Source organism: Somniosus microcephalus, unplaced genomic scaffold, assembly GCF_052327205.1.
Source record: "Somniosus microcephalus isolate GS21.2 unplaced genomic scaffold, FLI_Smic_1.0 unresolved_chr1, whole genome shotgun sequence".
NCBI classification, from domain to species: Eukaryota; Metazoa; Chordata; class Chondrichthyes; order Squaliformes; family Somniosidae; genus Somniosus; species Somniosus microcephalus.
Genome location: NW_028225179.1, coordinates 120,112,129 through 120,184,217, shown reverse-complemented (window position 1 = coordinate 120,184,217; position 72,089 = coordinate 120,112,129). Strand labels below are relative to the sequence as shown.

General features: G+C 48.1%; 2 protein-coding genes across 4 annotated transcripts in view; one reads left to right on the top strand and one right to left on the bottom strand.

The window, feature by feature from the left end:
* The window catches only part of LOC147095748 (E3 ubiquitin-protein ligase TRIM39-like), a 24,043-nt gene extending 16,382 nt beyond the window's left edge, over positions 1-7,661 (bottom strand). Inside the window, exons 1-2 of one of the 3 annotated variants that reach the window (XM_085974799.1) lie at positions 7,171-7,657; positions 3,393-3,488 (exon numbers count right to left, since the gene is read on the bottom strand). In XM_085974799.1, coding sequence (XP_085830925.1) covers positions 3,393-3,488; positions 7,171-7,584 — 510 coding nt within the window. In that variant the 5' untranslated portion in view covers positions 7,585-7,657. Of the gene's footprint in view, positions 1-3,392; positions 3,489-7,170 lie in introns of all 3 variants that reach the window. The other 2 variants (XM_085974801.1, XM_085974800.1) reach the window with 2 other exon arrangements.
* A 26,057-nt stretch (positions 7,662-33,718) lies between these two features.
* Positions 33,719-52,621, top strand: LOC147095747 (zinc-binding protein A33-like). The gene is made up of 5 exons (XM_085974797.1): positions 33,719-34,079; positions 37,766-37,963; positions 46,011-46,033; positions 46,139-46,248; positions 51,332-52,621. The coding sequence occupies exons 1-5, from the start codon at positions 33,729-33,731 to the stop codon at positions 51,892-51,894; spliced, it is 1,245 nt and encodes a 414-aa protein (XP_085830923.1). The 5' UTR covers positions 33,719-33,728; the 3' UTR covers positions 51,895-52,621.
* The last annotated feature ends 19,468 nt before the right edge of the window (positions 52,622-72,089 follow it).

Sequence of the window (72,089 nt, the reverse complement as noted above, 5' to 3'; positions counted from 1 at the left end):
CTTGGCCATCCTTGAGCCACGTTTCTGTAATCCCAACCAAATCGTATTCATTTACCTCTATTTGCGCAGCCAATTCATCCACCTTATTACAAATGCTCCTTGCATTAAGACACAAAGCCTTCAGGCTTGTTTTTTTAACGCTCTTAGACCTATTAGAATTATTATTTACTGTGGCCACGTTTGATTTAAACCGTTGATTTCTCTGACTGCCACTTTTGTTTTTCTCCTTCCTATCTTTTGCTTTTATCCCTGTTTTCCTTTCCTCTGTCTCCCTGTTCAGGTTCCCAACCCCCTGCCATTTTAGTTTAAACCCCCCCGAACAGTGCTAGCAAACCTCCCCGCAAGGATATTTATCCCGCTCTGGTTCAGGTGCAACCCGTCCGACTTGTACAAGTCCCACCTTTCCCAGAAGCAGGCCCAGTGATCCAGGAAACTAAAGCCCTCCCTCCTGCACCAACTCTTTAGCCACGCATTCATCTGCTCTATCCTCCTATTCCTATACTCACTAGCACGTGGCACCGGGAGTATTCCAGAGATTACTACCTTTGAGGTCCTGCTCTTTAATCTGCTACCTAGCTCCCTAAATTCTTGTTGCAGGACCTCATCCGTCTTCCTACCTATGTCGTTGGTCCCAATGTGAACCACGACCTCTGCCTGTTCCCCCTCCCCCTTCTGAATGCCCTGCAGCCGTTCAGTGACATCCTTGACCCTGGCACCAGGGAGGCAACAAACCATCCTGGAGTCACGTCTACGGCCACAGAACCTTCTATCTGTTCCCCTTACGATAGAATCCCCTACCACTATTGCTCTCCCACTCTTTTTCCTCCCTTCCTGAGCAGCAGCAACACCCCTGGCGCCAGGAAGTTGGCTGCTGCTGCCTTCCTCTGGTGAGTCATCCCCCTCAACAGTATCCAAATTGGTATACCTGTTTAAAAGGGGGACGGCCACAGGGGTCTCCTGCACTACCTGCCTGCTTCTACTGCTCCGCCTGGTGGTCACCCATTTCCCTCCTGCCTGTGCAGCCCTACCCTGTGGCGTGACCAACTCATCAAACGTGTAATCCACGACCCTCTCAGCATCGTGAATGCTCCACAACCCATCCATCCGCAGCTCCAGCGCCTCAATACGGCCCATTAGTAGCTGCAGCTGGATGCATTTCTGGCACACGTGGTCATCAGGGACACTGGCAGCGTCCCTGAATTCCCACATAGAGCAAGAGGAGCATAACACGGGGCTGGGCTCTCCTGGCATGACTTACCCCTTTAATTAATTTAAATTAATTCAATACCACCAGTTAAAGATATACTCTAGGGCGCTTATTTACCAACTGTCCCCACTACACCACAGCTAAAGTGAGGTTAGAGAGCACAGATCAGATCCTTATTTTTGTATTTCTATTATATATTTCTATGTCTCTATTTATAAATGGCATAAAAACAGCTAATGTTAGAAACACTCAACAGGTCAGGCATCTGTGGAGAAAGAAAGTCTCTGGATCATTAGTCAAACTCGGCACCATCCAGGACAAAGCAGCCCACTTGATTGGCACCCCAGCCACCACCTTAAACATTCAGTCCCTCCACCACCGGCGTACCGTGGCTGCAGTGTGTACCATCTACAAGATGCACTGCAGCAACTCGCCAAGGCTTCTTCAGCAGCACCGCCCAAACCCGCGACCTCTTCCACCTAGAAGACAAGGGCAGCAGGCGCATGGGAACACCACCACCTCCAAGTCACACACCACCCTGAATTGGAACTATATCGGCGGTTTCTTCATCGTCGCTGGATCAAAATCCTGGAACACCCTCCCTAACAGCACTGTGGGAGTACCGTCACCACACGGACTGCAGCGGTTCAAGAAGGTGGCTCACCACCACCTTCTCAAGGACAACTAGGGACGGGCAATAAATGCCGGCCTTGCCAGCGACGCCCACATCCCATAAACCAATTTTTAAAAACTGGCTTACTAGCTCTGTAACATGACCACTATCCTACCGTTCCCTACATCGGGAAATTATTCCAATTTCTAAACTAGTTGAATGTTTGTTCAGGTCCAAAATAGGCTGAAAGGCAAATTACCCGGACGACAAAACATCTCCCCGCTTCCACAGTCTGAGGCAGTAATCGCAGGCATGGTATTGCAACTCTGAACTGTAACAACGGCTTCCGTATCTGTCCTCTTACACTGTTCCAATGAAGCTCAACGCAAGCTCGAGGAACAGCAACTCATCTTTCGATTAGGCACTTTACAGCCTTCTGGACTCAACATTGAGTTCAACAATTTCAGACTATAACCCCAGCCCCCATTTTTCAGGCTGTTTATGATTTTGCCATCCCCATTTGCAACATTTAATCTCTCCGGCCTCCTACCCTAGCACAGAACGTTCCTTCCTCCCGTCCCTCCCCCTCTCCCTGCCCCTGCACCTGCTTAATATGTTACATCTCTAACCTTCTCCAGTTCTGATGAAGGGTCCCAGACCTGAAACATTGGGGCAGCAATTCCTCCCCAAACGCGAGAGTACGGAAGGGGTACTCACGCGTCTGGCCGGAGGAAATGCCGGTTTTCAGCATGCACAGCGCATGCGCTGAAAACCGGCATTTCCTCTCCTCTAACCCAAGAGGTGAAGAGGCTAGCACGTGCGCTGTAGGGGGCAGCGCGTGCGTCTTGGATTTCCTGTGTTTTGGGGGATTTGCGCATGTCTAAAGGCCTCCGGTCTTTACGCTTGTAAAAAGCACACGTAAGTATTTATTTTTACAGGTAAGTGGTGTTTTAGTGCAATTTAGAAAAAAAAATTTCCACAGGTTTATTATTTTAAAGAATCTACAATACGGTAAGTTTAGTTTTAGACCCTTTTTATTCAAAATTTATTTTTTTCAACAAAAAAAAATTGTTTAAATTATTTTTTTTAAACTTATTTATACTTAATTTAATGATTGGGATGTCTTTTTTAAATTTTATTTAAAGTTTAAGTAGTGTTTTGGGGTGCAGTACCTCTCATGAGTTTGACAGTTCTTACTCTCAAACTTATGAATGAAGTTTCCCCTCCCCTGATTGGTTGTACAGTGCTCACCTGATCCCAGCCGGCACATCGCACTAACTACGCCGCTGGGTCAGGTTTGCACAGCGCGCCAACATCAGAACCGGGCCACTGACAGGAAATCCACTGCGGGCCAGGTTTCAGATGTCGGCGCGCCGGGTGAGTGCACATCGGGGGCTTGCACGCGCGGCAAGCCCCCGACACCAAGTTCTGGGCCAATAACTCTGTTTCTCTCTCCACGGATGCTGCCTGGCCTGCTGAGTGCGTCCAGCATTTCCTGTTGTTATTCCGTCTCTGTCCTGTTGTGTTTCCCGGCCCGATATCATTTCAGTGCAGGACTTGGAAACAGCTTACCTTCAGTTTTCTTAGATCTGCTTCTCCTTCATTCTCACTTTTGCCCACCACTGCCATTTGCTTCTGAAGCGACTCCACCGATTTTCGCAGCAATCCCTGGAACAGAGACGTTTTGAAAGGAAATCACCGTGGGTTTTTTTTTTGACAAGACTGAATAGCCAAAAGCCTGTACCCTGAGATCGGGGAGTTCATTCTCAGCGGTAGTTAAAGTAAAGTGGTCAGAAAGTGGGAGAAAATGCCATCACACAGACTGCTGTTGGGAGCACAATATGCTTTGCCACAGCGGATTGTTGAGGCATAGACCATGCGCACTTTTCAGGGGAAACTGATAGATTTTAGAAGCAAAGGAAGAGGCAGGTTTGAGGGGAGAGAATAAGGCCTTGCGATTAGTTTTGGAGTGTTCAAGATACAAACACCACAGACCGAATAGCCTTCATTGCTGCAAATATCCACAGAGACCAGGGATATCACAGTGTATGATAATATGGCATATACTGATAGTGCTGTTATGATGAAATATTAGATTATCTGTTAGAAGGCGGATAGCTTCCTTTTTGTACAATAGCAAAATACTGCAGATGCTGGAAATCTGAAATAACAACAGAAAATGCTGGAAATACTCAGCAGGCCAGGCAGCATCCGTGGAGAGAGAAACAGAGTGAACGTTTCAGGTCTGGGACCCTTCATCAGAACTGGAAAAAGCTGGAGATGTAACCGATATTAAGCAGGTACAGAGATGGGGGGGTGGGGGGTTAAGAGGGGAGGAAGGAATTGAAAGAACACCCTGTACTTTTGTAAGAGGCAGGAAAGATAAAATGTTGCAAATGGGAATGGCAAAAATCATACTGCATGAAAGATGGGGGCAGGGATAATTATCTGAAATTTTTGGACTCAATGTTGAGTCCGGCAGGCTGTAAAGTGCCTAATCGAAAGATGAGGTGCTGTTCCTCGAGCTTACGTTGAGCTTCATTGGAACAATGCAATAGCCCGAGTACAGTGAGGTCTGAGTGGGAGTGAAGCGGTGAATTAAAGTGACAGGCGACCGGAAGCTCAGGGTCACCCTTACGGACTGAACGGAGGTGTTCCGCAAAGCGGTCGCCCAATCTGCGTTTGGTCTCCCCAATGTAGAGGAGACCGCATCGTGAGCAGCGAATACAGTATACTAGATTGTGAGAAGTACAAGTAAATCGCTGTTTCACCTGGAAGGGGTGTTTGGGGCCCTGGACAGTGGGAAGGGGGGAGCTATATGGGCAGGTGTTGCATCTCCTGCACTTGCACGGGAAGGTGCCAGGTGAAGGAGCAGGGCTGTTGGGGGTGATTGAGGAGTGGACCAGGGTGTCGCGGAGGGAGCGGTCCCGTCGAAATGCTGAAAGGGGAGGTGAGGGGAAGATGTGTTTGGTGGTGGGATCACGTTGGAGGTGGCGGAAGATGGTCCGTTGAATGTGGAGGCTGGTGGGGTGAAAGGTGAAGACAAGGGGAACCCTATCGTGGTTCTGGGAGTGAGGGGAAGGGGTGAGAGCAGAAGTGCAGGAAATAGAACGGACACAGTCAAGGGCCATGTCAACCACGGTAGAGGGGCATCCTCGGTTGAGGAAAAAGGAAGACATGTCAGAAGCACTAGTATGGAAGGTGGCATCGTCAGAACAGATGCGGCGGAGACGAAGATACTGGGAGAATAGGGTTCCCCTTTCACCCCACAAGCATCCACATTCAACGGATCATCCTCCGCCATTTCCGCCACCTCCAACGTGATCCCACCACCAAACACATCTTCCCCACACCTCCCCCTTCAGCATTCCGACGGGACCTCTCCCTCCGCGACACCCTGGCCCACTCCTCAATCACCCCCAACAGCCCTTCTCCTTCACCTGGCACCTTCCCGTGCAAGCGCAGGAGATGGAACACCTGCCCTTTTACCTCCTCCCTTCCCACTGTCCAGGGCCCCAAACACCCCTTCCAGGTGAAACAGCGATTTACTTGTACTTCTTGCAATTTAGTATACTGTATTCGCTGCTCACGATGCGGTCTCCTCTACATTGGGGAGACCAAACGCAGATTGGGCGATCGCTTTGCGGAACACCTCCGTTCAGTCCGTACGGGTGACCCTGAGCTTCCAGTCGCCTGTCACTTTAATTCACCGCTTCACTCCCACTCTGATCTCTCTGTCCTCGGGCTATTACATTGTTCCAATGAAGCTCAACGTAAGCTCGAGGAACAGCACCTCATCTTTCGATTGGGCACTTTGCAGCCTTCTGGACTCATTGAGTTCAACAATTTCAGATAATTATCCCTGCCCCCATTTTTCATGCAGTATGATTTTTGCCATTCCCATTTGCAACATGTTATCTTTCCTGCCTCTTACAAAAGTACAGGGTGTTCTTTCTACTCCTTCCTCCCCTCCTAACCCCCCCCCACTGTCTCTGCACCTGCTTAATATCCCCCCCCCCGTCTCTGCACCTGCTTAGTATCCCCCCCCCCCGTCTCTGCACCTGCTTAATATCCCCCCCGTCTCTGCACCTGCTTAATATCTGTTACATCTCCAGCTTTTTCCAGTTCTGATGAAGGGTCCCAGACCTGAAACGTTAACTCTGTTTCTCTCTCTCCACGGATGCTGCCTGGCCTGCTGAGTGCTTCCAGCATTTTCTGTTGTTATTCCTTTTTGTACAACACTGGGTATGTTACGGATATTATTGTTTTGGGACATCCTGAAGTATCTCTGTAACCTCCTTCAGCTCTACAACTCTCCAGGATCTCTACACTCCTCAAGGATATGCTAGCATAGTGGATATGTTACTAGATTAGTAATCCAGAGGCCTGGACTACTGATCCAGAGACATGAGTTCAAATCCCACCACTGGACTACTGATCCAGAGACATGAGTTCAAATCCCACCACGGCAGCTGAGGAAATTAAATAAATCTTTTTAAAAAACTAGGTGACCATGAAACTATCGGATTGTTGCAAAAAACCCATCTGGTACTGGTTCACTAATGTCCTTCAGTGGAAGGAAATCTGCCGTCCATACCCTGTACAGCCTATAGGTGACTCCAAACCCCTCTGTGGTTCAAGAAGGCGGCTCACCTCCACCTTCTCAAGGGCAATAAATTTTGGCCTTTCCAGCGACGCTCACTTCCCATGAATAAAAAAAAATTCTGTCCTCTTGTGCATCCGGATTTTAATCGCTCCACCATTGACGGTCGTGCCTTCGGCTCCCTAAGCTCTGGAATTCCTTCCTTAAATCTCTCCCTCCTCCTTAAAAACTACTTGAGACTTGTGCACATAGCTAGGCTGACACTCCAGCGCAGTGCCGAGGGAGTGCTGCACTGTCAGAGGTGGCGTCTTTCGGATGAGACGTTAAACTGAGGCCCCGTCTGCTCTCTCAGGTGGGCGTAAAAGACCCCACGGGCACTATTTCGAAGAGCAGGGACGTTCTCCCCGGTGTCCTGGGGCCAATATTTATCCCTCAACCAACATCACTAAAAACAGATTATCTGGTCATTATCACATTGCTGTTTGTGAGACCTTGCTCTGCGCAAATTGGCTGCTGCATTTCCCACATTACAACAGTGACTGCACCTCAAAAGTAATTAATTGGCTTTAAAGCGCTTTGGGACGTCCGGTGGTCGTGAAAGGCGCGATATAAATTTCTTTCTTTTTACTTATTTAAGCAAGCTTTTGGTCACCTGACCTAATATCTCCTTATATGAAAAATGTTGTCTGATAATGTTTACAATGAGAGAGAGAGAGAAACATACTTGGGCAGTGAGAAAGGCTGTACCTTGTAGAGTTCAACCGCTTCATTTATAGGACTGACTGCATGGTCCTTGTGATCACGGGACGTGGAGCACACCACACAGATCGCCCTGTGATCGTCGCCACAGAACAGCTTCAGCTTTTCATGGTGCTCTTCACAGTGGAACTCCCTCCCTGCCGGCGGCTGATCCAGCCTCAATTTCTTGACACTCTCCACAATGTTGGACACAAAGCGGTTGGGCCTGACATTCTTCTGAACAAACTCGGTCCGACACTGCGGGCAGGTCACCCTCCCTCTGACCGGTCCCCAATGCCGCAAAATACAGGCTCGGCAGAAGTTGTGCCCGCAGTCTATGGTCACCGGATCGTCGAAAAATTCCAAACAGATTGGACAGATCGCTTCATCTCTCATATTTGCCAATACCTGTAACGACGCCATTTCATCAGGAGCTTTTTTGGAGGATCCAGAATGCTACTTTCACATTCATTCAACCAGGAAGTGGGTGGGGGGGCGTGGTTTACTGAACGTCTTTTTAAAGGGACAGTGGCTTTGGAGATCAAAAACAGGAAGTGCTGGAAACACTCAGCAGGTCAGGGCAGTATCTGTTGGGAGAGAGAAACAGAGTTAACGTTTCAGCTCGATGACACTTTCGCCAGAACTGGAAAAAAGTTAGAGATGTAACAGTTTTTGAGCAAGTGTAGGGGCAGGGAATGGGGGGAGGAAAGAACAAAAGGGGCGGTCATGGTAGGGTGGAAGGCAGGAGAGAGTAAATGACAAAAGGGATGATAGTACAAAGCGAGAGCAGATGATAATGGGACAAGTAAAGAAACAAAGGTGTAAATGGGGACGGCAGAATCATCAACAGCCGCCATCTGAAAAGATAGGGGCCGAGGTTATGGTCGGAAATTGTTGAACTCAATGTTGAGTCCAGAAGGCTGTAAAGTGCCTCATAGAAAGATGAGGTGCTGTTCCTCGAGCTTACGTTGAGCTTCATTTTAAACAGTGTAAGAGGCCGAGGACAGAGAGATCAGAGTGGGAGTGAATTGGAGAATTAAAGTGACAGGCGACCGGAAGCTCAGGGTCACCCTTACGGACTGAACGGAGGTGTTCCGCAAAGCAGTCACCCAATCTACGTTTGGTCTCCCCAATGTAGAGGAGACCGCATCGTGAGCAGCGAATGCAGTATACTAATTTGCAAGAAGTACAAGTAAATCGCTGTTTCACCCGGAAGGAGTGTTTGGGGCCCTGGAAAGTGGGAAGGAAGGGGGTAAAAGGGCTGGTGTTGCATCTCCTGCGCTTGCACGGGAAGGTGCCGTGGGAAGGGGTAGAGGTGTTAAGGGTGATAGTGGAGTGGACCCGGGTGTCACGGAGGGAGCGGTCCCTTCGGAATGCTGAAAGGGGAGGGGAGGGGATATGTTTGGTAGTGGGATCACGCTGGAGGTGGCGGAAATGAAGGAGGGTGATCCGTTGAATGTGGAGGCTGGTGGGGTGAAAGGTGAGGCCAAGGGGAACTCTGTGGTGGTTCTGGGAGAGAGAGAGAAGGGGTGAGAGCAGAAGTGCGCGAAATGGAACAGACACGGTCGAGGGCCGTGCCAACCACGGTAGAGGGGAATCCTGGAGATGTTTGCTTTGTTCAGCAAGTTACCGCCTTCTGGCTGCAAATAGTACAAATGTCACTTTGCACAGCACGCTATTGATGACGGTCTATTCGTACACTGCGAACTATTCCAGCCGTTGCTACGACAAACAAAAAATACTGGGATGTTTCCCAGTTTTAATACTTAGATTGCAGTGCCACCATCCGGAGGAAGCCTAAAGGATCGATTGCTGCAAATCTCACTGTACACCAAATCCCCATTACAGGCCGGTGTTTCATCTGCTGCCTTTGATTTATCCGCCTTTCCTGCTTCACTTAGAAGCGAGGCCGGCAGAGTGTGAATCTGGTATGAATATCAGAGGTACCAGAATACTGGAAGCGTTCATATCAATTGAATAAATGTTTGCAGTCCGCATGGCACTAATCCAGAGGTGATCCACAAGCTCTTATTCTTTATAATTCCAGTACAATTTCGGATTTAACAATTTTCAACTGGAAATGCTCCAGCCAATTTACGCACAGCAACATCCCACAAACAGAAATATGATAATGATCAGCTAATCTGTTTTTTTAAAGTGATTTTGGTTGTGGGATAAATATTAGGCAGGACAGGCCCGGTCAGTAACGCTTGCTTTGGGAGTCTTGTATCGGGCATGCGGACGATGTGGCCCATCCTCACTCCTGGGTCCCGACTTCGCTCCCGGACCTCAAACCCAGCACCAAGCTCATGGTCTACAGAGCAATAGTGATACCCGCCCTCCTGTATGCTTCAGAGACATGGACCATGTACAGCAGGCACCTCAAAACACTGGAGAGGTACCACCAACACTGCCTTCGCAAGATTGGCAGGATAGGTGCACAAACGTCAGTGTTCTCGCTCAGGCGAACATCCCCAGCATTGAAGCTTTGACCATGCTCAACCAGCTCCGATGGACGGGCTACATCGTCCACATGCCCGATACGAGACCCCCAAAGCAAGCGCTCTACTTGAAGCTCCAACATGACAAGAGAGCCCCAGGTGGGCAGAAGAAATGCTTCAAGGACACCCTCAAAGCCTCCTTGAAAAAGTGCAACATGCCCACCGACACCTGGGAATCCCTGGCCCAAGACTGCACAAAGTGGAGGAGAAGCATCTGGGAAGGCGCTGAACACCTCGAGTCTCTTCGCCGGGAGCAAGCGGAAGCCAAGCGCAAACAGCGGAGGGAGTGCACGTCAACCCAAGCACCCCACCCACTGCCCCTTCAACCCCCGTCTGCCCCACCTGTGACAGAGACTGTAGGTCCCGCATTGGGCTCATCAGTCACCTGAGAACTCATTTTTAGTGTGGAAGCAAGTCATCCTCGGTTCCGAGGGACTGCCTAAGAAGAAGAAGGCAGGACAGCAATGAGAAATCCCCCTGCACTTCTTCAAAATAGTGCCATGGGATCTTTTATGTCCAGCTGAGAGAGCAAACATGGCCTTGCTTTAATGTCTCATCCGAAAGACAGCACCTCCAACAGTGCAGCACTCCCTCAGTACTGCACTGGGAGTCTCAGCCTGGATTGTGTGCCCAAGTCTCTGGAGCTTTGATAGTAACTGATGGCCAGGTTTCTACATTCCCGATAAGTAGCTAAAGGAGCATCGCATTCCCTTTGCCCATGTCCCACATTGATGCCGGATCACTGTGGGATATCCAAACATCTCCCCTTCTCTGCTTTTAACTAATAACTAGAGTGTGACAGGAAGGGACAGAATATTTAAAAATAAGAGTGCAACAGAAAATGGGACCAAAACAAGAAGAAATGGTAAAAAGACAAAATTAAAAGCTCTATATCTGAATTCACGCAGCATTCGTAACAAGATAGATGAGTTGACGGCACAAATAGATACAAATGGGTATGATCTGATCGCCATTACAGAGACGTGGTTGCAAGGTGATCAGGACTGGGAACTGAATATTCCAGGGTATTTGACAATTCGGAAGGATAGACAGAAAGGAAAGGGAGGTGGGGTGGCTTTGTTGGTAAAGGATGAGATCAGTGCAGTGGTCAGAAGTGACATTGGCTCAGAAGCTCAAGATGTAGAATCGTTTGGGTGGAGATAGAAAAAATAGTAAAGGGAAAAAGTCTCTGGTGGGCGTAGTCTACAGGCCTCCAAACAGTAGCAATACTGTTGGACAGAGTATAAATCAACAAATAATGGAGGCCTGTAAAAAAGGTACGGTAATAATCATGAGTGATTTTAATCTCCATATTGATTGGACAAATCAAATTGGCCATGGTAGCCTTCAGGAAGAGTTCATAGAGTGCATCCGGGATGTTTTCCTAGAACAGTATGTAATGGAACCAACCAGGGAGCAGGCTATCTTGGATCCGGTACTGTGTAATGAGACAGAATTAATAAATGATCTCATAGTAAAGGATCCTCTTGGAAAGAGTGATCATAGCATGGTTGAATTTCAAATTCAGTTGAAGGGTGAGAAAGTTGTATCAAACCAGTGTCCTGATCTTAATCAAAGTTAATTACAATGGCATGAGGGCAGAACTGTCTAAAGTGGACTGGAAAAATAAATTAAAGGGTAAGGCAGTTGAAATGCAGTGGCGGACATTTAAGGAGATATTTCATAACTCTCAACAAAAATATATTCCAGTGAGAAAGAAAGATTTTAAGAGAAGGGAGCACCATCCATGGCTAACTAAGGAAGTAAAGGATGGTATCAAATTGAAAACAAAGGCATACAATGATTCCAAGATTGGTGGGAGACCAGAGTATTGGGAAATTTTTAAAAACCAGTAAAGGATGACTAAAAAAAAAATAAAGAGAGAGAAGATGAATTATGAGAGTAAACTGGCAAAAAAACATTAAAACAGATAGTAAGAGCTTCGACAGGTATATAAAAAGGAAGAGGGTAGCTAAAGTAAACATTGGTCCCTTAGAGGATGAGACTAGGGAATTAATAATGGGGAACGGGGAAATGGCAGAAACTCTGAACAAATATTTTGTATCTGTCTTCACAGTAGAAGACACTAACAACATCCCAATAATGGATAATCAAGGGGCCACAGGGAGGGGGGACTAAAGACAAAAACTATCACTAAGGAAATAGTACTTGGTAAAATAATGGGACTAAAAGATGTCAAGTCCCCTGGACCAGACGGCCAGCATCCCAGGGTCTTAAAAGAAGTAGTGGATGCATTGGTTGCAATATACCAAAATTCCCTGGACTCTGGAGAGATCCCAGTGGATTGGAAAACCGCAAATAAAACACCCCTATTTAAGAAAGGAGGAAGAGAGAAAGCAGGAAACTATAGACCAGTTAGCCTAACATCTGTCATTGGGAAAACGCTGGAGTCCTTCATTAAGGAAGAAGTAGCAGGGCATTTGGAAAAGCATAATGCAGTCAAGCAGAGTCAGCATGGTTTTATGAAAGGGAAATTATGTTTAACAAATTTGCTGGAGCTCTTTGAGGATGGAACAAGCAGGGTGGACAAGGGTGAGCCAGTGGATGTGGTGTATTTGGATTTCCAGAAGGCATTGGATAAGGTGCCACATAAAAGGTTACTGCATAGGATAAGAACTCACGGAATTGGAGGTAATATATTAGCATGGATAGAGAATTGACTAACTAGCAGAAAGCAGAGAGTCGGGATAAATGGGTAATTTTCCGGTTGGCAAACGGTAACTAGTGGGGTGCCACAGGGATCGGTGCTGGGGCCTCAACTATTTACAATCTACATTAATGACTTGGATGAAGGGACTGAGTGTAATGTAGCCAAGTTTGTGGATGATACAAAGATGGGTGGGAAAGCAGGTTGTGCAGAGAACTCAAAGAATCTGCAAAGGGATATAGGCAGGCTAGGAGAGTGGGCAGACATTTGACAGATGGAGTATAATGTGGGAAAGTGCAAGGTTATACACTTTGGCAGGAAAAATAAAAAAGCAAATGATTATTTAAATGAGAGATTACAAAATGCTACAGTTGAGAGGGACCTGGGGGTCCTTGTGCATGAAACACAAAAAGTTAGCATGCAGGTACAGCAAGTAATCAGGAAGGCAAATGAATGTTGGCCTTTATTGCAAGGGGGTTGGAGTATAAAAGCCGGGAAGTCCTGCTACAACTGTACGGGGTATTGGTGAGACCACACCTTGAGTACTGCGTACAGTTTTGGTCTCCTTATTTAAGGAAGGATATATTTGCATTGGAGGCAGTTCAGAGATGATTCATTAGGTTAATTCCAGAGATGAAAGGGTTGACTTATGAGGAAAGGTTGAGCAGGCTGGGCCTATACTCATTGGAATTTAGAAGAATGAGAGGTGATCTTATTGAAACATATAAGTTACTGAGGGGGCTCGACAAGGTAGATGCAGAGAGGATGCTTCCCCTCGTGGGGAAATCTAGAACTCGGGGGCACAGTCTCAGAATAAAGGGTCGCCCTTTTAGAACTGAGATGAGGAGGAACTTCTTCTCTCAGAGGGTCGTAAATCTGTGGAATTCTCTGCCCCAGAGAGCCGTGGAGGCTGGGTCATTAAATACATTTAAGGTGGAGATAGACAGATTTTTGCAAGATAAGGGAGTGAAGGATTATGGGGAGCAGGCGGGGAAGTGGCTTTGAGCCCAAGATCAGCCATGATCATATTGAATGACGGAGCAGGCTCGAGGGGCCAAGTGGCCTATTCCTGCTCCTATTTCTTATGTTCTTATGTTCTAAATTGGCTTCTACATTTTTTGAACATTTTAACCTGGTCTTTCTTGGGAAACACACACGCTTTTCACAGCCTCTCCATAAACAAACCCAATACAACTAAATGCTGGAAATGCAGCATACTGGAACTGTGTACATGTATTCGCTATATTGATGGAATTTTTTTTTATTAGTTCATGGGATGTGGGCATCTCTGGCAAGGCCAGCATTTATTGCCCATCCCTAGTTGCCCTTGAGAAGCTGGTGGTGAGCCGCCTTCTTGAACCGCTGCAGTTCGTGCGGTGAAGGTACTCCCACAGTGCTGTTAGGGAGGGAGTTCCAGGATTTTGACCCAGCGACGATGAAGGAACCGCCGATATAGTTCCAAGTCAACATGGTGTGTGACTCGAAGGGGAACTTGGAGGTGGTGGTGTTCCCATGCGCCTGCTGCCCTCATCCTTCTAGGTGGTAGAGGTCACGGGTTTGGGAGGTGTTGTCGAAGAAGCCTTGGCGAGTTGCTGCAGTGCATCTTGTAGATGGTACACACTGCAGCCACGGTACGCCGGTGGTGGAGGGAGTGAATGGGCCGGATATTCCGATCCCTACGGATGTGTATGCGCTGTGTACACAACCGTAGGGACATTAGAAATGCTGGTTTCAGGCATGCTAAGCGCATGCGCAGAAAACCGGCATTTCTGATCTGTCAAGAATGCTCTTGACAGATCCTCTGCCTGCCCTGGAGAAGGGCCTCTGCGGGCGGATAGTTCCGCTTTCTGGAGAACCTCCGCCCGCAGGAAACCCTTAGAAATCTTACGTCTGGTATAAGATTTGAAAAAAGTTTTTAAAAATATTCACTCATTTATCATTTAAAAATACTTTAAAAAAGATAAGTTTCTTTTTAGCCCCGTAAAAAACTTTAATTATTTCTTTCATAAAATAAAATTTTTGTTTAAAATATTTAACTTATTGTAATTTCAACTAATTTTAAAAATGTGATTTAAAAAAAAAAAATTAATGTTTTAAAGTGTTTTTGGGGTGATCTCCATTCATATATTTGACAGTCTATCTGTCAAAGTGTATGAAGGGAGATTCCCTTCTTCTATTGGCTCCCCATGGCCCAAGTGATCCCAGGGATGCTTGCGAACCGCCTGCGCCTCTGGGATACGTGGGCCTTTGCGCATTTTGAGTTGGAGATGCCCAGGAGTGGAACTATATTCACCTCGGGAGCACCTCGGGTAAGTGCGTAGATTTTTCCCAGATCGGAGACCTCCGCATGCGAGAAGTCTCCGATCGGAAAATACAGCCCTGTGGCGGAGCCACCAAGGGTCTCAGAACAATTAGTAATAATCCCTTTAACTACAGTGTAGTGCAGCCGCGGACTGCACCTTTAAACTGCCTATTAACTGTACTGTATTGTGTTTTCCTGCACTCCACGTGATGACGTCATGACGCCGATCACGTGACCACCAGTGGCGCGAAGAACACGATGACGTCATGACGTCAGCTTCCAGAACCTTCCAGTAGCCGTCGAGTGCCCAGCAAGCTGATCAGACCTGTGTACCGTTTCTCCTGTAGTTCCCCTGTTAACTTTGTTGTTCATTAAAACCTGTTGATTTGATTCATCGAGTCGAATACCTTATTCAGATAGGAACCTCCATTCCTACATTGGTGACCCCGATCTCGTCGGACAACTTTCGTCGAGGATGAACACGAACGCCGTCGCCCTTAAACTGCTACAATTCTGGGAACAGCAGCCAGCAGCATGGTTTTTCCAGGCAGAAGCACAGTTCGCTCTCCGGGAGGTCACAGCGGATTCGACCCGTTATTATTATGTGGTTGCCGCTCTCAACAGTGCCATGGCCTCGCGGGTCGTCAGCATCCTTGGAAGCCCACCGGAGGAGGGCAAGTACGAAGCGCTTAAAGCCCGTTTGCTACAGGTATTTGATCTTAATAAGTCGGAGCGGGCACGCAAGCTTATTTCCATGCCCGGCCTCGGGGACTCAAAACCGTCAGAGCTGATGAGTCAAATGCTCACGCTGTTGGGCGCGGAACCCCAATGCTTTTTATTCCGTGAGCTTTTCCTCTGCCAGCTACCCGAACCGGTTCAGGCGGCCTTGGCCAACGGTGCTGAACTCGCTGCAGAGGCAGACAAGATATTTACTGTTACTCAGCAATGTTGTGCAGCCACGAGGCGCCTTTCCCCCATGCGAGCGAAGCCCAGCCCTCCCCCAGCAGGATGGTGCGCGTACCACGCCCGTTTTGGCGCCAAAGCTCGATGCTGCCGGCCTCCTTGCAGTTTCCCTCAAGAAAACAAAACTCCAACAAGCCCGCATTCTCCCGGACGGACGACAAGGTCTAAAAAGCACGGCAAGTTAGCTATGGCGGTGGGCTCAGCGGGCAAACTCATTTACGTTACGGATTCCGTTACGGGCCGACGATTCCTGTGCGACACTGGTTCACAGTGCAGCATCCTGCCAGCTTCAAAGCTGGACCTACTATCCGGCGGCCAGGGGCCTTCCCTCGTGGCAATAAACGGCGCTGCCATGCGTACGTTCGGTAAACGGACGGTAAACTTAACCTTCGCCGGTCAGCGTTTTGTCTGCGACTTTATTACAGCTAAGGTTTCACAGGCCATCCTGGGGGCTGATTTTTTTTGTGCCAACGGTCTGCTGGTCGACGTCCAACACTGCCGACTCATTAATGCGTCCACTTTCCACGCAGTGCCCTGCCACCGCAGCACCACCGTGTCCTGGTCGGTGGCCTGTGCGGTTCCGTCGCAAGACGGGTTTACACGCCTGCTTGGCGAATTCCCGGAGCTCACCAGGCCTACTTTTTCGGCTGCAAGCACACGGCACGGGGTGGAGCACCATATTTCCACGACCGGAGCACCCGTTTACGCTCGGGCGCGGCGATTAGAAGCCGGCAAGCTGGCAGCCGCAAAGGCTGAGTTCCAGCCCATGGAGCGCCTCGGGATCATCCGGCGTTCGGACAGCCCTTGGTCCTCCCCACTGCATATAGTACCCAAACCAGGCGGCGGATGGCGACCTTGCGGGGATTACAGATGCTTAAACGACGCCATGACACCGGACAGGTATCCTATTCCCCACATCCAAGATTTTTCGGCACATCTGGCTGACAACTCTATATTTTCTAAAGTGGATCTCGTTCGTGGATATCACCAAGTTCCAGTGCACCCTCCAGACGTCCCCAAAATGGCAGTCATCACTCCGTTTGGCCTTTTAGAGTTCCTCCACATGCCATTCGGTCTGAAAAACGCAGCTCAAGCATTCCAGCGGTTGATGGACTCTGTCTTACGGGACCTGCCCTTCATTTTTGTATATTTGGACGACATCCTAATAGCCAGCAAGGATACGACAGCTCACATGACCCATTTACGTACACTTTTCGCCCGGCTCAGCCAACACGGCCTTATTGTCAATCCGGCCAAATGCACGTTTGGAGTATCCAGTATTGATTTCCTGGGACACAGGATTACCCCAGAAGGCGCCGTCCCGCTAGCCACCAAGGTAGAGGCAGTTACCGCATTCCCGTGGCCTCACACAGTCAAACCCCTGCAAGAGTTCTTGGGGATGGTAAATTTTTATCATCGTTTCGTCCCCAAAGTGGCCCGGTTAATGCAACCTCTGTACGAAGCACTAAAAGGAAAGTCGGGCAAGGATGTTCTCACTTGGACACCGCAAATGGACCAGGCGTTCCGCGATACCAAAGCGGCGTTGGCGGATGCAACTATGCTTACACACCCACTCCCGGGCGCGACTGTTGCCCTCACTACGGATGCCTCCGACTACGCCATCGGAGCAGTTCAAGAGCAGTGGGTCGACGGGGGTTGGCAGCCGTTAGCCTTTTTCAGCCGCCAACTGCGCAAGAACGAGCGAAAGTATAGCCCTTTTGGCAGAGAGTTGCTAGCCCTGTTTTTGGCCATCCGGCATTTCTGTTTCCTTCTAGAAGGCCGTCCGTTCACTGCATTCGTGGACCACAAGCCGCTCACCTTCGCCATGGCCAAAACGGCGGAACCTTGGTCAGCTCGGCAGCAGCGCCACCTCACGTTTATATCCGAATTCACAACGGATTTGCGGCACGTGTCAGGCAAGGATAATCTCGTGGCAGATTGCCTTTCCCGGGTTCCAGTCCAGGCAGTCCACCTGGGCATCGATTTCGTCGGACTGGCAGAGGATCAACTGGCAGACCCAGGGGTACAAGTGTTTAGGACCACGCCTTCCAGTTGGCAGGTTGCAGATGTGCCGTTTCAAGCGGCAGGAACCACGCTCTTGTGCGACACATCCATGGGAGTGCCCCGGCCCATTGTGCTGGTCGAATGGCGCAAGAAAGTATTCCAGGCAATCCACGGGTTATCTCACCCAGGGATGCGGGCTTCTCAATGGCTACTGTCCCACAAATTCGTTTGGAAAGGCATGCATTTGGACGTCCGGGACTGGACAAACAATTGCGTCGATTGTCAAAAATCCAAAGTCCACCGTCACGTCAAGGCTCCGGTGGCCAACTTCCCGGTGCCTGAGCGCCGTTTCGACCACGTTCACGTGGATTTAGTAGGTCCCCTTCCCGGGTCACGTGGATTCACACAGCTCCTGACGGTGGTAGACCGGACCACCAGGTGGCCAGAGGTGATTCCCTTGGCCGCTACCACCGCAGCAGACATCGCCAGGGCGTTTCTTTCGTCGTGGGTGGCTCGGTTCGGGGTGCCATCGGACATCTCCTCGGACCGCGGTCCGCAATTCACATCAGAGCTGTGGAACACAGTGGCACAAGGCCTGGGTACCAAGCTGCACTGTTCCACCGCGTACCATCCGCAGGCGAATGGTCTGTGCGAAAGATTCCATCGGTCTCTCAAAGCGTCCCTCCGTGCCAGCTTGAGGGGACCCAACTGGGTGGACAGGCTCCCATGGGTGATGCTGGGCCTCCGGACAGCCCCAAAGGAGGATCTTCAGTCTTCATCGGCTGAGCTGGTTTATGGCCAGACACTCAGAGTGCCAGGTGACTTTCTCCCTCCACACACCGAACCATGGTCTGCAGCTCAACAGCTCCTGCTACATCAGGAGGCGGCTAGGAATTTCCTGCCCATCCCAACCTCGCAGCACGACCTGCAGAGGCCTCACATCCCGACAGAGCTCATGAGTTCGGACTATGTCTTTATTAGACAGGACGGTCACAGAGACCCACCCAAGCCGCCGTATACCGGACCTTTTCGTGTCATCTCATCAGGGGAAACGTTTTTCACAGTCGAAGTCGGTGGAAAGTCCGATACCATCTCTATTGACCGGCTCAAACCAGCCCACCTAGATGGGAGTGAGCCTGTCGTGGCTGCCCAACCGCCTCGCCGCGGCCGACCGCCGTTGGCCGCCAGACCAGCCGTGCACCAGCCCGCCGTCGAACAGCCCGATTCGGCCTCAGACGCGCCTGCACCTCTGACTACCATTTCTGCCTCGCCCGAGACGCCGCTTCTGCCGCAATCCGGCACTGATTCTTCTACTAATGCCCCATTTCCGCTGCCTGAGTTTCGGCGCCGTTCGGCCAGGATCATTAAACCTCCTACTCGGTTGACAATGTCCGTTAAAGTGAATTCTGGGGGGGCGCATGTGGCGGAGCCACCAAGGGTCTCAGAACAATTAGTAATAATCCCTTTAACTACAGTGTAGTGCAGCCGCGGACTGCACCTTTAAATTGCCTGTTAACTGTACTGTATTGTGTTTTCCTGCACTCCACATGATGACGTCATGACGCCGATCACATGACCACCAGTGGCGCGAAGAACGCGATGACGTCATGACGTCAGCTTCCAGTAGTCGTTGAGTGCCCAGCAAGCTGATCAGACCTGTGTACCGTTTCTCCTGTAGTTTCCCTGTTAACTTCGTTGTTCATTAAAACCTGTTGATTTGATTCATCGAGTCGAATACCTTATTCAGATAGGAACCTCCATTCCTACAGCCCAATGTTTAAGGTGGATGGGGTGCCAATCAAGCGGGCTGCTTTGTCCTGGATGGTGTCGAGCTTCTTGAGTGTTGTTGGAGCTGCACTCATCCAGGCAAGTGGAGAGTATTCCATCACACTCCTTACTTGTGCCTTGTAGATGGTGGAAAGGCTTTGGGGAATCAGGAGGTGAGACACTTGCCGCCGTGTACAGTATAGTGTATGTGTGCATGTGTGTGTCTGTACGTGCGTGTGCATGCACATGTATGGCGGTATTCACACACTCAGCAAAATGGTATATTGGAACAGAGGGAAAAGACTTACCCGGGCATCTGCAGAATCGAAATCTCACATTCCCCTCCACGTTTACTCTGGACAAGTTGCAAATTTGCTGTGATGCATTGCATTTCCATACGGGACTGAATTACTTTTTTATAAAATGAATGCAAAATATTCAACTCCGCGGGCAGAGGGCTGCGATCTGGACAAATCTGCGCCCTTACTTGAGGACTCCCGGGACGAACACACTTCCGCTCCTGGGCCTCACCAAATTCCAAGTGCGCGGGCCCAGTTATCCCAGGGGCGCAGGTAGTTCACAGCGTCCCTGGGATCACGTGGGCCATGGGGAGCCAATCACAGAAGGGAATCTCCCTTCATACACTTGACAGGAAGAGCTGTCAAATATATGAATGGAGATCAATGAAAAAACACAGTAAAACTTTAAAAACTTTTTTTTTTAAATCACACTTTTAAAATGATTTGAAATTACAATAAATTAAGTATTTTAAACAAAAATTTAATTTTTTGAAAAAAGTAATTAAAGTTTTTTACAGGGCTAAAAATAAACATCTTTTTTTTAAAGTATTTTTAAATGATAAATCAGTGAAAGAAATGTTTTTTTGCTACTTTTTTCAACTCTTATCCTGGTAAAGCAGGCCTTACGTCTCTGCTTTTACCAGGTGTAAGAATTGTAAGGATTTTCTGCGGGCAGAGGGTCTCCAAAAAGCAGAACTATCTGCCCGCAGAGGCCCTTCTCCCGGGCAGCTGAAGGATCTGTCAAGAGCATTCTTGACAGATCGGATATGCTGGTTTTCAGCGCATGCGCTGTGCATGCCGGAAACTGGCATTTCCGATGTCCCTACGGGTGGGGACACCGCGCCTACCCACCCGTAGGGATCGGAATATCCGGCCCATTAGGTTTAGGATGCAAAAAATATTTAACGTTTACTGAAAGTCTAGTCTATGCAAATGTTTAAAATGCGCATAACAAAAGCAATTTGCACATGAGGGATTGTATAGTATTTCATGTCGTGTTGCTAGTTGGTTCGTACTAACACTTGCAAAATGTCAGTGAGAATTTGTAAGATAAACACACACAGACACAGAGACACACAGAAACTCACACATAAATACACAGACACACACACACACAAACAGAAACACAGAAACTCACACATACAGACACATACACACACACAGACATACACATAAAGTCACACACACATACACACACAGACACATACACACAGAAACACACAGAGGGAGGAGGATCTAATGAGAGGGAGGAACTGAATGAAATCAGTATTTGTAGGGAAATGGTGTGAGGGAAATTGACGGGATTGAAGGCCGATAATTCCCAAGGGCCTGATAATCTACATCCTAGGGTACTTAGGAAGTTGCCCTAGAAATAGTAGATGCATTGCTGATCATCTTCCAAAATTCTATAGACTCTGGAACAGTTCCCATGGATTGGAGGGTGGCTAATGTAACCCCACTATTTTAAAAAGGTGGTAGAGAGAAAACGGGGAATTATAGACCGGTAAGCCTGACATCGGTAGTGGGGAAAATGCTAGAGTCCATTATAAAAGATGTAATAGCAGAGCACTTGGAAAACAGTGACAGGATCGGACAAAGTCAACATGGATTTACAAAAGGTAAATCATGCTTGACTAATCTACTGGAATTTTTTGAGGATGTAACTGGTAGAATAGATAAGGGAGAACCAGTGGATGTGGTGTATTTGGACATTAAAAGGGCTTTCGATAAGGTCCAGCATAAGAGACTAGCGTGCAAAGTTAAAGCACATGGGATTGGGGGTAAGGTACTGACTTAGATAGAGAACTGGTTGGCAGACAGGAAGCAAAGAGTTGGAATAAACGGGTCTTTTCTGAGTGGCAGGCTGTGAGTAGTGGGGTACCGCAGGGATCGGTGCTAGGACCCCAGCTATTCACAATATATATTAATGATCTAGATGAGGGAACTAGATGTAATGGCCCAGAAATTCGGGTCAGAGGCTTCCCGCGGGTGCAAGCCTCCGACCTGCACTTTCCTAGCGTGCTGGCCGTTGTGCTGTGGGCCCGCGTGGGATTCCGATCCTGGGCCTGCTCCAACTGCCGGCGCGCGGTGCTTGTGTATCCCAGGGGCGCAGTTAGTTTGAAGCGTCCCCTGGGATCACGTGGGCTACGGAAAGCCAATGGTAGCAGGGAATCTGTATTCATAGATTTTCAGCCCCAAAACATCACTAAAACTTCAAATAAATTTTTAAAAACATCACATTTTTAAAATAACTATAAATTACATAAAATAACTATTTTAAAAAATAATTTAAATTTTTGAAAAAATTAATTACTAATGGGGCTAAAAATAAACTTACATTTCTTTAAAGTATTTAAAAATAATAAACCTGTGGGGAAAATGTTTTAATGTAACTTAATTCACCACTTACCTTGTTAAAAGCAGGCCTTGCGACTGCTTTTTACAAGTGTAGCTCCTGGAGACTTACCCTCCCGGAGAAACCTGCAAAAAAAACGGAAGTTCCGGGCGTACGCGCTGCCTCTCCGGCGCACGCGTTCGACCTGGGAACCCCTTCCTTTAAGGGAACGGAATTTCCAGTTTCCCGCGCATGCGCAGTTCATGCAGGAAACCAGCACTTTCGTTGAGCCTATGCGTGAGTACCCAGCGCGTACTCACCCGTGGGGACCCGAAGTTCTGGCCCACTATCTTCAAGTTTGCAGACGACACAAAGCTGGGTGGGCGTGTGTGCTGTGAGGAGAATGCAGAGGAACTCCAGTATGATTTGGACAGTTTGGGTGATTGGGCAGAAGCATGGCAGATGCAGTATAATGTGGATAAATGCGAGGTTATCCACTTTGGTGGCAAAAACAGGAAGGCAGGTTATTATCTGAACGGCAATAGATTGGGAAAAGGGGTAGTGCAACGAGACCTGGGTGTCCTTGTGCACCAGTCGCTGAAGGTAAGCAGCGAAGATTCACCAGGCTGATACCTGGGATGGCAGGAATGACGTATGAAGAGAGATTGGTTCGATTGGGCTTATATTCGCTAGAGTTTAGAAGAATGAGAGGGGATCTCATTGAAACTTATAAAATTCTAACAGGACTAGACAGACTAGATGCAGGAAGGATGTTCCCGATGGCGGGGGAGTCCAGAACCAGGGGCCATAGTCTAAGGATAAGGGGTAAGCCATTTAGGACTGAGATGAGGAGGAATTTCTTCACCCAGAGAGTGGTGAACCTGTGGAATTCTCCACCACAGAAGGCAGTTGAGGCCAATTCATTAAATATATTCAAGAAGGAGGTGGATATATTTCTTGAGGCTAAAGGGATCAAGGGATATGGGGAGAAAGCATGGACAGGGTACTGAATTTGGATGATCAACCATGATCTCATTAAATGGCGGAGCGGGCTCGAGGGGCTGAATGGCCTACTCCTGCTCCTATCTTCTATGTTTCTATGCAGGTGCTGCAGGCGGTTAAGAAGGCAAATGGTATGTTGGCCTTCATACCAAGAGGATTCGAGTACAGGAGCAAGGATGTCTTGCTGCAGTTGTACAGAGCCTTGGTGAGACCACACCTTGAGTATTTTGTGCAGTTTTGGTCACCTTACCTGAGGAAGGATGTTCTTGCCATGGAGGGAGTGCAGTGAAGATTCACCAGACTGACACCTGGGATGGCAGGAATGACGTATGAAGAGCGATTGGGTCAATTAGGCTTATATTCGCTGGAGTTTAGAAGAATGAGAAGGGATCTCATTGAAACTTATAAAATTCTAACAGGACTAGACAGACTAGATGCAGGAAGGATGTTCCCAATTGGGGGGGGAGTCCAGAACCAGGGGTCACAGTCTAAGGATAAGGGGTAGGCCATTTAGGACTGAGATGAGGAGGAATTTCTTCACCCAGAGAGTGGTGAACCTGTGGAATTCTCTACCACAGAAGGCAGTTGAGGCCAATTCATTAAATATATTCAAGAAGGAGTTAGATATATTTCTTAAGGCTAAAGGGATCAAGGGATATGGGGAGAAAGCAGGGACAGGGTACTGAATTTGGATGATCAGCCATGATCTCATTAAATGGCGGAACAAGCTCAACGGGCCAAATGGCCTACTCCTGCTCCTATCTTCTCTGTTTCTATGAAACTCACACACTCACACACACACACATACACACACAGAGACACACAGAAACTCACACACAGACACAGAGGCACACAGAAACTCACATGCAAATATGCACACATATACACAGACACAAACAGACACACAGAAACTTACACACAGAAACTCACACACAAATACACACCCATACACAGACACACAGAAACTCATACACATATATACAGACACATACACAGACACATACACACAGAGACTCACACACAACTACATGCACACAGATGCACAGAGTCACACAGACACATACACAGACACACACAGAAACTCACACACAAATGCACACACATACGTACACATACATACACACATGAAGATACAGACTCATACATACACGCAGACAAAAATACACACATTCATACACACAGGCGCACAGACAAACACACAGACACATACATACACACAGACACAAATACACACAGACAGACACACACATACACACAGACACACACAGACATGCACACAAACACATACATACACAGACACACACACACAAACACATGCATATACACACGAAGATATGGGCACGAACGTACACACAAACTAAACGCTACTTACAAGTGCTATTGCGGTAGATGAGATTGGCTGTACCTCAGTAAAATATACCGCCCCGGATTGCATTATCGATCTGATTCAAGCTGTCACAAGATAGGGGGCACAGAAACCCTCAGCACATCGAGCCTTTACCTTGCACTCCCATTCCAGCAATAAATAAATCGGAGGGACCACACGTATGATTCTCTGCACTGCATCCTCTGAGCGAAGCGATCTGCCGAAAGCCTTACTTCCTCCTCAATGCAAGTCCTCCCAGAAGAATCCTCTGGTGACTCTTAAGCTGTGAAATGGATGATGCATGTGTTGTGTTGCTGCAATGTGGATCTGCGTGGCAGCATCAAGACCCTCGTTTCAATCTGCACTTGGCTCTTGGAGGGGACAGGACTGGATGTCCTTTCCCAAACTCGGTGAGCTTCCAACCCCATAGCCTTTCCAAAACAAAGACCTCTGTCGCATTGCCCGCCTCTAAGCCTACCTCAGCCCATCTGCCGCTGAAACACTCAGCCAAGCCTTGGTCAGCTCCAAACTCCACTTCTCCAATGCTCTCCTGGAGAACACAAGATTGATTAGAGACTTAGCACCTTCCTCAGAGAAGAAGACTTTGAGAACCATCTGGGATTTGGGCTACTTAAGTGAGTCCTGTGACGAACAATGAATCACTGTCTTTTGGAGCCGGGGAGGAATGTCCAAGTTTTTCCTGAAATTTTCCATTTTTTCGATAGTTTGCCTTCCCTACAAGTTAGAATCCATGGGAACTGGAGAAGACGTGCATGAGGTTGCAATATCTTACGGATAGGGTGAACATACTACAGTGACTATGGTGACCATGAAACTACCGGATTGTTGTAAAAACCCATCTGGTTCACTAATGTCCTTCAGTGAAGGAAATCTGCCGTCCTTACCCGGTCTGGCCTATATGTGACTCCAGACCCATAGCAATGTGGGTTGACTCTTAACTGCCCCCTGCGGTTCAAGAAGGCGGCTCACCACCACCTTCTCAAGGGCAAGTAGGGATGGGCAATAAATGCCGGCCTTGTCAGCAACACCCACATCCCATGAACAAATTTTTTTTAAGTAGTTATCACCCGTTTTATATTTTAGTAACAAGTCTGTGTTTCACTACAAAGTGCTATTAAAAGAAAATAAACTTGAATTTATATCGATCTTTCATGACCACAGGACGTCCCAAAGCACTTTTCAGCCAATGAAGAACTTTTTGGAGTGTAGTCACATTGCTGTTTGTTAAGCAAACCAAAAGAGGAAATAGCAGAGGCCCTGACCATTATTTTTCAATCCTCTCTGGCTTCAGGTGTGGTGCCGGAGGACTGGAGGACTGCTAATATGTTACCCTTGTTTAAAAAGGAAGAAAAGGATAGACCGAGTAATTACAGGCCAGTCAGCCTAACCTTGGTAGTGGGAAAATTATTGGAAAGAATTCTGAAGGACAGGATAAATCTTCATTTAGAAAGACACGGATTAATCAAGGATAGTCAGTACAGATTTGTTAAGGGAAGGTCGTGTCTGACAAACTTGATTGAATTTTTTGAGGAGGTAACAAGGAGGGTAGATGAGTATACTGCGTTTGATGTAATGTATATGGACTTTAGCAAGGCTTTTAATAAGGTTCCACATGGCAGACTGTTCACGAAGTTAAAAGCCCATGGGATCCAGGGCAAAGTGTCAAGATGGATTCAAAACTGGCTCGGAGACAGGAAGCAGAGGGTAATGGTTGATGGGTGTTTTTGTGACTGGAAGGCTGTTTCCAGTGGGGTTCCGCAGGGCTCAGTACTCGGTCCCTTGCTTTTTGTGGTATATATCAATGATCTTGACTTGAATATAGGGGGGTTTGAGGGGAAATTTCTTCACCCAGAGGGTTGTGGGGATCTGGAACTCACAGCCTGAAAGGGTGGTAGAGGCAGGAACCCTAACCACATTTAAAAAGTACTTGGATGTGCACTTGGGATGCTGTAACCTGCAGGGCTATGGACCAAGAGCTGGAAAGTGGGATTAGGCTGGATAGATCTTTGTTGGCTGGCGCGGACACGATGGGCCGAAATGGCCTCCTTCTGTGCTGTAACTTTCTATCATTCTATGAGATCATCTGTTTTGATTGAAGTTGGTTGAGGGATAAATATTGGCCAGGACACCAGGGAAAACTCCCCTGCTCTTCTTCGAAATAGTGCCATGGAATCTTTTACGTCCGCCTGAGAGGACAGACGAGGGGGCCTCAGTTTAACGTCCCATCCGAAAGATGGATATTACTCATTTGTGCATTTGCTACTTGCTTAGAAACCAACATCATTGAGTTAAACTTCAACAAGCTCTCCCACCTACGAGAAAGCTCCTCTGTCTAGGATGCATAATATAGCTCTATTTGCAACAGGCTGATTAACCGCAGATCCTGATTATTTGCTTCCAGTCTGATTATTGGGTGTGGCGAAGCAAAGTCCACAGTTTAAGAGTCAGTGCACGTCCAAAATGCGAATAATATTTAAAACAAGCTACAAATGCATTTCAGTTAGCACGCACCTCCTTACACAACTCCCTCGAGTAATCGAAACTCAGATCTGGCAATATAATACACCACAGAGTAAAACCGCGCACAACCCAAGACTTATCGCATCAAATCAACAGAGTGGCAGAGGGAGGCCACCAAGAATAAAGCGACTAGACTAGTCACGCTGATGCAGTAGGAAATAGTCTTCTGAGACTGATTGATTTACTCCAGAAATAGGGGGTTATTGTAGGGACCATTGTCATTCTTGGTGTCTGGGTAACGTTAGTTAAGGAAATGGCCGAAGAAATTGGTCATCTTTTAGCAGGGATCCTTAGGGGATCGCGGAGTTGTCGGATTGGTGAGAATAGAACATAACATCAATCCTCATTAAAAAGGTCTGTATTGGTGACCCTGACGTTTGTCGTGGGTAAAATGTTGGAGGCAATTCTGAAGAAGGGAATGGTGAAAGACCGAGAAGAGGACAAAGTAATCACGACAGGTCAACATGGTTTTTCGCGGGGAAGGTACTGGTTGAGACACAACGTTATAATTCTGTGAGGAGGTTGTGAATAATGGGAACTTTTGTTTATCTAGATTTCTGCGAAGTTTCTTCACACAGTGCCAGTTAGTGGGCTGGTGACTAAGAAAGTAACAACAACAACTTGTATTTGTATAGCGCCTTTAACGTAGTAAAACGTCCCAAGGCGTTTCACAGAAGCGTTATAAGACAAAAAATTTGACACCAAGCCACCTAAGGAGATATTAGGGCAGGTGACCAAAAGCTTGGTCAAAGAGGTCGGTTTTAAGGAGCGTCTTAAAGGAGGAAAGAGAGGTGGAGAGATTTAGGCAGGGAATTCCAGAGCTTAGGCCAGATAGGTGTCCAGTTATCAGAATGAATTGGCAACTCATTGCAGCAAAGAAAAAAAGAGTGTGATCGTGAATGCTGCTTTATCAGAATATAGTGGGAAGTGTTCAGGGTGGTGCTGAAATCTACAATATTTAAGCTGCCTATAATAAATAAAAAGTAATGATAGACACAAGACTGTGAAGATTTACTCGCGGTACCAAGGTAAGAGTGGGGGAGGCGTTTGCAAACAATTAAGCACAGGCTGGTCAGGTGCAGAGGGATCTAAAGAGAATGAGAGAGATTGAGGCGCTGGGATGAGAAATTGCAAGCGAAATCCAATGTTGACATGAGACAACAATAACATGCATTTATAAAGAAAGAGAGAGGGGGAGAAAGATGGGCAGAGAGAGAGGGGGAGAAAGATGGGCAGAGAGAGAGAGGGAGAAAGATGGGCAGAGAGAGGGAGAAAGATGGGCAGAGAGAGAGAGGGAGAAAGATGGGCAGAGAGAGAAAAAGAAAAGAAATACTTACATTTATACAGTGCCTTTCACAACCTCAGGATGCCCCAAGCGCTTTACAGCCAATTAAGTAAATTTGAAGTGTAGTCACTGTTGTAGGAAACGCAGCAGCCAATTTGCGCACAGCAAGCTCCCACAAACAGCTTCTTAGGCAGGTGTTGACGATGGTTTGGAGTTCGACCTCCGAGTGAGCGCAGACGCAAGCGTCATCTGCATACTGTAATTCGACGACAGAGGATGGGACGACCTTGGATCTGGACTGGAGGCAACGGAGGTTGAACAGTTTCCCGTTTGTTCTGTAAATTAGCTCCACTCCAGTGGGGAGCTTACTGAGGGTGAGATGGAGCATTGCAGCAAGGAAGATCGAGAAGAGCGTTGGTGCCATGACACAGCCTTGCTTGACCCCGGTTCGTACGTGAATTGGGTCTGTGGTGGAACCGTTGGTCAGGATCACAGCTTGCATGTCGTCGTGAAGCAGGCGGAGGATAGTGACAAACTTTTGAGGGCAGCCGAATTTGAGGAGGACACTCCATAATCCCTCACAGTTGACAGTGTCGAAGGCCTTTGTGAGATCAAAGAAGGCCATGTAGTGGTTGGTGCTGTTCCCTGCATTTCTCTTGTAATTGATGTGCGGTGAAGATCATGTCCATTGTGCCCTTTAGTGGGCGGAATCCGCATTGCGACTCTGGGAGGAGCTCTTTGGCCACTGGGAGAAGGCGATTGAGGAGAATTAGTGCGATGACTTTCCCTGTGGCAGACAGCAGGGAAACTCCTCTGTAATTACCGCAATCGGACTTGTTGTGTATGTAATATGTGTGCTACTTTAAACCTATGGACAGGACTGCACTACTTGTAGGGCGTAGTGATACGCAGTACCACTCCTGGCCATAGGGGTATAAATAGTACTGTGGGTACTGATCTCCCCTCAGTTCCCGCCTGTGGGCATGAAGTAAAGACCTACGTATAGTCCCTACCTCCAACCAGTAAAGAACTGTTTTTATTGTTACTCATTAGTCTGTGTCTTAATTAACTAAATAATTCACAGACTTAACAGGACTTGTCACCTTTCTTGAAGATGGTCACAATTACGGCATCTCTGAGATCCCCTGGCATGCTCTCCTCTTTCCAGATAAGAGAAATGAGTTCATGAATTCGCACCAGTAGTGCTTCTCCACCATGCTTTAATGCCTCGGCGGAGATTCCATCTGCTCCTGAGGCCTTGTTGTTCTTCAGTTATCAGATGGCCTTTTTAACCTCATGCCGGGCTGGGGTTGTGCTGAGATGGTGGTGGGTAGCATGCTGTGGGATGGAGTTGAGGACACTCATGTCGAAGACAGAGTCGTGATTAAGGAGATCTTCAAAGTGCTCCTTCCAGCAGGCATTGACTGCCTCTCTATTCTTGATGAGTACCTCTCCCTTCTTGGCCTGCAGTGGGGAAGGGCCTTGGGTGCTTGGGCCATAGATGGCCTTGACTGCGCTAAAGAATCCACGCACATCGTGGTTGTCGGCTAGCTGCTGGATCTCCTGCGCTTTCTTCACCCACCATCTGTTCTTTAGGTCGCGAGTTTTTTGTTGGACCTCGGCTTTCAGGCTTCTGTAGAGCTGCTTTCTTGCTCTCGAGTTCTGTTGCTGTTTCCAGATCAGGAATGCCTTGTGCTTGCGGCTTATTAGCTCCTGGATCTCCTGGTCATTCTCGTCGAACCAGTCTTGGTGTTTCCTGGTCGAGTGACCGAGCGTCTCTTCACAGGTGCTGATTATGGAGGCCTTGAGTGCAGACCAGGCGCTGTGGGCACTCTGTGTCTCTGCATCACTGGGAGTCGTCAGGTTGTTTGTGAGGTGCAGGCTGAATAGGGCTTTCTTAGCGGGGTCTTTGAGTGCTCCAGCGTTAATTTTCCTGCGGCATTGCTTCTGTTGCCGCCGCTGTTTTGGGGCTACATTGACAGAGATGACAGAACGGATTAGGCGGTGGTCTGTCCAGCAGTCATCAGCTCCTGTCATGGCGCGGGTGATGCAGACGTTCTTGCGGTCCTTCGCTCGGACGGTGACGTAGTCCAGCAGATGCCAGTGCTTGGAACGAGGGTGCTGCCATGAAGCCTTGTACTTGTCTCTCTGATGGAACAAGGTGTTGGTTATGACGAGGCCATGTTCTAAGCATTTCGACAGGAGGAGGGTACCGTTGGAGTTGGCTTTCCCTACCCCCTCTCTGCTGATCACACCCCACAAACAGCAATGTGATAATGGCCAGAGAATCTGTTTTTGTTAGGTTGAATGAGGGATAAATATTGGTCAGGACACCAGGAAGAACTCCTCTGCTCTTCTTCGAAATAGTGGTCATGGGATCTTTTACATCCACCTGAGAGAGAGCAGACGGGGCCTCGGTTTAACGTCTCATCCGAAAGACAGCACCTCCGACAGTACAGCGCTCCCTCAGCACTGCACTGGGAGCGTCAGCCTGGATTTTCATGCTCAAGTCTCTGGAGTGGGACTTTAAAGCGCCTTTAACATATTAAGACATCTAATAGGACTGCACAGAAGCGCAATCAGACAGAAATTGGCACCGAGCCAATATTGACTGGAGAAGGAGATTAAACATTAGTGTTAGTCCAAAGGATGCAGCACTAGAAAACTAATTTGATTCTCAGAAGCTTTTTGGGACGTCTGGTAAGAAGCGATACCACATGTAGGCAGGTGAACCCGCATCTCCCGTCTTATAATTCCAGATTCCAACCTGAACCCCTTCCGGGTGGTGTAAAATAGTCAAGGCTCACAAACTCCGTACAACTCAGTTTGCTTTTAACTATTTATTGTACTACGAATAACACACAAACGTCAATGCACTGTTCCCTTATAACTCCAAACAATATTAACATACACCATTCCCTTTAACTATTTAATTTCAAACACCACTCAACCCGGCGATCAAGTCTGTTTCCATCTGTACAGGTGATCAAACCGTCCGCAGTTTTACTTGCAAGTTGCCCCGTGCCCTTTCTAAACACACCCTTTTATAATACAAAAGATCAAAACCCGTGACAATAGATGGGCACAAACCCTTCCCCTTTTGATTGTACCATCTTAATCTCATTTTACTGCCATTCTGTTCGATTTCAAACCATACAATACAAAAATAAATGTCTTCATCCTGTTTGATGTTCGACAATTATCACAAAGAAATGTCTTGATTAGACACTTCCTTGCCTATACTCACTGGAGTTTAGAAGAATGAGAGGTGATCTTGTTGAAACATATAAGTTACTGAGGGGGCTCGACAAGGTAGATGCAGAGAGGATGTTTCCCCTCGTGGGGAAATCTAGAACTCGGGGGCATAGTTTCAGAATAAGGGGTCGCCCATTTAGAACTGAGATGAGGAGGAATTTCTTCTCTCAGAGGGTCGTAAATCTGTGGAATTCTCTGCCCCAGAGAGCCGTGGAGGCGGAGTCATTAAATACATTTAAGGTGGAGATAGACAGATTTTTGCAAGATAAGGGAGTGAAGGGTTATGGGGAGCGGGCAGGGAAGTGGCTTTGAGCCCAAGATCAGCCATGATCTTATTGAATGGCGGAGCAGGCTCGAGCGGCCAAGTGGCCTATTCCTGCTCCCATTTCTTATGTTCTTATTTTTTTCATTAGTTTGAAAGGTTAGTGAATGGGTTTCAATCCAACGACAATCCTGGCATTAACATTTCCAAAAGATGAGGGAGCCGTTCCAGACTCGGTGGAACCAACTGTAAACAGCTCGATCAAGGAGTTTCACTGGACAGGATAGTCAGTTGAATTTACACAAAGACGTGCCATTGTGTGGTTTGATTGTTCCAGCCACTTCCTTGGTTAGCATATTCATGAAGTAAAAAAGGGTCATGTCTGTGGTTCTTATGCTGTTTAATCCAGAGAGTGTATTACAAATCCTTTTTAAAAGTTTTGTCTTCCCTCATGTTATGCTAGGATACGAAGTTTGGTCAGTTTCTTACGTTTGGTCAATTTCACAAAACTTTACAGTACAGCCGTTTGACCCTTTTAATGTTGGTATCATTTAAGTTGACTGCGTTCTGGCTGCAGGAACTGGCCACAACGTTATATGCTGTAGATGCATGAGCGTGGTCAAAGCTTCAATGCTGGGGATGTTGGCCTGAGCAAGAACACTGACGTTGGTGCGCCTATCCTGCCAATGGATTTGCAGGATCTTGCGGAGGCAGCATTGGTGATACCTCTCCAGTGCTTTGAGGTACCTGCTGTACATGGTCCATGTCTCTGAAGCATACAGCAGGGCGGGTATCACTGCTGCTCTGTAGACCATGAGCTTAGTGCTAGGTTTGAGGTCCTGGTCTTCCCCAGCATCGAAGCTTTGACCACGCTTGATCAGCTCCGACGGATGGGCCACATCATCCGCATGCCCGATACGAGACTCCCAAAACAAGTTCTATACTCGGAGCTCCGACACGGCAAGAGAGCCCCAGGTGGGCAGAGGAAACGCTTCAAGGACACCCTCAAAGCCTCCTTGAAAAAGTGCAGCATCCCCACCGACACCTGGGAATCTCTGGCCCAAGACCGCACAAAGTGGAGGAGAAGCATCCGGGAAGGCGTGGAACACCTCGAGTCTCTTCGCCGGGAGCAAGCGGAAGCCAAGCGCAAACAGTGGAAGGAGCGCACGTCAACCCAAGCACCCCACCCACCCGCCCCTTCAACCACCATCTGCCCCACCTGTGACAGAGACTGTAGGTCCCGCATCGGACTCATCAGTCACCTGAGAACTCATTTTTAGTGTGAAGCAAGTAATCCTCGGTTCCGAGGGACTGCCTAAGAAAAAGAGATGCAAGAATTTATTTTGATTTGGACAGGATCTATTTAACGCTCGACGCATACTTTAGTCAGCAGAGAGCACTTGCTGTAACTGTGCACAGGGAAATTCTGCTCTGCTTTTAAGCCTTACTGTGACGGAACGGTTTTATTCCGAGACTGCACGAAAAAAGTGTGAATCAAGATCAATTTTTCTGCTTTAGCATTGAACCCAACTTTGCAAAATATATGTTCATGCTTCAAAAGGATGCTATCGCACGATAATAATGGGTCAGGAAGGCCATGCGATGAGTCCCTAATGCGACATGGTGATTACTCTTGGCATGAAGAACATGTTCCTGATATTTGTCCAGGATCTAATCCACGCAGGGTCTCGTTTCTTTAGTCTGAATTTGTTGGTTTTTGGAAATATCCTGCAAGCCCATAATTATACACCCACTTCCCCCATCTCCCGGTCTCAATGCCAACAACAACAACAACTTGTATTTATATAGTGCCTTTAACATAGTAAAACATACCAAGGCGCTTCACAGGAGTATTCTCAAGGGCAATTAGGAATGGGCTATAAATGCTGGCCTTGCCAGCGACGCCCACATCCCAGAAACAAATATAAAAAAATACAGTGTCGTGGAACCTCCTCTTGGCTCCTAATTAGGAAAGTGAAAGTGTTGATCAGAAAGTGTAGCAGCAGATCGACAAAAAATGGCGTCAAGCGAACACCTGGCAAATCTGACCAAAGATCTATCCTGTTCTATCTGCCTTGAGTTTTTCGAAGACGCGGTGTTCCTGAGTTGCGGGCATAGTTTCTGTCAAGCCTGCATTCTGCTCTTTTGGGAGGATGGGAACTACTCGTGCCCGGAATGCCGACAATTTCTCCCAGGGAAAGTATTGAAGCCCAACAGACAGCTGGCGAATATAGTGGCGTCTGCCCGATCCCTGATGGCCACTTCAAGAGGGAGGGAGAATGGCGAGAGGCTGAATTCTCTGTGCGGGACCAGTCAAAACACCATGGACCCAACTCAGCACCACACCCGCAGTACTGAAGTCATCAAGGTGGGTTCAAGCTTCGCTCCCGGTAGCCTGGGAGTCATTGCTGTAAACACCCGCTTGTATCAGTTTCGGTGGTTATATGTTTCCATATTTCTGTAAGTGTTTGAATAACTCATTGACTTGTGCGAATGGCGTGGATTGCTCGCCAGTTCCGGGCTGTTTTCGAGGCAGGGACCTGGAGGAGATCTGCTCGGTTTCCTCGCCTCCTCAATGCTACACGTCCTCGGGCAGGTACAAAGAGCGTTTACAGTCAGGAGGGAGATGAAAAGGCAAGTAGACTTTCCAGTAGCTTTGAGTGAACGTATTCGGGCTGGAACACCCCGCTGCATTTCCTCAATCATTCTACCGCGTCATCACTAAAACATGCAGACGTGAAATGCAATAAAGTAATGGCTATAATAAAATTACTGTGATAACTTGTAATTAGTGACGGGAAATCAATCTGTCAACAACAACAACTTGTGTTTATACAGTGCCTTTAAGGTAGGAAAACGTCCCAAGGCGCTTCACAGGTGTGTTATAAGACAAAAAAATTTGACACCCAGCCACATAAGGGGAAATTAGGGCAGATGACCAAAAGCTTGGTCAAAGAGGTAGGTTTTAAGGAGCATTTTAAAGGAGGAAAGAGAGGTAGTGAGGCGGAGAGGTTTAGGTAGGGAATTCCAGAGCTTAGGGCCTAGACAACAGAAGGCACGGCCACCAATGGTTGAGCGATTATAATCAGGGATGCTCAAGAGGGCAGAATTAGAGGAGTGCAGATATCTCGGGGGGATTGTGGAGCTGAAGGAAAGAAAGAAAGACTTGCATTTATATAGTGCCTTTCACGACCACCGAACATCTCAAAGTGCTTTACAGTCAATGAAGTACTTTTGAACTGGAGCCACTGTTGTAATGTAGGAAAAGCGGCAGCCAATTTACATACAGCAAGGTCCCACAAACAGCAATGTGATAATGACCAAGATAATCTGTTTTTAGTGATGTTGGTTAAGGGATAAATATTGGCCAGGACACCGGGGAGAACTCCCCTGCTCTTCTTTGAAATAGTGCCATGGGATCTTTTACGTCCACCTGAGAGGGCAGATTACAGAGATAGGGAGGGACGAGGCCATGGAGGGATTTGAAAACAAGGATGAGAATTTTGAAATCGAGGCGCTGCTTAACCGGGAGCCAATGTAGGTCAGCGAGCACAGGGGTGATGGGCGAACGGGACTTGGTGCGAGTTAGGACATGGGCAGCCTAATTTTGGATGACCTGAAGTTTACGTAGGGTGGAATGTGGGAGGCCAGCCAGGAGTGCATTGGAATAGTTAAGTCTAGAGGTAACAGAGGCATGGATGAGGGTTTCAGCAGCGGATGAGCTGAGGCAAGGGCGGAGACAGGCGATGTTGGAAGCAGTCGCTCAGCTGTGTCACTGTCGAGGATTACAAGGAGAACTTAGGGGTCTTCATGCTTGGAGCGTGAATTATGAAATTCATGGAAAAGAACCATTGACATCGACAGCTTCGAAAGCACAAAACGGACAAGTTTCTCACAAACAGCAGGATTCCTGTAGGAAAGGCAAACTATGGAACAACAGCTGGAGAGCTGTGAGGGAAATAATTCATTCACTCCCCAAATAAACTATTGTTTAACTGTGACAGTTGAGTTTTAAAAAATGGCTTCGCTCGTACAATGTTACAAAGAATCATACAACACAGAGTGAGGCCAGTCAGCCCATCTTGTACCAGCTCTTTGAAAGAGCTATTGAATTTGTCCCACTCCCCTGCTTTTTCCCCATAGCCCTGCACATTTCTTCTTTTCAATTATTTATCCAATTTCCTTCTAAATGTTACTATTGAATCTGCTTCCACCACTTTTTTCAGGTAGTGCATTCCAGATCACAACACCTAATAAATTGTTCAACAATTTACTGCCAATACCAACTAAAGTAAGACTAAACAGATTTAAGTGAGCTACTGGGAAGAGATTAATGTCGTGATGAGGAAAATTGGTAGACAAATCAATGTGGATGACCAGGAAAATGATTCCGATCAGAAAAGGCAAGCAGCTCATTCTCCCAAACAAAGTGATTGACCCCCCACGCCACAGCGGCTAACTGCCTCTTGAATGATTTCTGAGTTTTTGACCCCCATGACTCTACCTGGAAGATAATTCCTGATATTAACTACTGTTATGTGAAGAAGTATTTCTTGACCTCAGCCCTTAACATTAACTAGATGCTCATCATAAGAACATAAGAAATAGGAGCTGGAGTAGGCCATTCGGTCCCTCAAGCCTGTTCCACCAATCAACCAGATTATGACTGATCTTCTACCTCAACTCCACCTTCCCGTACTATCCCCATATCCCTTCATTCCCAAAATGTTATCGACCTCTGTCTTGAATACACTCAATGACTGAGCATCCACAGCCCTCTTGGGTAGAGAATTACAAAGATTCACAACCCTCTGAGTGAAGAAATGTCTCCTTATCCTAAATGTCCTAAATGGTCGCCCCCTTATTCTGAGACTGTGACCCCGTGTCCTAGACTCCCCAGCCAGGGGAAACATTTTCTCAGCATTAACCCTGTCAAGCCCCTTAAGAATTTTATGTTTCAATTAGATCACCTCTCATTCTTCTAAACTCATCGCTTAAAGTCGTGACATAACTTGAAATAATGCCCTCGATTAACCTTTTTTAAATACACTTTGTATCTTACATACTGTAAGTTTAGGATCACAGGTCACACACAGATTACCCAAAGGGTCTTAGGAGTTGCAAGGCTTTTTATTAAAGAACTACAGTTTTAAAGCATAATCAGACATTACATATGGTTTAAGCTAAGTATAATAGAAATACAACCCGTGACAGTAGAGAGCGATCTACAACTCCCGAATCGGAATTCCACGACCGGACGGATGGTTGGTTAGATGCCCGATGAGACAACGTGGAGGTCTCGGGTCAGCAGATCTCTGCAGCCGGTAACAGCAGTCACTTCTGTTGATTCGTCCCCCGAGCTGTTGGAGGTGTTAGGCATAAGCCAGCACTGATCCACCTCAGAGGCTAAAGTTAGTCAAGGTGTTGGGCCTGAGCCAGCATTGATTTCCACCTCAAAGAAGCCTTTGCCCCTCGCTGTCTGATTCCACCCCCCCTCTCAGCCCTCTATATTTATCGTTATTTTGGTGGGCTGTGGTCTATCTAGTGTCAATCATCTATTATCCAAGTGTGGTGCAGGAAGACATTTCTCACTGCCCCTTTCGGCAAGTCTGATGAGGCCTTTTTCGTATCTTTATGAGGAATGTTTTGTTATGTTTCTTTAAGGACATTTTATGACTTCGTGGCTCCTTATTGTCTAGCTACGTTATCATCATCCTGTGTTTTCTTGCATTTTACAGTCCTCTTATCATTTCCATTTGTCTTTTGGTGTTTGTTATTTGGCCTCGCTGACACTTCAACCATTTGTTCCTGACTGCATTTCAATCTCTGTTCTAAGAGTCAAACTTCATCTATCAATCTAATAGCTATTTCTTAAAAAAATCCTCTCTCACGTCCCCTCTCAATCAAATACTTAAAGGTTGGAAATTCAAGTTTGCCCAATGTTACTTCTCAACTCAATCCTCTGAATATGGAATCAAGCTCATGCCCATCTTCTGTCATAGACACCAGCTCCCGATAGAAGATGAATGTAATGCTGCGTTGTTGTTTCGGCAGAGAAAGGTAAACGACCTCACAAGCCGCTTCGAAGTTGAATTTGCCGAACTGCACCAAATTCTGAACAAAGAAGAACAGGAAGTGAAAAGAAGGCTCAACCGGAGAGAGCAAGAAATATTGCACAGGCTGAGGAGTGGCACTGGAGCAACGCCTGAAATGAATCCCTCCTTCAAACAAGTGATGTGGAATTTTCTGAAGGTACATATTGAACCGATTGCTGACATTGTTTAAACCATTATCAGGTTAATGCTCCTAATAGCCAAGGCAAAAAAAAAAAATCTTCCCTGCTTTAGAAAGTGCAGATCTCATTCATTTTGTTAAGACAGACCCCATCCAAGCTTGAGGACCATGACTATAGAAGTTAAGGAAATGGGACCACGCATTGGCTTGGAGTTTTACACCAGCACAGTTGTTCAAAATAGTCAAGCGATTTTCATTCGCAGTGGATCTGTTTTTTTATTCAGAAGAATAGAGACAAGGTGAGGTTCAGGAAACACGGCCAACCCCAGATAACTGGTCTCTGTAGGGGTGGACTGCGGAGAAGAATGATGAGACTGAGGCAAGGTGTAGGGAAGGAAGAAGAAGGCGTGGCAACACTTTGCGGCAGCTATTTGCAGTCCAGTAGTGACCACTGAGTAACAGAATCAGCTATGGAATTATATTCAGCTGATATAAATCAATAATTTCCTTCGAATGCAATGGCACATCATTCACTAATACCCAGGACGTACACAGGCTGGCTGTAGAAGGTTTTGGTCTATGGTAGGGTGCGAAGATCCAAGGTCATTGATACTGCTTTAGTCAAGTCCCATCAGATGTAGCAGGTTCATTTGTTCTGTCATTATCGGGATGCTTCTGCACCTAAAATAGTAATCTATTTTACGATCTCTGATGCTGATAGACATGTCATAGAGTCATAGAGTTATACCGCACAGAAAGAGGCCCTTCGGCCCATTGTGTCCGCACCAGCCATCAAGCCCTGTCTATTGTAATCCCATTTTCCAGCACTTGGTCCATAGCCTTGTATGATATGACGTTTCAAGTGCTCATCTAAATGCGTCTTGAATGTTGTGAGGGTTCCTGCCTTTACCACCCTTTCAGGCAGTGAGTTCCAGATTCCAACCACCCTCTGGGTGAAAAAGTTTTTCTCAAATCCCCTCTAAACCTCATGCCCCTTACCTTGAAACTATGCCCCCTGGTTATTGACCCCTCTACTAAGGGGAAAAGTTCATTCTATCTACCCTATCTATGCCCCTCATAATTTTGTACACCTCAATCAGGTCCCCCCTCAGCCTTCTCTGCTCTAAGAAAAACAACCCCAGCCTGTCCAGTCACTCTTCATAGCTGAAGCGCTCCAGCCCAGGTAACATCCTGGTGAATCTCCACTGCACCCTCTCCAATGCAATCACATCCTTCCTATAGTGTGAAGACCAGAACTGCACACAGTATTCCAGCTGTGGCCTAACTAGTGCTTTGTACAGCTCCATCATACCCTCCCTGCTCTTATATTCTATGCCTTGGCTAATGAAGGCAAGTATCCCATATGCCTTTTTAACCACCTTAACTACCTGTCCTGCTGCCTTCAGGGATCTATGTACATGCACACCAAGGTCCTTCTGATCTTGTCCTTCCTAGGATCCTACCATTCATTGTGTATTCCCTTGCTTTGTTAGTCCTCCCAAAATGCATCACCTCACACTTTTCAGGGTTAAATTCCATTTGCCACTGTTCTGCCCATCTAACCAACGCGTCTATATCGTCCCGTAGCCTGAGGCTTCCCTCCTCGCTATTTACCATCCCACGAATTTCCGTGTCATCTGCGAACTTACTGATCATACCTCTTACATTCATATCTAAATCATTAATGTACACTACAAACAGCAAAGGACCCAGCACCAATCCCTGTGGTACACCACTGGACACAGGCTTCCAGTCACAAAAACAACCTTCGACCATCACTCTCTGCCTCCTGCCACTAAGCTAATTTTGGATCCAATGTGCCAAGTTGCCCTGGATCCCATGGGCTCTTACCTTCTTGACCAGTCTCCTATGTGTGACTTTGTCAAAAGCCTTACTGAAGTCCATGTAGGCCACATCAACTGCACTACCCTCATCCACACACCTAGTCACCCTCTCGAAAAATTCAATCAAATTGGTCAGACATGATCTCCCCCTGACAAAGCCATGCTGACTATCCTTGATTAATCCTTGCCTCTCCAAGTGAAGATTATTTCTGTCCCTCAGAATTTTTTCCAATAATTTCCCTACCACTGATGTTAGGCTCACTAGCCTGTAATTCCCTGGTTTATCCCTACTATCCTTCTTGTACAATGGTACAACATTAGCTGTTCTCCAGTCCTCTGACACCTCCCCCATGGCCAGAGAGGTTCTGAAAATTTGTGTCAGAGCCCCTGCAATCTCCTCCCTTGCCTCACACAGCAGCCTGGGATACATCTCGTCTGGGCCTGGGGATTTATCCACTTTTACGCCTGCTAAAACCGCTAGTACCTCCTCCCTCTCAATACTAATTTGTTCAAGTTATATCACAATCCCCCTGCCTGATTTCTATGCCTACATCGTCCTTCTCCATAGTGAACACAGATGCAAAATATTCATTTAAAACCTCACCTACATCTTCCGGCTCTAAACACAGGTTGCCACGTTGGTCCCTAATGGGCCCTACTCTTTCCCTGGTTATCCTCTTGCCCTTAACATACTTATAAAACACCTTGGGATTTTCCTTTATTTTGCCCGCCAGTGTTTTTTCATGCCCCCTCTTCGCTCTCCTAATTTCTTTTTTAACTATCCCCCTGCACTTTCTATACTCCTCTCGGGCTCCCACTGTTTTAAGTCCTTTGTATCTGCCAAAAGCCTCCTTTTTCTCCTAATCCATTCTTGTATATCCCTTGACATCCAGGGTTCCCTGGGCTTGTTGCTCCCACCCGTGTCCTTTACGGGAACATGTTGCCGTTGTACTCCCTCTATTTCCTTTCTGAAAGACTCCCACTGCTCTGATATGGATTTTCCTACAAGTAGCTGATCCCAGTCCACTTTGGCCAGATCCCGCCTTCTCCTATTAAAATTGGCCTTCCCCCAATTTAGAACCTTTATTTACAGTCCATCTTTGTCCTTTTCCATGACTACCTTAAATCTCACTGAATTATGGTCACTGTCACCAAAATGCTCTCCTACTAACACTTCTACCACTTGCCCGGCGACATTCCCTAGAATTAGGTCCAGTACCGCCCCCTTTCTTGTAGGACTTTCTACATGCTGGCTCAAAAAGCTCTCCTGGATGCACTTTAAGAATTCTGCACCCTCTAAGCCTTTCACACTCTGACTATCCCAGTTAATCTTGGGGGCGTTGAAATCCCCTACTATTATTACACTATTATTTCTACACTTCTCTGAGATTTGCCTACATATCTGTTCCTCTATCTCCCCCTGACTGTTTGGGGGCCTATAGTACACTCCCAGCAAAGTGCTTGCCCCCTTTTCGATTTTATGTTCTACCCATATGGCCTCATTAGAGGAACCTGCTAAGATATCATTCCTCCTTACAGCAGTAATTGACTCCTTGATTAATATTGCGACACCCCCTCCTCTTTTACACCCCCCTCTGTCTTGCTTGGAGATTCTGTACCCCGGAATATTGAGCTGCCAGTCCTGCCCCTTGCTTTATATTTCCAGCATTATTTGGTTTTTATTTCAGATTTCCAACATTATCTACTATTTAAAGCTGTGCTGACTCTAACCAGGAAGCAATAAAGCTACGCCAAGGTCAAGTGCTAAAATTCCATCCTTATTTGGAAGAGCATTTTCATTTCATGAGAACTCCTCCCTTTAAAATATGTAGAGAGTAAAGTTCAAAGCAACTAACTAGGCTTCCTTGGTCTCTTTGGGTCACTATGCTTATTTTAGAAGGTCTAGGCCTAGAAATTGGGGTTTGGCTTAGCCAGGGCTTTAGCGCCGGAAGTTAGTGCCGGCGCTAAGTCCCCCTGCGCGCGCCAAAAATTCAGTAGCGCCGCGCCCAAACGGCTGCCGGTGCTACTGAAGGGTCTTAGCGCCTGGAAAAGGGCGCTAACTGCCGTTTAGCGCCGCAATTCCGGCGCTGCGGCACCCGATGCGGTGCGGCAGGCTGGGGAAGTGCAGGCCTCCTCCTTCCGTTAAGGAGGAGCTGCCTGCACGCGGCCCGCGCAAATCTGTTTAAAAATGAGCCCGGCACCTTGGACAAGTGCCGGGCTTGCATCTGTTCCGGGGGGGGGGGGAGAAGTCCGGGGAGGGAGCTGCGGGCAGGCGGCTGGCGGGAAAGCGGCCGGCCGCCGCGGGGCCTTTAATGCGCCGGCGCAAACACATGTTGGACTCTGTTGCCAGAGTCTTAGTTGCGGCTGCCACGGGCGAGGCGGCCGCAACTGAATTTCGGCGCTGGGGCCCGTCGGCATGGCAACCGGGATGCTGCGCACACCGATGACGTCATCGGTGCCGGCGCAGCGCTACCGGTGCAACGCCGCTTTAGGGCCCCAGGGAATTTTTCAACTGGCCATAACTCTGGCGCTACTCCCTCTAGCGCCTCAAAAGCGGCGCTAAGGCTAGTGAATTTCTAGGCCCTAGTGTCTGAGGAGGCCTCCAGCAGTTAGCACTAGAGTTTAGAAGAATGAGAGGTGATCTGATTGAAACATACAAAATTCTTACAGGGCTTGACAGGGTAGATGCAGGGAGGATGTTTCCCCTGGCTGGGGAGACTAGAACTAGGGGTCACAGTCTCAGAATAAAGGGATCAGCCATTTAGGACTGAGATGAGGAGAAATTTCTTCACTCAGAGGGTGGTGAATCTTTGGAATTTTCTACCCCAGAGGGCTGTGGAGGCTCAGTCATTGAGTATATTCAAGACAGAGATCGATAGATTTTTGAATTTTAAGCGAATGAAGGGATATGGGGATAGTGCAGGAAAGTGGAGATAAGGTCGAAGATCAGCCATGATCTTATTGAATGGCGGAGCAGGCTCGAAGGGCCAAATGGCCGACTCCTGCTCCTATTTCTTATGTTCTGCCCTGGAACAAAGTTTCAGTTCGCTCTTTCGTAGCACAGAGTATGGTAAGCTGTAGATAATAACCCTCTGCTAAAGCTGAATGGGGATAAGTTTAACTTTTGGTGATAGTATAAAATGGGCAATACCGAATTAGCCATCCACTGTACACTGTGTCTGACTTTCCTTTCCATGAAAGTCAATTGACTGGAACATAAGGCGGGATGTATAATGGATGGCCAATGTGGCTATCACCTATGTTACACCACCGGCCAATATTAAAATTACTCCCAATGGAACAACTTGTCTGGGAGAGTGGAGTAATGGAGTACAAAAGCAGGGATGTCCAGTTACAACTGTACAGGGTGTTGGTGAGACCACACCTGGAGTACTGCGTACAGTTTTGGTCTCCTTATTTAAGGAAGGATATACTTGCATTGGAGGCAGTTCAGAGAAGGTTCACGAGGTTGATTCCGGAGATGAAGGGGTTGTCTTATGAAGAAAGGTTGAGCAGGCAGGGCCTATACTCATTGGAGTTTAGAAGAATGAAAGGGGATCTTATTGAAACATATAGGCCTAGAAATTCATTTTGGGGCGCCCAGCTCGCCTGGGCGCCGGAATTACCGCTGCGCGCGGATCCACTTGCGCAAGCGGGATATTCAGTGTCAGCGCACCAAGTGGAAGGCGGCCGCTAAACAGGGGTTTCGGCGCCCCGCTTGGGCGCTGAAACTGATTATCGGCGCGCTAGTGGCCGCAGCGCCACCCGCAGCAGAGCGGCAGGCTGCGGTACTGCAGGCCTTCCTCCCTCTCTTAAGGGGGAGGTGCCTGCAGCAGCCGGAGCCCCGATCGCGAGTGCCGGCAAAAGAGCCCGGCAGAACGGAGAAGTGCCGGGCTCCCGGAAACCAGCCGGCAATGCCGCGGGGGGGGGGGGGTGGAGGAGGCCGGGGAAGGAGGTGCGGGCAGGCGGCCGCCGAAAAAGTGGCCGGCCGCACTTCCACTTTAATTACCGCCACTACCGCCACAGGTAGGCCCTGTGTACCGGTCGCTGTTTGCGGCCGGCGCTGAAGAGGCGGACGCGACTTAATATGGCATTCTTCGCGGAAACGGGGCGCTGCGCACACCGATGACGTCATCGGTGGCGGCGCAGCGCTACAGCCTAACGCCGCCATTAGCGCACCGCTGAATTTCGCCTGAAGTTTGCAGACTGGCGCAAAAGCCCTCTTTGGGCACAAACTGGTGGCGCAGGCCACTGAATTTCTAGGCCATAAGATTCTGAAGGGGCTTGACAGGGTAGATGCAGGGAGGATGTTTCCCCTCATGGGGGAATCTAGAACTAGGGGGCATAATTTTAGAATAAGGGGGCACCCTTTTAAAACGGAAATGAGGAGGAATTTCTTCTCTGAGGGTCGTGAATCTTTGGAATTCTCTTCCCCAGAGAGCTGTGGAGGCGGAGTCATTGAATACATTTAAGGTGGAGACAGACAGATTTTTGAACGATAAGGGAGTCAATGGTTATGGGGAGCGGGCAGGGAAATGGAGTTAAGGTCAAGATCAGATCAGCCATGATCTTATTGAATGGCGGAGCAGGCTCGAGGGGCCAAATGACCTCCTGCTCCTATGCCTTATGTTCTTATGTTCTACTAGCTGCAGCTCATTATTTAATTAGATCTGATCCGGTTCTCAACTGATGTGGGCACATGGCAGTTGTTGGTAGCATACCGTTAGCTGATTATCCATTTATCTGTCTTTCTTTCTTCACCAATACCTTAAATGAGGTATTAAGGCACAATATTGAGCAACATAGAGGAAACCTCGCAATGTATCCTGGACAATGTTCAGGCTTGGGCTGATAAGTGGCAGGTAACATTCGTGCCACAAAAGTGCCAGGCAATGACTATCTCAAACAAGCGAGAGCCTAACCACCGCCCTTTGACATTCAGCGGCATTACCATCACCGAATCCCCCACCATCAATATCCTGGGGGGTCACCATTGACCAGAAACTTAAATGGACCAGCCACATAAATACTGTGGCTACAAGAGCAGGTCAAAGGCTGGGTATTCTCCGGTGAGTGTGTCACCTCCTGACTCCCCAAAGTCTTTCCACCATCTACAAGGCACAAGTAAGGAGTGTGATGGAATACTCTCCACTTGCCTGGATGAGTGCAGCTTCAACAACACTCAAGAAGCTCGACACCATCCAGGACAAAGCAGCCCACTTGATTGGCACCCCATCAACCACCTTAAACATTCACTCCCTCCACAATCACTCCCTCCACCACCAGCGTACCCTGGCTGCAGTGTGTACCATCTACAAGATGCACTGCAGCAACTCACCAAGGTTTCATCGGCAGCACCTCCTAAACCCACGACCTCTTCCACCTAGAAGAGGGCAGCAGGCACTTGGGAACACCACAACCTGCAGGTTCCCCTCCAAGTCACACACCATCCTGACTTAGAAGTATATCGCCGATCTGTCATCGTCGCTGGGTCAAAATCCTGGGACTCCCTCCCTAACAGTACTGTAGGAGTACCTTCACCACACGGACTGCAGCGGTTCAAGAAGGCAGCTCACCACTACCTTCTCGAGGGCAGTTAGGGATGGGCAATAAATGCTGGCCTTGCCAGCGACACCCAAAACCAATAAAAAAGTTTGTGCTGCATCACAATTCTTATCTCAGATTGATATTAAAAATGTCTCCTGACAACTCTACTTTAATCATCCACTTTATCTCATAATTGAGTTCATAACAGCCTTGATCAATTGAAATCAATGTGCTATATAAAGCAGAGGTTCCCAAACTAGGAGGGGACGTACCTCACCGAGGTTATCTTGGGGGGGGGGGGCAAGAAAATGACATCCTCATCTTGTTTGCAAATGTTTCTTCGATAGAGGGGCGCGCCAGTAGCATGAATCTCCAATTTGAGAACACCTACTATAGTGAACTGTCACAGCTCACTTAACATGCCATCTAACCGAAAACTACAATCAATACTTGATATATTTAAGAAGGAGCTAGATAGATTTCTTGACACAAAAGGCATCAAGGGGTATGGGGAGAGAGCGAGAATATGGTATTGAGATAGAGAATCAGCCATGATCATATTGAATGGCGGAGCAGGCTCGATGGGCCAAATGGCCTACTCCTGCTCCTATTTTTCTATGTTTCTATGTAATAATGAATCGGTCAAATTCATATCTTATATTTTTTTATTTTAGGAGATGAAAACAATTCTGAGCGGGTAAGTGCTTACGTATTTCGCTGTTTGATTTTTTTTTTGTCTCGTACTGTAAGAAATAAGCAGTGTTTATCCACAATGATTAATATGATTTCTCATTCTTTCCAGTGATGAAATCAGGCCAGTCGACGAAGTTCCTGTCAACATGCTGACTGGTGAATTTGGGGGCCCCCTGCAGCACATAGTCTGGAGGCAGATGAGGAAATCGATTAAACCAGGTAGACACCAGTTTTCCGGAATGTGTAAAGTCAGTTGCTGCTCAAGGTCAAAACCAACAACCATTTACCCGTTAACTTCCTGTTGATTCCGATCGTACAGTACTTATGAAAACATGATACTGAACTTCAAAATCTTTTTTTTGATTCGTTCATGGGATGTGGGTGCCGCTGGCAAGGCCCGCATTTATTGCCCATCCCTAATTGCCCTTGAGAAGGTGGTGGTGAGCCACCTTCTTGAACCGCTGCAGTCCGTGTGGTGAAGGTACTCCCACAGTGTTTTTCATAGCGGTTTGTTACAACTGAGTGGCTTGTTAGAACATTTCAGAGAGCACTTAAGAGTCAATCACATTGCTGTGGGTCTGGAGTCACATATAGTGCTTGACAGGGTCGATGCAGGGAGGATGTTTCCCCTGGCTGGGGAGTCTAGAACCAGGAGTCACTGTCTCAGAATAAGGGGTCGGCCATTTAGGACTGAGATGAAGAGAAATTTCTTCACTTAGAGGATGGTGAATCTTTGGAATTCTCTACCCAGAGGGCTGTGGAGGCTCAGTCATTGAATATATTCAAGACAGAGATCGATAGATTTTTGAATATTAAGGGAATCAAGGGACATGAGGATAGTGCAGGAAAGTGAAGATGAAGTAGAAGATCATCTTATTGAATGGCGGAGCAGGCTCGAAGGGCCAAATGGCCTACTCCTACTGCTATTTCTTATGTTCTTATTAATATAGGTCAGACCAGGTAAGGACGGCAGATTTCCTTCCCTAAAGGAGATCTGTGAACCAGGTGGGTTTTTATGACAATCCATTGTTAAGTCGATTAATGTGACACTGGAATGAACACAAAAATCGTGTTGCCCTTGAGAAGGTAGTGGTGAGCCACCTTCTTGAACTGCTGCTGTCCGTGTGGTGAAGGTGCTCCCACAGTGCTGTTAGGGAGGGAGTTCCAGGATTTTGACCCAGCGCCGATGAAGGATCAGCGATATATTTCCAAGTCAGGATGGTGTGTGACTCGGAGGGGAACTTGGAGGTGGTGGTGTTCCCATGCACCTGCTGCCCTTGTCCTTCTAGGTGGAAGAGGTCGCGGGTTTGGGAGGTGCTGCCGAAGAAGCCTCGGCGAGTTGCTACAGTGCATCTTGTAGATGGTACACACTGCAGCCACGGTGCGCCGGTGGTGGAGGGACTGAATGTTTAAGGTGGTGGATGGGGTGCCAATCAAGTGGGCTGCTTTGTCCTAGATGGTGTCGAGCTCCTTGAGTGTTGTTGGAGCTGCACTCATCCAGGCAGGTGGAGAGTATTCCATCACAGTCCTTACTAGTGCCTTGTAGATGGTGGAAAGGCTTTGGGGAGTCAGGAGACGAGACACTCGATGCAGAATACCTAGCCTCTGACCTGCTCTTGTTGCCACAGTATTTATGTGGCTGGTCCAGTTAAGTTTCTGGTCAATGGTGACCCCCCAGGATGTTGATGGTGGGGGATTCGACAATGGTAATGCCGTTGAATGTCTAGGGGCGGTGGTTAGACTCTCGCTTGTTGGAGATAGTCATTGCCTGGCACTTGTGTGGCATGAATGTTACCTGCCACTTATCAGCCCAAGCCTGAACGTCATCCAGGTCTTGTTGCATGTGGGCATGGACTGCTTCATTATCTGAGGAGTTGCGAATGGCGCTGAACACTGTGCAGTCATCAGCAAACATCCCCGCTTCTAACCTTATGATGGAGAGAAGGTCATTGATGAAGCAGCTGAAGATGGTTGGGCCTAGGATGCTGCCCTGAGGAACTCTTGCAGTGATGTCCTGGGCCTGAGATGATTGACCTTCCACCACCACAACCTTGATCACAGTTTTAAAGTATCATCTAATTATTCATTTCATTAAGAATAATTTGATGAGCATAATCATATTTCACCTGGTGGGAAGCGCAAATATAATTTCAATTTGCTGTGAAATACATATTATCTTTGTTTAGATGGGATTAGATGAATAATTATGGTACATGTATTTCATTGTCTTTTAGACTGGATATGGTAGAACATTTAATCCCAAATAGGGTCAATTTTAACATAACCTCCCCATCGGACTTGTGTGAAACTCTGGGGAGAATTTTTACTTCAGAACGCGCTGGGAGTGGGCAGCCCTGTATCTCGCAGGATACCCTGAAGTCATGGTTTCCCCACACGCTGTGGAGGGTTAACATCGCAGCCTGCCACTCTTGGACCGGACAGGCTCCCCGCCCGGCAGTCAGCCCGATTGACAGGTTTGGCTTCCAGTCGGGCGGGGAGCACTGCGTTGGAGGCCGCAGGACCAGGTAGGGCGGATCCCCCGCCCTGGAGCGAGGTCCGATCCCAAGGGGGCTCCGATCCCCCACCCCAGGGGGGTTCTGACTCCCCGAACCCGGAGGGAGTCCGATCCCAAGGGGGCTTCGATCCCCAACTCCAGGGCGGCGGGGGGATGGATCCGGTCCTGGGTAGGAGTTTGTATGGAGGCGGGGGGCGGGCGGGGGGTGATCTGATGGTGGGGGAGATTGGGGCTGCAGCTGTTGGGTTTCCCCGGGAAACCCGGCCTGCCACAGTGAAACTTGCAAAGCAGGTTAAATCCGAGGCTTCCAGGCCATTAGCATATTTAAAATGCCAACCCACCTCCTTGTCCCACCTCAGTAAAACCCGGAAGTCGGCGTGTTGGGGCCAATTTCCCGACACACTTGGACTTTTTGCCCATTTAACCCCCCCACCCGCACCCACTCCCACCTGCTCACACATGTTAAAATCCGCCCCCGCCCCCACCCCACCCCACCGCCCCCCCCCCCCCCCCGGTTTTAAATCCCTCCTGATTTTGGGTGGTGCATAAAGGCAACATTCCTCCCAGTCACCTGGATTTCCCGTCCGGTGAGTTCGGTTACAATCACCATTCCCAGCGGTGGTCAATGGTATCAGTCAGAAGTTGGAAGATTGACTGACTGATTTCCCCTCTTCTAAACCTCGACATTAGGACAATTGTATTGGCACTCCGCAGTCGCAGATATCTAACTCCGATCAAATTAAGAATCCTTAAGTATCTGTAAAGCTTAGTCATACCAAGCAGTATATCACAGAATCACAGAAACCCCACAGTGCAGATAGAGGCCATTTCGGCCCATCGAGCCTGCACCGACACATATCCCACCCGATCCCCGTAACCCCCACACCAACACATATCCCACCCTATCCCCGTAACCCCACGTATTTAATCCCCCTAACACTAAGGGTCAATTTATCATAGCCAATCAACCTAACCCGCACATCTTTGGACTGTGGGAGGAAACCGGAGCACCCGGCGGAAACCCACGCAAACACGGGGAGAATGTGCAAACTCCACACAGACAGCCACGCGAGGCCGGATTTGAACCCGGGTCCCTGATGCTGTGAGGCAACAGTGCTAACCACTATGCCACCGTGCTGCCACCGTATACTTTTGTATAAAGCCATGTAGACCATAAATGTTCAGATGTTTTCCAATGCTTTTGAGTGGTTGATTTATTATTTGAACATGTTAAGGTAATCAGGGTGAAATTTAAGTGAAGCATTAATATGTTACATATAAATATATTCCAAACTCAAAGTACTACAGACTACTATAGTAGAGTCATAGGGGGAGAAATTCGGTATCGCTCCGTTTGAGGTGCAATTATTGGCCGGGCGCAAGGTTTAGCGCCTGGCGCTAATTATCGCCTCCGACTGCAAACTTGGCTTCTAACGCCCCTGGAGGTGATTTGAGCGCTAAATCAGGTGCTACACACCTCTCTTAAGGCGCAAAGGCCGAGGAGTGAGGCACTACCTCAGAGCACTGGCGAAGCTCATGTGATGTCAGTCAGCAATGGAACACAGACACACTGGCGCCGGCCAGTTCTTAGAGGGGAGTGTCGATCTTCCTCTCCATCCACACCCTGCTCATTGCAGCCTTGAATCTCAGCCTGGAGAGACCTGTTCATCAAATCTGCTGGAAAGAACAATGGAGAGGCCCAGGGAAAGAGCTCAGAGTGCAGCCCCCATAGTCTTTTCTAAATCGATGCAAGGAAGGTCAAATCAAAATGAACCTGCAAAGTGCAGCTCAGTACCCAAAACTCCTCAACACAGCGTTGAATCTCTCCAGAAGTCTCTCTCTCTCACTCAGAATGCGTGGTGCAAAAATGTTGCCGACAATAAAAGGCAGGAAGCGGTCGCCTTTAAATAGCGCTCCCCCAGTCCCTTCCCGACTGCAAAACGCTCCCCTCAACCTGTTGTTGCTAGCGGCGGGTGGCAAGGCAGGGGGTGCCACTCAATATCCGGTCCGGGACGCTACCGGGGCATTGCACACTCGACTGACATCACGATCTGCGGGCGCAGGAGATCATGGCTGTAGCGTTTAGCACCGCTGCAAAATATCTGGTCAATTTCGCAAGCGGCGCAAACATCGCCGCGCCCGGGCGCTAGTTGCTTTGCGCCCCATTACCGCCCTCTTAAGGCACTAATGGGAGGTGCAAACCAACCGAATTTTTCCCCCATAGAGTCTTAATTCATAGAATCGTAACAGCACAGAAGGAGGCCATTCGGCCCATTGAGTCCGTGCCGGCTCTCTGTAGAGCAATCCAGTTAGTCCCATTCCCCTGCTCTATCCCCGTAGCCCTGCAAGTTTATTTCCCTCAAGTGCCTATCCAGTCTCCCCTTGAAAATATTGAGTGTCTCCGCTTCAACCACTTCTGTTGGCAGTGAGTCCCAGGTCCTCACCACTCGCTGCCTAAAAAAGTTTTTCCTCACATCCCCCCTGTATCTCTTGCCCAAAACCTTAAATCTGTGTCCCCTAGTCCTTGTACCATCAACTAGTGGGCACAGCCTTTCCCCGTCTAGCCTATCCGAACCCGTCATAATCTTGTACACCTCTTTCAAATCAGTCCTCAACCTCTTTTGCTCTAATGAAAACAAATCCAGCTTCTCCAACCTGTCCTTGTAGCTAAGATCCCCCATCCCCAGAACCATTCTGGTGAATCTCCTCTGCCACTCTCAAGGGCCTTCACATCTTTTGGTTACTTTATCGGTGCTAAAACTCCAGTTTCTTTCTCTTTCTTTACAGCGTTGACGCGTTTGACTCTAACGCCGATTTCAGCGCACCCCAGACTCATCTTGTCCGAAAGCCTGAGCAGAATAAGAGTTGGTTATATGCAACAGCAGGTCCCAGATGATCCGAGACGATTTCTGCGCCATATCTGCGTGCTGGGATCGAAAGGATTCGCCTCGGGGAGACACTATTGGGAGGTTGAGGTGGAGCAGGGGGCCAAGTGGACGGTCGGCGTGGTGAGAGAGTCGGTAAACCGAAAGGAGCTGAAAGACATGACCCCGCGGAATGGCTACTGGGTCATAAGCCCTCGGACGACAGACTGGGTGCAGTCGATGCTGGAGTTCTTTGCACAGGGGGAAAGAGACCCAAAGCAGGTTGATCATCTCGCACTTCAAGTGAATCCAAGAAAGGTGGGAGTTTACTTGGACTATGAGAGAGGGCAGGTGTCATTTTACAATGCCGGTGACATGTCTCACCTGTACACTCACAGCGGGACAATGACTGGGAACCTGTTGGCTTTCTTCTCACCTGGAAATGCAGCCAATAATCAAATGAAGCTCCTTCACCTGTCGTTGTGAATCCGATTTGCCTCGAGCTTTATTGCAGTGACAGTCATGTGAAATAATGCTGGCAAAATGCACCGGCCTGGTAAAGGGATGTAATGTTTTGATTTCAACGTTGTGTTGTAGACTTTAAAAACAAAACACAGCAGTCTTCCATTGAGTCATAGAGTCATAGTCATAACAGCACAGAAGGAGGCTATTCAGCCCATCGAGTCCGTGTCGGCTCTCTGTAGAGCAATCCAGTCAGTCCCATTTCCCCACTCTATCCCCGTAGTCCTGCAAGTTTATTCCCCTCAAGTGCCTATCCAGTCTCCCCATGAAAACATTGAGTGTCTCCGCTTCCACCACTTCCGTCGGCAGCGAGTTCCAGGTCCTCACCACTCACTGCGTGTGGTAAACCACTGTTATTGTATATTGTTACCTCTGGGTGGCGCTGTGTACCAAGGCATGCCTCAGCTGACTCCGCCCACATGACCAGGTATAAAGGTGGGGGTTTCGCCGACTCACTTCCTTCTTGGAACCAGCCACCCACGAGAGGCATGCTCTGTTCTCTAGTTAATAAAAGCCTTTTCATCACCTTCCTGATTCATCGTCTTTTATGGAGTAATTGATAAGCGTATCAATTTTATTAACTAGAAGTAAAATGGCGACACCTGAACAGCAACAACAGCAGGCGTTGCTGCGACCCTCAAGCAGCGGGTTCATCAACCAATTTCGAACACTGGCTGAGCTGCTTTGAATCCTTCCTAGGAGCCTCCGCCGTGACATCGGAGGAGAACAAACTAAAAGTTTTGACCGCCCAGGTGAGCCCTCAAGTATATACGCTCATCTGGGACGCTACTACGTACATGGCGGCCCTCGAACTACTAAAAGGGCAATACACGCGCCGAGTGAACACGATTTACGCCAGACACCTCTTGGGATCCCGCAGGCAGCAACCGGGGGAATCGGTAGAGGCATTTTTACGGGCGTTACAGACACTCTGCAGAGACTGCGACTGTAAGGAGGTAACGGCTGCGGGGCACGCGGAGGGACTTACTTGTGATGCCTTCGTCAGGGGCCTCCAGTCCGACTACTCCCGGCAGAGACTGCTCGAAAGCAAGGAGCTCGACCTGAAGATGGCCGTAGCCCTTGCGCTCTCGCTAGATGCGGCCCACCGAAACCTCGAAGCATACTCACGTAACGGCGCCGCGCCATGGCCATCGCGACCGTGGGACATGGGACCGCTGCCCCCGGCACCAACTGCTGCAGCGATGTCCCGAAATCAACTGGGACAGCCGCCCCCGGTAAGAACCGCAGCGATGCCCCGTAACCAGGCCCAAAAATGCTATTTCTGTGGCCAGTTAAAACACCCTAGAGCGCACTGCCCGGCTAAGACCGCTACCTGCTCGGGCTGCGGGAAGACAGGCCATTACGCCAATGCCTGCAGGGGGAAACCAGCGAACGCCAGCAGCGCCGCGTGCGAACCATGGGGGCAGCCATCTTATCCGCCATTTTGTGCACCTCCGGCCGCATGGCCGCCGCCATTTTATTCGCCGCACTCAACCGCCACTTCGTCTCCGGACTCGACCACCGTCTCGTCGGACGACCATACCGACTCACTAAGCCATACACTGGCCTCCGTTACGCTGGATCAAGCCCTCCCTCATCATCTATCCAGCTCCATGATGGATATCACGGTAAACGGCCGCGCCACCACTTGCCTAATCGACAGCGGGAGCACAGAGAGTTTTATTCACCCAGACACGGTACGTAGCCACTCCCTCACGGTCCTGCCGACGCGCCATCGGATTTCTATGGCGTCCAAGTCCCATTCAATGGACGTCGGCGGCTACTGTGTGGTGACCCTTTCGGTTGGGGGCACAATATATAAAAATTTTAAACTTCTAGTCCTGCCCCATCTCTGCGCTGCCGTGCTGCTAGGGTTGGATTTTCAGTGCCACCTTAACAGTGTCACATTAGCATACGGTGGACCCCTCCCCCCACTCACAGTCTGCAACCAACACCTTTTAAATCGCCCGCCGCAAACCACCTGCAGCCTTTCCACACTAAAAGTCCCCCCCCCTCCCTTGTTCGCTAACCTCACCCACGACTGTAAACCCATCGCTACCAAGAGCAGGCGGTACAGCGCCGGGGACAGAGCTTTCATTAGCTCTGAGGTGGAGCGGCTCTTGAAGGAGGGCATTATCGAAGGGAGCACTAGCCCCTGGCGAGCCCAGGTTGTAGTCGTTAAAACCACTGATAAACGCCGCCTGGTCATTGACTACAGCCAAACCATAAACCGGTACACTCAGCTGGACGCATACCCGCTTCCTCGCATATCTGATATGGTCAACCAGATTGCGCAATACAAAGTATTCTCCACCATTGACCTTAAGTCAGCATACCACCAGCTCCCCATCCGCCATGAGGACCGCCAGTATACTGCCTTCGAGGCGAACGGCCGCCTCTACCACTTCCTTAGGGTTCCCTTCGGCGTCACCAACGGGGTTTCGGTCTTCCAAAGGGAGATGGACCGGATGGTTGACGAGAACGCGCTGCAGGCCACCTTTCCCTATCTGGATAACGTCACCATCTGTGGCCACGACCAGCAGGACCATGACGTTAATCTAGAAAAATTCCTCCGTACGGCCCAACGGCTGAACCTAACGTACAATAAAGAGAAATGTATGTTTCGCACCAAACGCCTCGCCATTCTCGGCTGCGTGGTGGAGAACGGAGTCATCGGGCCCGACCCCGACAGAATGCGCCCCCTAATGGAGCTACCCGCCCCCTAATGGAGCTACCCCTCCCCCACTGCCAAAAAGCACTGAAGAGATGCCTGGGGTTTTTCTCCTACTATGCCCAGTGGGTTCCCCACTATGCAGACAAAGCTAGACCCCTCATCAAATCCACCTCCTTCCCCCTGACACCAGAGGCGTGTGCAGCCTTCACTCTTATCAAGAGCGATATCGCGAAGGCCACAATGCATGCAGTGGATGAGTCGATCCCCTTCCAAGTGGAGAGCGATGCATCCGACTTCGCCCTAGCTGCGACCCTTAACCAGGCGGGCAGACCCGTGGCCTTTTTCTCAAGGACCCTCCAGGGCCCCGAGACCCGACACTCCTCTGTCGAAAAGGAGGCCCAGGCTATTGTGGAAGCGGTGCGTCACTGGAGGCATTACCTGGCCGGAAAACGGTTTACCCTGCTCACTGACCAGCGTTCAGTAGCTTTTATGTTTAATAATAAGCAGAGGGGCAAAATCAAGAACGACAAGATCTTGAGGTGGAGAATCGAACTCTCCACCTACAATTATGATATCTTGTACCGGCCCGGGAAACTAAATGAGCCCCCAGACGCCCTATCACGTGGTACATGCGCCAACGCGCAGGTTGATAGACTGCAGACCCTCCACAATGACCTCTGCCACCCGGGGGTCACCAGGTTCTTCCATTTCATCAAATCCCGTAACCTGCCCTACTCCATCGAGGAGGTCAGGACCATGACCAGGAACTGCCAAATCTGTGCCGAGTGCAAACCGCACTTTTATAGGCCGGACAGAGCAAGCCTGATCAAGGCCACTCGCCCCTTCGAGCGCCTGAGCGTCGATTTTAAAGGGCCCCTCCCCTCCTCTGACCGCAATGTGTACTTCCTCAACATAATTGATGAGTACTCCCGTTTCCCGTTTGCCATCCCTTGCCCAGACATGACCAGTACCACGGTCATCAAATGTCTGAATGACCTCTTCGCCTTGTTCGGGTTCCCTAGCTATATACATAGCGACAGGGGCTCATCTTTCATGAGCGACGAACTTCGGCAGTACCTGCTAGCGAGAGGTATTGCTACGAGCAGAACCACCAGCTACAACCCCCGGGGGAACGGCCAGGTGGAAAGAGAGAACGCGACGGTTTGGAAGGCCGTCCTCTTAGCCTTAAAATCTAAGGGCCTTCCGACCTCTCGCTGGCAGGAGGTCCTCCCTGCGGCGCTCCACTCCATCCGGTCACTGCTTTGTACTGCCACTAATGCCACCCCTCATGAGCAAATGTTCGTTTTCCCCAGGAAGTCCACATCAGGAACCTCGCTACCGGCATGGCTGACTTCTCCTGGGCCCGTCCTACTGCGGAGGCACGTAAGGACCCATAAAACGGACCCCCTGGTCGAGAGGGTGCACCTCCTACACGCCAACCCCCAGTATGCCTGGGTGACATACCCAGACGGGCGGGAGGACACGGTCTCCATACGAGATCTCGCACCCTCGGGTACCCCTGAACTACCACCGTTATCCCCCACCACCCCTCCCAATCCAACCCCTGTAGACGACATGCCGGAGCCCCAGGACCCTTCGTTGACCACCCAGACACCAGATCCGACGTTGGATGCTGCAACACCGCCGCCGCCACCACGACGATCAGGACGTCAGACAAGGCCTCCTGATAGACTTAACTACACGAACTTGTAGTACCCTTCACCCCGCCGGACTTAATTTTAAACAAGGGGTGAATGTGGTAAACCACTGTTATTGTATATTGTTACCTCTGGGTGGCGCTGTGTACCAAGGCATGCCTCAGCTGACTCCGCCCACATGACCAGGTATAAAGGTGGGGGTTTCGCCGACTCACTTCCTTCTTGGAACCAGCCACCCACGAGAGGCATGCTCTGTTCTCTAGTTAATAAAAGCCTTTTCATCACCTTCCTGATTCATCGTCTTTTATGGAGTAATTGATAAGCGTATCACTGCGTAAAAAAGTTTTTCCTCACGTCCCCCCGTATCTCTTGCCCAAAACCTTAAATCTGTGTCCCCTAGTCCTTGTACCATCAACTAGTGGGAACAGCCTTTCCCCATCTAGTCTATCCAAACCCGTCATAATCTTGTACACCTCTATCAAATCAGCCCTCAACCTCCTTTGCTCTAATGAAAACAAATCCAGCTTCTCCAACCTGTCCTGGTAGCTAAGATCCCCCATCCCTGGAACCATTCTGGTAAATCTCCTCTGCACCCTCTCAAGTGCCTTCACATCCTTCCTAAAGTGTGGTGACCAGAACTGGACGCAATACTCCAGTTGTGGCCTAACCTGCGCTTTATAAAGGTTCAGCATAACTTCTCTACTTTTGTACTCAATACCTCTGTTTATGAAGCCCAAGATCCCATATGCTTTGCTAACCACTTTCTCAATATGTCCTGCCACCTTCAGGGACCTATGCACATTAATTCCCAGGTCCCTCTGTCCCTGCACACTCTTTAAAACTGTGCCTTTAAGTGTATATTGCCTCTCCCTGTTCCTTCTGCCAAAATGCATCACCTCACACTTTTCTGTATTAAATTCCATCTGCCACTTGTCTGCCCATTCTGCTAGCCTTTCTATGTCCTGCCACTCTGAGTTATCTCGTGGATGTATTTGGAATTATTAAAAAGTAATTGGCTTTGTTCTGGAATGAAGCAGCATTGTATTTGAGCTAAGCTGAAGTTGTGCATCTGCCTGTTATTGAATCGAGGATATATGGGAGGGAGAGGCGATTAAAAATCGATCATTTCCTGGATCCGCAGCAGATTTCAATCCAGGCTGTTGGATTCAATTCATTTTGACTGCTTTGCTTTATCAATTGCCCGTCTTTAAAATGAAATTTGAAAACGCCCTAGAATACCGAAAACAATCGTCCAGCCATAGAATAAACGGAGGGTGGAAATTTGCCATGGGTGGTAGTGGAAAATGGTCGCAATTGCATCCGCCGCCCATTATACGCCCACTTGATATTCAGTTCTAGCAAAATCAATGGAACTGAATATCGGGCGGGGAGTATAACGAGCAACCGATGCCAGACCGCTGGTAGTACATCCCCGTCCATATCCAACTTCCCCCAAAGGTTTCGTGGTTAATAGCTGGCCCAACACATTGGGAGCTGAAATTGCGATCAGAGGCTTCCCGCGGGCGGATGCCTCCGACCTGTAAGAAATCTACGGGTGTACCTGGTGGCCCGGGAGATACGGAGACTCGCGATCCTGGCCCTCTCCGGGTCCGTGCGGGCAGAGCCCCACGTTTCCCAGGGGCGCAAGCGGTTCGCAAGCGCCCCTGGGATCACGTGGGCCGGCCCAACCAATAAAAGAAGGGAATCCCCCATTCATACTTACGAGGATTCCGTACGTACGGAACACAATAAGTATGAATGGAGATCACTTAAAAAATACACGAACACCTGAAATAATGTTTTTAAATTACATATTTTAAATTAATTAAAATACCATTTAATTAAATATTTTAAACAAAAATATAATTTTTTGAATTTTTTTTTAGTTTTAACAGATCTAAAAATAAACTTATCTTATTGGACAGGGTTTTTAATGATAAAATTTTGTTTTTCTATTTTTAGAACTCTTATGCTGGTAAAAGCAGACCTGCCAGGCGTAAGAATTTCACAGGCATTCAGCGGGCGGAAGTTGGGCAAATGGCAACTTTTGGATTCTTGACAGATCGCAAGTTCTGGGTTTTCGTACTTGCGCTTCGCAGGCCTAAACCTGCGCAGCCCCTACGGGCACATACACACCTCGTATGCACCCATGGGGGTCGCAAAATACGGCCCATTAAATCTACAAGCTGCTATCAAGGAAGATGTCCACAGGTCTAATAGCACACACACTCACACAGACATATCTATATATATATTGCCTATCTGTGGCAATTGACTATCTGTTGTCAGGTTTTTGCCACACTTTGATTCATCTATTTTTATTAGGAACATAGGACCAGGCCATTTAGCCCCTCAAGCCTGTTCCGCCATTCAATGAGATCCTGGCTGATCTGTGACCTAACTCCATCTATTATAAATTGCTATGTCCACATTTGTAATGGAAATGCTCACATTAATCCATCGCTCTGATTTCACAGTCTGGCCACGGGTCACAAAAATAATGGCTAAATTTACACGATTTCGGCCCTGAAATTAGGATCGGGAGCTTGCCGCGCGTGCAAGCCCCCGATGTGCACTCACCCTGCGCGCCGACATCTGAAGCCTGGGCCTGCTTGCATTTCCTGTGACAGGCCCGGTTCAGATGTCGGCGCGAAGTGCTTACCTGATCCAGCGGCGTAGTTAGTGCGATGTGCCAGCTGGGATCAGGTGAGCACTGTGCAGCCAATCAGGGGAGGGGAAACTTCATTCATGAGTTTGACAGTAAGAACTGTCAAACTCATGAAAAGTATGGGCTGCCAAAACACTACTTAAACTTTAAATAAAATTTAAAAAAACATCCCACTGATTATATTAACTATAAATAAGTTTTAAAAAATATTTTAAACAATTAATCAAATTTTTGAAAAAAATAATTTTTTTTTAAATAGGGTCTAAAACTAAACTTACCTTACTGTAAATTCTTTAAAAATAATAAACCTGTGGGGAAAAAAAAATTCTAAATTGTACTAAAAGACCACTTACCTGTAAAACTAAGTACTTACGTCTGGTTTTTCCACGCGTAAAAACCGGAGGCCTTTACACTCGGGCAACTCTGGAAAAAAAAAGGAATTTCACTGCGCACGCGTTGCATCACAAGTCGCAAGCGTTCTGCTTTGGGTCAGAGGACAGGAAATGCCGGTTTTCAGCGCATGCGCTGTGCATGCTGAAAACCGGCAATTCCTCCGGGCACACGCGTGAGTACCCTGTCCGTACTCACGTGTTGTGCCCGGAATTACTGGGCCATTGTGTTACTAAACCTTTCACTTGAAGATCTTAGCCTCTCCCAACAGCCCTGGTTCGGAGGGCAATATTTTTGTTGCCCAGAGCTGTGACGCTGTGAGCTGAATTTAGATTGTGCCATCTGAGCGTGGGCAGTGTGCCCAATCAATTGACTTAAATGGCAGGGGACAATCAGGCGGGGTGTTTCACGTGCGCTCGATCCAGTACCGCCCATTTGGCGCCGCCCCTTGAGTTGAATTTCACACCCTGAAATAGAAACAGCAATGGCAGTTTCTCGACCGGATGGGAAGTTGAAAATTCCCCCCGCCCCCCCCCCCCCCCAGTGTGGAACAGTACAGGGGATCAATTAATGTTCATATATTTTTGCATCTGTATGCACTTCCTTTGTCGACTTTTTCTATAAGTAATACAAAATGATGCAATGAACACCAGGGGGTAATTTTAGCTTTTGATGATACTGCAAAAGAGGTGACATCGGATCAACCACTCATTAGACACCTCTCCCGATTTTCCTAATCACCAATAGTGCTGATGGGTTTGTTATTAACTGAATTTTTTCTGCGCATTGCTTAAAGCTACTGTTTGAACATCTGACGTTGTGATCTGGAATGTGCTGCCTGAAAGGGGTGGAAGCAGATTCAATAGTAACTTTCGAAAGGGAATTGGATTTATACTTGGAAATTAATAAACCTGTAGGACTTTGGGGGAAGAGTGAGGGTGGGTGGGGCTAATTAGACAGCTCTTTCAAAGAGCCAGCATAGCCATGATGGGGCCAAATGGCCTCCTCCTGTACTGTGTGATTCTGTTTCTCTTGTTAATTGATCCATATATAATTCAAGCAACATGCGATTTTTTTAATTTGCACATGAAACATAAAGACGTAGGAGCAGGAGTAGGTCACTTGGCCCCTCGAGCCTGCTCCGCCATTCAATAAGATCGTGGCTGATCTGATCTTGGCCTCAACTCCACTTCCCTGCCCGCTCCCCATAACCCTGGACTACCCTGTAGCTCAAAAATCTGTCTATCTCCACCTTAAATATATTCAATGACCCAGCCTCCACAGCTCTCTGGGGAAGAAAATTCCAAAGATTCACAACCCTCTGAGAGAAGAAATTCCTCCTCATTTCCTATTTAAAAGGGTGCCCCCTTATTGTGAAATTATACCCCCTAGTTCTAGATTCCCCCACGAGGGGAAACATCCTCTCAGCATCCACCCTGTCCAGCCCCCTCAGAATCTTATATGTTTCAATAAGATCACCTCTCATTCTTCTAAACTCCAATAAGTATAGGCCCAACCTGCTCAACCTTTATTTGACTATAGCTTTCATAGAATCATAAAATGATACAGCACCGAAGGACAACTCACTTTGCATCAGTGAGCTGCAAAGCGAACTGAGCAAAAGGCAATGAGTATTCGGATGACAAAAATGTTTGAGTAGAAGTAATATATATACTTTTTGGTCAGTGCGTGTACAAAACACACAGAAACCCATCTCTGTGTTTGAGTCTCAAACCAAGTTACCGAGAAACCTACATTTGTAAAATGCCTCTTGTGGGAACCAGGGTTCACACGACTTGGGTACCTCGCTATTCTTTCGGCGCCGTCTGTGAGACCAGCGCACGATGAGTTAAAAGTTCAAACAGCATGGGTTGTAAATTGGCGAAGAGGATTTTAAAGAAAGGATGCCTTCATGGGAAAGATAATACAGCTGTAGTAGGATGTGTAAGAGGCATTCAGCCATATCTGAAAGTGTCAACTCTGTTTAGGGAGGGGAAGGCTTTATTCCAGCAATAAAACAATTAGAAGAGTTGAGAGCCTGGTTGTTTAGTTTATGTTGTTATTCTGTGGCATTTGTACCTATATTTGACGTACCACAATTATTGGTAGTATGCATGGAATGTAGTGATCAAAGGCAAAATTTAATGTAAGAAATGTAAGGGAGCACTGTTTAGCAGCTCACACTGGAATAATGGTTAGTGTGTGTCCCAAAAGCAGCTTGTGCTCACACTGGCCTTGTGAAGTGTGTGTCTCAGCAGCTCTCGTACTGGTTTTGTGTAGTATGAAAAGACTTGTGCACTCATACTGGTTGTGGATAGTATGAGGTTTCAATAAAGACCTGACCCTGCATTACTACAACTGAGTGTGTGTGTGACCTGACGTTTAAAGCAACGAAACGTAAAAGAACAAGAAAGCAGTCCAACACATCTTTGCCCACGTGCATTATGTCCCCCGTGGGAACACACCCTACTAGGCATGGGTGAAATGTTGAAATAACAGAGGCAAAAGGACTGGTAAGTGTGAACATGGGAGTTTCACCAACTGAAGCTGTGAATCCTAGAGGCAGAGGTCAATATGAAGGAGGTTTATCTGGCTAGGATAGCATTTACCATCAGATCACTGGCTTGCTGGATTACCTCGAGCTGACAATACAGAATAAGAGGCTCCAGTCAAAGTTTTGTACCCTCAGCTTTGCATAATAAGACAGGCTTCCTGTTTGCACTTTAACATTGTCCTGGATTGCTTCTCGCTGGGGTATTGAGTACCAAGTCTGTCACATAAGCTTGAATTGCTTCTGAGATGCCTTTATCTGGCTAGGTATCGTGATCAGGTCAACCCCAACGAGACCGTGTTTATGCTCTCTCCTCCGACCCCCCACCCCCACCCTCACTAAAAAGTATGGTCACTAGTTAGTCATTAATCGCTTGGAAAGTAAGGGGTTTAAGATTTCCCTAAGGCGGACAGCAGGTTGCCAAACGAGCGGCACGGTGAGCAGCCCAACTAATCACGACACATGCAATCCACTGTCACCATTCTCCTGACTATAGCATGGACACAGCCCATCTCAATGGAATGGCGTTTCTGCTAGTTGGAGGTGCAGAGTTTCAGGAACAGCTGCTTGACTTTCGAAAGCCCGATCATGGAAGGCACTGAGTTTGCATTCTCGGTACCCAGTATCCAGGTAACACCTTCCAACAGCCTTTATATCAATTCTGTTTCTTCATCAGATATATAAAGAGTATCTGCATCCGCTATGGTATAAGGATCTATACAGGACAGCTTGTATGGTGAAAGAAAAGAAGAAAGAAAGACTTGCATTTATATAGTACCTTTCACGACCACCGGACGTCTCAAATTGTTTTACAGCCAATGAAGTACGTTTTGAAGTGTAGTCACTGTTATAATGTGGGAAATGCAACAGCCAATTTGCACACAGCAAGGTCCCACAAACAGCAGTGTGATAATGACCAGATAATCTCTTTTTGTTATGTTGGTTGAGGGATAAATATTGGCCCAGGACACCGGGGAGAACTCCCCTGCTCTACTTCGAAATGGTGGCCACGGGCTCTTTTATGCCCACCTGAGAGGGCAGACGGGGCCTCGGTTTAACGTCTCATCCGAAAAACGGCACCTCCGACAGTGCAGCACTCCCTCAGCACTGCACTGGAGTGTCAGCCTAGTTTTATGTGCGCAAATCCCTGGAGTGGGACTTGAACCCACAACCTTCTGACTCAGGTGAGTGTGCTACCCACTGAGCCACAGCTGACACCATTTATGGTCACAATGGTGTTTATTGCAAATTTCCTTTGTAACCACAAGCTCTGAGCTGATTGATTTATCAGTAAATCATCAAGTTTGATTACCAAAAACCTTTTAACAAAGTGTGTGCAAAGTTAAATACAATGTTCTGAAGAGGTTTATTGCATAATGGATGAAAAAAATAGCTATAGAAATATTGCCAAAGTGTGGTTTTAAATGAGGCTGCTTCGCAGTGGGGTCTGGTAATTGCTAAAGTGTCCCAGCGTTCACTGTTGGGCCCCCTCTTGTCTATTGTATTTATTGGGCCGTATTTTGCGACCCCCACGAGCACGTACGAGGTGCGCACATGCCCGTAGGGGCCGCGCACGTTCCGGCCTGTGAAGCGCACGCGCTGAAACCCGCAACGTGCGATCTGTCAGGAATTCTCTCGACAGATCCTCCGCAGCCCCGGGAGATGGGCCTCCGCGGGCGGGTGGAGAGTTGCGCTATTTGCCCAACTTCTGCCCGCTGAATGCCCGTGAAATTCTTACGCCTGGTAGAATCAGCGAAAGGCCTGCTTTGGCCAGCATAAGAGTTTTAAAAAATAGAAAAATAAAATTTTACCACTCATTTATACTTTAAAAACCCTGTCCAATAAGGTAAGTTTATTTTTAGCCCCGTTAAAACATACATTTTTTTCCCAAGAAATTAAATTTTCGTTTAAAATATTTAATGAAATGGCATTTTAATTAATCTTAAATATGTAATTTAAAAAAATTTATTTCATGTGTTTGTGTATTTTTTAACTGATCCCCATTCATACTTATGGGGATTCCATACGTACGCAACTCCCATGAGTATGAATGGGGATTCCCTTCTTTTATTGGTTGGGCCGGCCCATGTGATCCCAGGGGTGGTTGCGAACCGCCTGCGCCCCTGGGATACGTGGGGCTCTGCCCGCGGGTACCCGGAGAGGCCCAGGAGCGCGAGTCTCCGTACCTCCCGGGCCACCAGGTACATCCGTAGATTTATTACAGGTCAGAGGCATCCGCCCGCGGGAAGCCTCCGATCGCATATTTCAGGCCCATTAACATTCTGGAACAGGGTTATTAAATTAAATATGAAATTAGGTGACGGGGTCAAGAGGTCTGGAAAAGAATTACAAGTGGATCTGCATAGATTTGATAAGTGCAGGCCCAAGATTGGTGAATGTCTTTTGATACAGGTTTTTTTTATTCATTCATTGATGGGATGTGGGCGTCGCTGGCTAGGCCTGCATTTAGTGCCCATCCCTAATTGCCCTTGAGAAGATGGTGGTGAGCCGCCTTCTAGAACCGCTGCTGTCCATATGGTGTAAGTACACCCACAATGCTGTTAGGAAGGGAGTTCCAGGATTTTGGCCCAGCGACAGTGAAGGAACGGCGATACAGGTCCAAGTCAGGATGGTGTGTGGCTTGGAGGGGAACTTGTAGGTGGTGATGTTCCCATGCGTCTGCTGCCCTTGTCCTTCTAAGTGGTAGAGGTCGCGGGTTTGGAAGGTGCTGTTGAAGGAGCTTTGGCGAGTTGCTGCAGTGCATCTTGTAGATGGTACACACTGCAGCCACAGTGCACCGGTGCTGGAGGGAGTGAATGTTGAAGGTGGTGGATGGAGTGCCAATCAAGCGGGCTGCTTTATCCTGAATGGTGTCGAGCTTCTTGAGTGTTGTTGGAGCTGCACTCATCCAGGCAAGTGGAGAGTATTCCATCACACTCCTTGTAGTGTATGTACCTTTAAGGGGAGAACTACTTTTTACAGCTCCTGTATACTGTAGTACCGGCAGTGACCACACCTGTATATAAACCCTGAGTAGGGATCTGTACTGTTAGTTTTAGAGTAACCCTCATCCAGTAAACACCTGTTGATTGTTCCTCTGCAGTCTCTGTCGATTTATTGAAGGACACCATACATCAAGATTCACGGATTTAACATTGGTGACGAGTGGATTCAAACCTACCTGCAACTCTGCATCACCTCCCAGGGATTCGCTCCTGGAGAGCAGTGAAAGGGGAAGGCCGAGTCCAGAAGTGCGAGCGCCGACCATCCAGAGAGGACTTGAGCATCGCAGAGGAGGCTGTGGAGAGCTGGGCTTGGTTCTCCAGTCGTGACGATCTAGCGCAGCGAGCTGGCAGCAGGTACGGCGCAGACCCTTCCCGGACAGCGGCGGCTGGAGCCGACCGACGGCACAGAAAAAGGCCGAGCAGCATCAACGGGGTAAGAGAGAGGGTAAAGCGCACAGGACGCAGCCGGGGTTGAAGACCGAGCGGCGTCAACGAGAGAGGGTAAAGCGCACAGGGCGCAGCCGGGGTTGAAGACCGAGCGGCGTCGACGGAAAAAAAAAGAGAGAGAGGGTAAAGCGCACAGGGCGCAGCCGGGGTTCTGGACCGAGTGGCGTCAGCGAGAGAGGTGCGCAGGAAAATGCGCAGAGCGCGGCCGGTGTTCAAGGGCTGAGCAGCGTCCGCGGGGGAAGAAAGGAAAGCGCGGGAGACGCCATTTGGGCCGCAGCAGAGAAGAAGGGAGAGCGCGGGAGACGCCATTTTGAGCCACAGTGGAGAAGAAGGGAGAGCGCGGGAAGAAAGGAAAGCGCGGGAGACGCCATTTTGAGCCAGCGGAGAAGAAGGGAGAGCGCGGGAGACGCCATTTTTAGCCAGTTTAACCACACCCAGGGATGCCGAAGAGTGCCAGTGTCACAGCATTCGACAATGAAGTCAAAGATTGGGCGACATATGTAGAACGCATAGAAGTGTACTGCAAGGCGAATGAAGTGCCAGATGCCAGGAAAGCACTGGTATTGTTGAATTCCATGGGTGCAAAAATGTATGGCTTACTGTGAAACCTAGTAACCCCAGAGAAGCCAGTGGAAAAGGATTTTGAAAGCATAGTGGCAATCCTACAGGACCACTTAAACCCCATACCGCTGCTGATAGCAGAAAGATTTAAGTTTCACAAAAGGAACCAGGATAAAGACGAAAGTAATGCTGAGTATTTAACGGAACTGCGCAAGCTATCGAAACACTGCCAGTTTGGAACGGGACTAGCAGATACTTTAAGGGACAAGTTTGTGTGTGGGCTTCAAAGTGAAGGAACCCAGAAACAGCTTCTATCAGAAAAGGATATTACGCTGGACAAGGCTTTCAGCATGGCAGTATCACACGAAGCAGCCGCACGGGGCGCTGCAGAGATACAACGGAGACCGCAAGAATATGGCACAAATGAAATGTCATATGGAGCAGTGAAGTGTTATTGCTGCAGCAGAACAACACACGACCATAAGGATTGTTGGTTCAAGGACCAAGTGTGCAGACAGTGTGGAAAAGTAGGACACATAGCAAGAGTCTGCAGGTCGGGAAAGAAAACCAGCAGCAAGAAATCTCCACAGGAGAAGTACAAAAAGATACATAAGGTGACGGAGAGTAGTTCAGGTGAACAGAAAAGTGATACAGACTCCGGAAGCAAGGAGCTGGGTTGTCTGAAACTACATAATGTAATCAAAATGGAGGATCACCAAACTATCTGGGTCACGCTCAAGATAGACGGAGTCCAAGTGAAAATGGAATTGGACACAGGATCAGCCCTAACAGTCATAAACATAGAGATAGGAACAGGAGTAGGCCATTCGGCCCTTCGAGCCTGCTCCGCCATTCAATGAGATCATGGCTGATCTTCATCTGAGATCATAGCTGATCTTATCAGTTCAGTACCCCGTCCCCGCCTTTTCTCCGTAACCCTTAATCCCCTTAGCCTTCAGAAATATATCCAATTCTCTCTTGAAAATATTTGTTGAATTAGCCTTCACAGCCCTCTGTGGCAGGGAATTCCACAGGCTCACCACTCTTTGAGTGAAGAAATTCTTCCTCATCTCTGTTTTAAATGATTTGCCCACTATTTTTAGACTGTGGCCCCTGGTTCTGTGCTCCCCGGCCATTGGAAACATTCTCTCTGAATTCAGCCTGTCCAGGCCTGCCATAATTTTATATGTTTCGATGAGATCCCCTCTCAATCTTCTAAACTCCAGTGAGTACAAGCCCAAACTATTTAATCTCTCTTCGTAGGTCATTCCCGCCATTCCAGGTATCAGCCTGGTGAATCGCCGTTGCACTCTTTCCATGGCAAGAACATCCTTCCGCAGATGGGGCGACCAAAACTGTACACAATACTCCAGATGCGGTCTCACCAGCACCTTGTACAGCTGTAGTAAGGTATCCCTATTCCTATACTCGAACCCCCTTGATATGAAGGCCAACATACCATTTGCCTTCTTAATCGCCTGTTGCACCTGCATGCTCTCCTTCAGTGACTGGTGCACAAGAACACCCAGGTCCCTCTGCACTTCCCCATCTCCCAATCTATTGCCATTTAGATAATAATCTACCCTCCTGTTTTTACCCCCAAAGTGGATAACCTCGCATTTATCCACATTATAGTGCATCTGCCACATATCCGCCCATTCCCCCAACCTGTCCAAATCGCACTGTAGCCTCCTGACATCCTCATCAGAGCCCACCCCTCCTCCTAGTTTAGTGTCGTCAGCGAATTTGGAAATATTGCATCCAATTCCCTGATCCAGATCATTTATATATATTGTGAACAGCTGGGGTCCCAGGACAGATCCTTGCGGCACCCCGCTGGTCACTGCCTGCCACTCCGAAAACGAGCCGTTTATTCCAACTCTCTGTTTTCTATCCGCCAGCCAGTTCTCTATCCACGTTAATACTTTGCCCCCAATCCCATGAGCCTTAATTTTGCATGATAATCTTTTGTGTGGAACCTTATCGAAGGCTTTCTGGAAGTCAAGGTACACCACATCCACTGGCTCTCCCCCATCTATTTTACCAGTTACTTCCTCAAAAAATTCCAGCAGATTAGTCAAACACGATTTACCCTTTGTAAATCCATGTTGACTCTGTCCGATCCTTTCCCCATTTGTCAAGTGCTCCGCTATTTTATCCTTAATAATGGACTCTAGCATTTTGCCCACAACCGATGTAAGGCTTACTGGTCTATAATTCCCTGCTTTCTCTCTACCCCCCTTTTTAAATATTGGGGTAACATTAGCTACCCTCCAATCCACGGGTACTGTTCCCGAGTCAATGGAGTTCCGGAAGATGATCCTTAGAGCATCTGCTATCTCCAGGGCCACCTCCTTAAGTACCCTAGGATGTAGTTTATCAGGCCCCGGGGATTTGTCGGCCTTCAGTCCCCTCAACTTACCCAACACCATATCCCTAGAGATACTAATTTCTGTCAGCTCCTCCCTCTCATTAGTCCCTATGTTTGCCGATATTCCTGGGAGGTTATTTGTGTCCTCCTTTGTGAATACAGAGCCAAAGTATGAGTTTAATTGGTCTGCCATTTCCTTATTCTCCATTATATATTCTCCCGAATCGGACTGCAAGGGACCGACTTGGGATTTTACCAGTCTTTTCCTCCTGATATACCGATAAAAGCTTTTGCAGTCTGTCTTTATGTTTGCTGCAAGTTTACTTTCGTATTCTATTTTCCCCTTCCTGATTAATCCCTTTGTCCTCTTTTGCTGTATCCTGTACTGCCCCCAATCTTCTGGTCTGGTGCTTTTTTTTGCCAGTTGATATGCCCTTTTTTTTTATTTTATGCTGTCCCTAATTTCCCTCGTTATCCACGGTTGAGTCACCTTTTTAGGTTTATTTTTATGCCAAACCGGTATAAACATGTTCTGGAATTCTTCCATTCTATCTTTGAATGCTTGCCATTGTCTATCCACTGTCAATCCCCCCAGAAACACCACCCAATCAATCTTACCCAATTCCCGTCTCATACCCTCGTAATTCCCTTTATTTAAGTTCTGGACCTTAGTCTCTGATTCAATTTCCTCACTCTCCATCTCGACTGAGAGCTCGATCATATTATGATCGCTCTGACCCAAGGGGCCTCGTACAAGAAGATTGCTGATAAGTCCCTTCTCATTGCACAATACCCAGTCTAAAATGGCCTGATCTCGAGTCGGCTCCTCGACATATTGGTCCAGATAACCGTCCCGAAAACATTCCAGGAATTCCTCCTCCTCAGAATTTTTACTAATTTGGGTAGTCCAATCAATATGTAAATTAAAGTCACCCATGATGACAGCTGTGCTCTTATCGCACGCTTCTCTAATTTCCCTTTTTATGCCTTCCCTCACCTCCATATTACTATTTGGAGGCCTATATATCACACCCACTAACGTTTTCCTCCCCTTGCTATTTCTCATTTCTACCCATACAGATTCCGTTTCATCCGAGTTAATATCCTTCCTTTCCATTGCATTAATCCCCTCCTTTACCAGCAATGCTACCCCACCTCCCCTACCTTTTTGCCGATCCTTCCTAAATATTGTATATCCCTGGATGTTAAGTTCCCAGCCTTGCCCACCCTGCAGCCACGTTTCTGTAATCCCAATCAAATCATACTTGTTTACCTCTATTTCCACAACTAATTCATCCACCTTGTTCCTAATGCTTCTAGCATTAAGATACAAAGCCTTCAGGCTTGCTTTTTTCACACTCTCATTGTGAATTAGTTTGGCCCTTTGTGTTTCTCTCCTTTGCTTATTGCTTCTCACCTTTCTACCATCTATTTCTGACTTCATATGACTTCCCTCTTTTCCACTACCTAGGTTCCCATCCCCCTGCCAAATTAGTTTAAATCCTCCCGAACCGCCCTAGAAAATATTACCCCGAGGACATCGGCTCCCTCACAGTTCAGGTGTAGACCGTCCCCTTGGTACAGGTCACTCCTCCCCAAGAACTGGTTCCAATGCCTCAAGAATTTAAATCCCTCTCCCTTGCACCACTGCTCAAGCCACGTATTTAGCTTATCTATCTTACTCTCTCTAAACTTATTAGCTCGTGGCACTGGTAGCAATCCAGAGATTACTACCTTTGAGGTCCTACTTTTCAATTTAGCTCCTAACTCCCTAAATTCAGCTTGTAGGACCTCCTCCCTCTTTTTACCTACATCGTTGGTACCTACATGTACCACAACAACTGGCTGATCCCCCTCCCCCTTCAGAATGCTCTGCACCTGCTCCGAGACATCCTTGACCCTTGCACCAGGGAGGCAACATACCATCTTGGAGTCTCGGTCTCGGCCACAGAAACTCCTATCTATCCCCCTTACAATTGAATCCCCTATCACTATAGCCCTATCCCTCTTTTTCCCGCCCTTCTGTGCAGCAGAGCCAGTCATGGTGCCCTGAACCTGGCTGCTGGTGCCTTCCCCTGATAAGTCATCTCCCCCAACAGTACCCAAAACGGTAAACCTGTTTTGGAGGGAGATGACCGCAGGTGACTCCTGCACTACCTTCCTGCCTTTACCCTGCCTTTTGGTCACCCATTTACTGTCTGAGCTAGCCTTTACCTGCGGTGTGACCAACTCACTGAATGTGCTATCCACAAGATCCTCAGCATCGCGTATGCTCCAGAGTGAGTCCATTCGCAGCTCCAGCGCCGCCATGCGGTCCGCTAGGAGCTGCGGCTGGACACACTTCCTGCACACATAGTTGTCAGGGACAGTGTCCCTGATTTCCCACATGGCACAGGAGGAGCATGACACGGGTCCGAGCTGCCCTTCCATGACTTAACCCTTACAATACCCTTTTATTTACTATGATTTAGCTTAATTATTGAATTCTACTTAGAATAAGTTTGTGAAAGTACTCACCAACCAGTCACCTACCTGTTTTCTGGTGTTGTATTTTCACTGCCGCCTCCTGTCCTGGAACCTTTTCCACCTAGGTTAGGCTCCTGAAATAAAATAAATTGAACCTACCTTTTCAACTTCCCCTAACCCCTAAAAGGTTAGAGGAGGTGGAAGGGTGGGAGACACTACACTGTAGTGTTTCGGGTTTAGCAACAGCTCCACCTATATAAGAGTTACTGGCCTCCTGCTCTCCCGACTGCACCAGCTGTGAAAGAAAAAGCCCGCGAAAGGTGAGCTTTTAAACTGCTCTGATCGGGCCTCACCTCGCAACTGCCGCCGATTTGAATCTGCCGCCGCTTTTAACTGCCGCCGGTCACTGCCCCTTCACAGGTCCGATGCTCTGATCGGGCCTCACCTCGCAACTGCCGCCGATTTGAATCTGCCGCCGCTTTTAACTGCCGCCGGTCACTGCCCCTTCACAGGTCCGATGCTCTGATCGGGCCTCACCTCGCAACTGCCGCCGATTTGAATCTGCCGCCGCTTTTAACTGCCGCCGGTCACTGCCCCTTCACAGGTCCGATGCTCTGATCGGGCCTCACCTCGCAACTGCCGCCGATTTGAATCTGCCGCCGCTTTTAACTGCCGCCGGTCACTGCCCCTTCACAGGTCCGATGCTCTGATCGGGCCTCACCTCGCAACTGCCGCCGATTTGAATCTGCCGCCGCTTTTAACTGCCGCCGGTCACTGCCCCTTCACAGGTCCGATGCTCTGATCGGGCCTCACCTCGCAACTGCCGCCGATTTGAATCTGCCGCCGCTTTTAACTGCCGCCGGTCACTGCCCCTTCACAGGTCCGATGCTCTGATCGGGCCTCACCTCGCAACTGCCGCCGATTTGAATCTGCCGCCGCTTTTAACTGCCGCCGGTCACTGCCCCTTCACAGGTCCGATGCTCTGATCGGGCCTCACCTCGCAACTGCCGCCGATTTGAATCTGCCGCCGCTTTTAACTGCCGCCGGTCACTGCCCCTTCACAGGTCCAATGCTCTGATCGGGCCTCACCTCGCAACTCTGAAGGGACTACAAGCGGCTATTCTCACATATACCCTTGAGAGATACAGAGATTGTCTTGAAGACGTACACGGGGCAAAAAGTCTACCCCAAAGGAAAAATAAGGGTGAACGTGATATACAATGGCAAGGAAACACCAAAAATGGACTTATATGTATTGCCAGATGGAGGACCACCACTACTAGGACGTGAATGGATCCGGAAGATACAGTTAGATTGGCATGCCATACAAGCACTGACGGTAGATGCCAAAAAGGATGATGACGTCAC

Coding starts and splice junctions, on each gene's coding strand:
- LOC147095747 (XM_085974797.1), top strand. CDS start 33,729: ATGGCGTCAAGCGAACACCTGGCAAATCTGACCAAAGATCTATCCTGT. Junction 34,080..37,765: donor GCAGTACTGAAGTCATCAAG/GTGGGTTCAAGC, acceptor TTGTTTCGGCAG/AGAAAGGTAAACGACCTCAC. Junction 37,964..46,010: donor TGATGTGGAATTTTCTGAAG/GTACATATTGAA, acceptor TTTTTATTTTAG/GAGATGAAAACAATTCTGAG.